General features: G+C 44.5%; 1 protein-coding gene and 2 non-coding genes across 9 annotated transcripts; all 3 read right to left on the reverse strand.

The window, feature by feature from the left end:
* Positions 1-2733: 2733 nt before the first annotated feature.
* On the reverse strand, positions 2734-33925 carry TMPO (thymopoietin). Of its 7 annotated transcripts, XM_040980405.1 has the most exons (9): positions 33394-33925; positions 27024-27150; positions 22828-22986; positions 17169-17266; positions 7724-7843; positions 7529-7624; positions 7065-7175; positions 5996-6084; positions 2734-4911 (listed from the first exon to the last, which is right to left on the reverse strand). In XM_040980405.1, the coding sequence occupies exons 1-9, from the start codon at positions 33667-33669 to the stop codon at positions 4623-4625; spliced, it is 1365 nt and encodes a 454-aa protein (XP_040836339.1). In that variant the 5' UTR covers positions 33670-33925; the 3' UTR covers positions 2734-4622. The 7 variants fall into 7 exon arrangements, with proteins under 7 accessions (XP_040836339.1, XP_040836349.1, XP_040836346.1 ...); XM_040980415.1 differs by lacking the exon at positions 7724-7843; XM_040980412.1 differs by lacking the exon at positions 7529-7624.
* Positions 33926-47288: 13363 nt separating this feature from the next.
* Positions 47289-47360, reverse strand: TRNAW-CCA. The gene has a single exon. It is a non-coding gene; the product is annotated as a tRNA-Trp (tRNA).
* A 685-nt stretch (positions 47361-48045) lies between these two features.
* On the reverse strand, positions 48046-48117 carry TRNAD-GUC. The gene has a single exon. It is a non-coding gene; the product is annotated as a tRNA-Asp (tRNA).
* Between the last annotated feature and the right edge of the window lie 23491 nt (positions 48118-71608).

The raw sequence follows: 71608 nt of genomic DNA on the forward strand, positions 1-71608 counted from the left end.
TGGCAGATGCTATCCGCATAGAACCTTAGAATTCTTGTCACTCTTTCGGTTACTTAGTAACAATATCTAGTAACATTGTGTATGACTTGTGCTGGATAACAAACGATTCTTGCCTCTACTCTACGATTCTTGCCTCTACTCTACGATGCCTTGAGGAAAAGCTAGTATCCAGAATGCACATATATATATAAAGAACGCCTACAAATCTTTACGAAACAGAACACCAGCACATAAACTAAGTTTACAACTAAACAGAAAGAAATGTATCCAAGGGGCTGGCATTGTGGGGCAAAAAGTCACGTTACCAACGCAATACTGGCATCTCTAAGGGGCAAGGGTTCAAGTCGAGCTTCTCCACTTCTGATTCAGCTTCCTACCGACGGGCTGGGAAAAGCAGAAGAGGACCCACATTTTTATGCCCCTAGCAATCATATGGGCGATCCAGAAGTTTCTGGCTCCAGGCTTTTGCCTGGCCAGGCTCTGCTGTTGCAGCCATCTGTGGAAGGAAAATCTCTTACTCCCTTTCTGTGAAGCTGCCTTTAAGTAAACAATCTTAAAAACAACAAAAATCTTAAACAATCTTAAAAATAACAAAAATGCAGGACCCAGTGGCATGGCCTAGTGGTTATAGTCCTCACCTTAAATGGGCCAGGATCCCATATGGGTGCAGGTTCTAATCCCAGCAGCCCCGTTTCCCATCCAACTCCCTGCCTGTAGCCTGGGAAAAGTAGTCGAGGACGGCCCAAAGCCTTCAGACCCTGCACCCGTGTGGGAGACCTGGAAGAAGCTCCTGCCTCCAAATTGGCTCAGTACCTGCCGTGCGGCCGCTTGGGGAGTGTATATCTGCCTTTAAAAATAATAATAATAATAAATCTTAAAGAAAAACACACAAAAACACACCAACCAAAGACCAAATGGGAAAGGTTTTTTCACACTTCAAAAGTGCAAAACTGGGCCCGGCGCGGTGACGCAAGTGGTTAAGGTCCTCTCGCCTTGCATGCCCGGGATCCCATATGGGCGCCGGTTCTATCCCGGCAGCCCCGCTTCCCTTCCAGCTCCCTGCTTGTGCCCGGCGAAAGCAGTTGAGGACGGCCCAAAGCTTTGGGTCCCTGCACCCGTGTGGGAGACCCGGAAGAGGCTCCTGGCTTCGGATCAGCATAGCATCGGCCGTTGCTCTCACTGGGGGAGTGAATCATTGGACGGAAGATCTTCCTCTCTGTCTCTCCTCTCTGTATATCCGCCTTTCCAATAAAAAAAAAAATAATAATAATAATAAATCTTTAAAAAAAGTGCAAAACGATCCCAATCCCCCTTAAATGTCCATTGAATAATTTTTACATTTAGGCAATAAAGACAACAACGAACAAATCTACTACTATACACAACAATGTGGATTTTCACAATGGTAAACGCTGCATGGGAGGCAGTGTGTGATTTAAGCTGTAGAGGAGCGGTTACTCTAGGACAGCCGGAGGTTCCCTTGCAGGACTGGCAAGGTCAGTTCTGTGCGCTGCATGGTTTCTCGTCCCAGAAACAAAAACCCTCCCTAGACACGGTGTTTCATCTCACGCTCTTCTCTTACAGCCAGCTGTTTATGGTCACATACCCTGTCACAGCACGCAGCACTGCCCTCAGCAAGGTCACCTCGCTCTAATTAGGCTTACAGAGACCTGGGACTCCAGTGAACACGGCAGCCAGAGCAGGTTGTAAAGCAGTCACAGGGAGAGCTGCTTGTTTTGGTCCCTTGTGCCACAGTACACGCAACCACATACACCGTTTTAACTGTGTACACTTAAACGTTAGTGCGATATTTAAACTGCTGATAGGGCCAATATGGCTTAGGTAATACAACACATACTTGTCTCAATTTCTCCTAAGCATCAATTTGCTCAATTGTAATAAAAATAAGAAATACCTGTTGCTACCTGCAATGCTCGCATTTCACATGGCTTGCTGAATCAAGTCCTGCCTGCTCCACTTTGCATCCAATGACCTAGGAAAAGCAGCCGAGAACAGCCCATGCTAGAACCCCGCTACCCGCCACCCACGTGGGAGACCTAGATGAAGGTGCTGGCTTCGATCGGGCCATCTGGGGAGTGGACCAACACGTGGACAACTGTGGTCTCTCCCTCTCTTTCAAACTAAGCAAATATTAAAGAAAATTTCCACATCACTGGGTTATCATGAGGATTGAGGAGATAAATATCAAGCGCTTAGACAAGACTCTGTAATATGGTAAACAGACAATCAACTGCCAAACTTCAAGTCTGATGTTATTTGCTTTCTGATTTATGGTGTATGCATTACGTGGAAATCATGAATTTATATACATCACCTTTGGAGGACACACAAAGGAGCAGACACAAAAGCGGCTTCGCCACACAGCTCCAGGGTCACTACCAAAGCACTTGGGTTAGTCTCTAAACAAAATGGACAACCGCAAGTTGTTAGATAAACTGCAGTTAACTAGCAAAAACATTGACACGGGGGTAGGGGAGATGGAGACTGGAAGAAAGGCGTCAGCCTACTGTGGTGAGTGGTGCAAGTGCTTCTGAGAGCTTTGCAGTGTCCCCGTGCGTGGAGCACGGACACGCGCTGCTTACCCCGGAATGTCACAACACACAGGAGCAGACTGAAAGGAGAAGCAAAACTCAGTGATTCTGACGTGTCCCAGGAGAGATGTTACCTGGAAAGCTTCCTTTGTTATCCAAAACTCATTTATTGCAACAAAACTGGAGGTTAATCACTCTTTTATTATTTAATTATATGGTAAAATCTACATCTACAATTTGATAGGGAGGAATTGCTTTGCATTTACATCAAGGACACAGTTACTCTAGTGGAATCAGACAGACACACACAGAAGACCAAGTACATGTTGAAAACAAAACGTCTCCATGTTTCAGCTGGCCCTACACTTGCTATTCCGGACCACAGTTTCCTATTAGCGTTGACTCTTACATACATACACGTTAGGTCTTGATCTTACATACATGTTAAGTCTGACGTATCTCCCCAAATTTTTAAGCATTGAAAGGAGCTTCTCACAATTTCTGTTCATAAACAAAATGTTGAAAACAATATGGAAGGAAAGTTTAAAAACAAAGAACAGACGGCTTTTACCTAGGGCGGAGAACACGCGGCTCATCTCGGAACACTTTCACTAGGAGGCCAGCGTTTCTCGCGCAGGAGGAGCACATTTCCCACGCGCCCTGCGGGACCACACCTGCAAGTGCTTCTGTTCTCAATTCCAAAGTGTTAGTGAAAATGCATACAAAATATCTAAAAACTAAATATCAGAATGGGACTCAGACAAATAAAAATTGTGAATTGGTTCAAATAGATGTTTTCAGTTTCTTAAATTCAGATATTTTAAAATAACTCACATTTTAGTGTGCTTCATGGTTTCACATAAAGTTGAAACTCAAATGAAGTTTTTTTCATGTTTTACTTGATTCTACAAAAATATCAATTAACTACTGCTTTACTTAATCAAGTTATACATGAGGTAAGTTTCAGCTAAAAAAGGCAAACCAAAAGAGCAACAAAAAAAGCCAACCAAAGTTAAAAGTCAACCACTTAAAAAGCACACAAAATCTTTATGCCCACTTCATGTTTAGAATTTACAACCTTAGGTACTGATATTTTTTTGTAATTTAAAAACTAACTACCTTTTGCATTCCTAAGTCTGATTACATTGGTAAATACAGGGGGTAAAGTCTGACAAAATTTATTTTTGGTAAAATAACGCAATAACGAATCCAAATGGAACAGAAGACTGCTGTTGAACACTTCACTTCTAAACAGACACACACGCACACACGCAGTTATCTAAAAAAATATTTTGGTAGTAAATTGGATTAACAGAGTACATGTTTTCTCGTAAATAAAAAGTAAAAATTTCCAATTACAGTCTTATAGCCAGCGATCAGGTTTTCAAAATAGGTAATAGCCAGCTAACAGTTCTTTAAAATATGTAAAGGTTGCACTAACAGATCTCTGCTCACCGTCCCCAGTATTTAAGCAGGTCTTACTGAGTTAGCACTTTCATGATACTAAATAGCTTTTACAGAGCCAGTACAAAAGGGCGAAAGCAGTAACATTTAGCTGGCAGTAAAAGTTACAGATTATTGCTGCACTTTTCCCTCATAACACCACCAAACTTTGTAGCAATTCTAGAAAGTACTGTTCCTCTCATCAAATTTCATTATGCTTATGTATGTAAATTTTTACTCAGCAGAGAATTCTTAAAATTGAAAGCATTTAAATGTGTAACTTCACATTATACTGCCACATTTTTATGCCCTTTCTGTTTCCCAAATACATAAAAACAATATACATTTTCCCCCAAAAAATGAAATAAGATGTCCACATTAAAAAAATAAAGCCTACAAAAAGTTCCAGAGCTAAAAAAAAGAGTATCTGTATGGCACAGAGTGATCTACAGCGCGAGGTCCAAGACGACCACACGAAATCCATTAGCGCAGCCTGCTTGTTTTCAGAGGAATACTATGTTGACGTGAAATCACATTACTTTTAGTTCTTGAGTCAACAAGAATTGTACACATTTTTTGTTTTACAGTTATTAAAAACAGGAGACCAAGCTGAATGTGCCAGAGATTTCACTTGAGCTTTTTAGACTCATCTTGAAGAAAACCGGAGAAGGGATTTACTTGGTTGGTTTCCATAGCTTGATAGACCAGAAACAGGAAAACTGCCACAATCACCACCAGCACGATTTTTATCCACATAGGAATGGAGCGTCCCTTCTTCTTAGTCTTTTCTGACTTGACATCTGCCAAGGGGACATACTTGGGAACATACTTTGATGAGAAAGATTCCTCCATTCTGAAATCGCTGAGTTCTAACGGCCGGCCTGCAGCCCCTTTGATTGGTCTGCGGCAACTGGCACTGTTAGGGAGTGAAAGAAGGCAAACATTTTACAGTCAGGATTTAGATAAATGACATAAAATGTCACTGTTCCTAATTCCAAGCATATTCCATAAGATAGCATAAAGCAGCAAGTGCAACATATGAAAAACTCTGCAACTTCTTCATTGAAAAATTTTTCCCATATTTTATTAAAAATTAATATTCAGGGGCCTGGCATGGTAGCCTAGACTGGTAGCTCATATGGGATGCCACCACCACAGGAGGAAGCTTAATGTGCAACACCATGGTGCCAGTTCCATGGCTAAAGTCTACAAGAAAGAAAAACACCAAGTGGCTATGGTTGTTACTCCTGCCGCCAGGAAACAGTTGAAAGATACCTACAGCCGTTTGAGGGTCAGTGTTTGGCCTAGCAGTGAAGATGCTGCTTGAGAAGCCCACATCTTAGCTCACAGGTCCTAGAGTTGATCCCGGCTCTGCAACAGCCTCTGGCTGACGCGCGGCATGGCAGGAAGGAGGTGACAGCCAGATGAGCCTCATCTCCGCGCCTCAGTGGGAGATGTGGAGTTAGGCAGCTGGACAGTGAATCGGCAGATGGGACCAGAAAAGTTTAGGGGGAAGACTACTTCTTTCCTAATGTACTTTCATTTGGAGTTAAAAGTATGAATTAAATAGGTAAATAAAATGCTTTTTTAAAGAAAAAACAATTATTTGAAAGGTAGAATGTCAGAGAAGCAAAGATATCTTCTATCCTCAGGTTTACCACCCAGAATGGTTGCATGACTGGGGCAAAGCCAAGAGCCCAGCGCTCCAGCCAGCATCCTTCATGTGGGCGGCGGGGAACCTTGTGGGAAGGCACAGCACCCGGCATGCTTTAATCTAGCCCCGGTACATTTTGTAATTTTTTAGCTTAATGAAGTCAATTTTGAATTTGATTTAATTTTCAAGAATATGAAAAACTGGTGATTTAAGGAAATGACCCCTGAAATAACAGTTTAATTCTGAGAAAACAGGCGTAACAACTTTGCCAAAAATAAATAAATAAATAAATAAATAAAAATTCCCTATTGAAACCCAATATACTTGTCTCAATGCAGCCAAGTACCTAATTCCTGTGGGTGTAGCTGCTTCAAACGGGAACATTTCCTTAAGAATATCTCTTTCCACTCTTCTGTCCTCTGTTTTTTCTCCCACCTAATAAGAAACAAAGAAACACAAAATAAATTTAGTGTACATGTACAAATAAAACCATTTAAAGTTGCAGAGAAAAGCCTCTTGAATCTATCCCAAGTTTAACCAACACTATTTCTGAATTCATTATCTCTAGGTATCTACACGATCCCAAGGCTCTGCAGACTTTCCCAAGGTGAAGAAACCTGCATGTGTTATTAGAGGGAAAACTGCCACACGTTCAAAGCACTGCGTGTGTCGGGAATCCAGTAAGTTAACATGGCAGTGTAAAGTCCCTCAATTTTTCCCTTGTTTTTAATTAATAAAACATTGAGTCTACTAGTTCTTTCTGTTACACATTTCACAGAAAAGTGATCAAATATAAAGTTAGCCAACTAACATGGACATTTAACAAATTTCAGTCTATTTTAATTAGTACAATCTCCCCAACTCAGCAAACAGAATTAACTTCGTACTTTAACTTTTGGCTGTGTTTACCTTTGTGTGCAGTTCAGAATAAATAAACTATGTGATTTGGTAAATTCATTAAACTTATAAGACACCATGCAGTTAGTATTTTAGAGATCAACTATACGGAGTTTAACCAACTCAAGCACCAAAGTTAAAGTTTCATTATTAGACCTTTTAATGAAAGAAAGTGTAACCTCCCTCAGAGCCCAGCAGCACTTTCCAAATTCTAGCCACGACCAACAATGCGTAAGCAGCACACAAGTGATCAATTGCTTGAACAAAAAAAAAAAACTGGAACTTAAAGTCAGAGAAGCAAGAGGAGAGTATTAGCAAGCCATACCACATTAGCTGTAGGTACCATTCTCAGGCATGACCGTGTGTCAATCACTTATGCATACGTAGACACACCACCCAATAAGAAAACGGTTCCCCTCACTTCAAAAAAACAAAAAAAAACAAAGATAGGAAATATTTCCTCTCGGAGAGATCAGGAGAGATCAATGATAGCACGGATCTAAACTGTATTCATTTACTTCAGCTCTTGTCAATGGTCTCTTTGGTGTTCTTCTGGGTGTGTCTGAGAATTCAGTGATTGGCAGAAGGGGAGTTGCATGCTTGAAATTTCCAGTCACCCTATTGACAACCTGCCAAGATTCAAATTATTCAGACTCAGAATTATCCAAACATAATAAAGACACTTAAAAAGGTAATTCTTACAACAGAACCTAGCATCTCGACCCAAGAAGCTTGATCATTCTTCAATTATTTTAGTAAAAGCATCCTTATAATATTTAAGATTCTTATACAATAAATTAAATTTATATAAATTGGCTAGTGAAAAATTCTAAAATTCAAACTATATGGAATAAAACCAGTATAAAATCTGTTCAAAAAACAGAGAAATTTAAAATGTGCCAGAATTTACCACCTCCCAATTTCCAATTATAGGGCAATTTATGAAGAATACCACTTTGTACAGTTTATGAAATATATTTACTAAGGTGTTGTTGCTTGAAGCCATAATAGTTTCAGTTATGGGAGTATTCTGTGAAATTACTGCACCATCTACATGAAAATGTTCTGAAGTTTCCACCTGTTAGTTTGAAAACAAAACAAAAACAATAAATATAAAAGAAACACTAAAACCCTGCCAATCTGAAAACCCAATTCTAAGCAATAAGCCTTGCATCACCCTTTTCCTTGGAGTTCTTCTTGACCCTCTTGTAGATTCCCTAGTTAATGCCTGCAGAGGTCCGCCTTTTGAAGATCCACTTGTCCATTCAGTCTCTGTTACTCCAGCTTGAGAATAGCTCTATTTAAGCACCGACACATGAAAAAGACATAGTCTAACATCAAACACCTTTATGATGGCCGTATCAGCACAAAAAGCCATTCAGTGTCCAAATTCCGTCATTTACAAACAACATTATGCCTCAAAATATTTCTCCATGTACAGTAAGCATTTAACAGATGGTAGAAGTCCTTACAAATTATAATAAAATCTAGGGGGAAAATTCTTGCACAACAATTATCACAGTTCCGTTTTGTGTCTTCCTGAATATAGTTATGGTAGCTGAATCCACTTTGTCTACACAAAAGGCAGAATGATTCCAATTTTTAATAAAATCATTTACTGCAACATGTGTTTACTGCTTTAAAACAAAAGCACAAACTTTACAGTTATTAAGGTAAATATTTCTTTTCACATGGTTAGGATCATTTTAGTAAAAGCAGTTTAAACTATAATCCACACACAGCTAACATGAAGCTCAGAACTTCCCAGGTATCAAAGTCCTTCTGAAAACAGACCAAATCAAACCTAGCCAGCCAGAGCCTGCACGGCCACCGGCCCGTGAACGCAGGAGCCCGCTGCTCAGCGCCCACGCTCCCAGCTGCTCACACCTGCCCAACGCCCACTACAGAAAACAGCTGCTCACACCTGCCCAACGCCCACTACAGAAAACAGCTGCTCACACCTGCCCAACGCACACTACAGAAAACAGCTGCTCACACCTGCCCAACGCACACTACAGAAAACAAGGGAGCAGCGACAGACACCTGTACCAATCAGTCTTAGACTCGTTTTTTTCCTGACAAACTGACATTTTTCTGTGCCTTTAAGAATATAAGCGTTCATCCATTCTAATTTGAAATCCATCAGACCGTCACTTCTCCAACTATAATGTGCTTGTACATTAAATACCTGGGGAGAGGGGAATGCATGCAGATTCTGCATTCTAAATACCAAGATTTTAAATGTTGAAGCCAATATTACAATCACTGTGTTGCAGCAGCGTGCTTATGTTGTCATTTTTGCTTTTAAACAAATATTTTTATCTAGCAAAAGATAGTTAATCTAGCAAAGTGTCTATTAAATTTAAAGGTGACTGCATTGTGGAGTAGCACGCTATGCTGCCACCTTCTAAGTGTCAGTTTGAGGGATGGTTGGTTCACTTCCGATCTAGCTTCCTATTGAGCAGTGGAAGATGGCCCCAGGCACTTGGGGCCCCTGTCACAATCATTTGGGGAGCAAATCAATAAATGGAAGCTCTCAAATTCTGCTTTTCAAATAAGTCTCTTAAAAAAAAGTGAAGCTCAATCGATTTACTCTTCCCCTGTGACCACAGCAGCAACCTAGCAGTGTGGCTTGAAGCATTGCTATTACAGTCCATACAGTCAGAGTCTCCCGCATCTGATGTCTTACATCTAACCACACTGGAAATCGACATTCAGAAAATCTCTACTTTGACTCACAATTGGAATCTCAGTTTCTCAGTCTGCTATAAATTAGGATTGAATGTAAAAACCATTTTGGTCAAAAGACCAATATGTAGGGCCCGGCGCGATAGCGTAAGTGGTTAAAGTCCTCTCCTTGAACGCACCGGGATCCCATATGGGCGCCGGTTCTAATCCCAGCAGCTCCACTTCCCATCCAGCTCCCTGCTTGTGGCCTGGAAAAGCAGTCGAGGACGGCCCAAAGTCTTGGGACCCTGCACCCGTGAGGGAGACCCGGGAGAGGTTCCTGGTTCCTGGCTTCGGATTGGCGCAGCTCCAGCAGTTGTGGCTGCTTGGGGAGTGAATCAATGGAGGGAAGATCTTCCTCTCTGCATATCCACCTTTCCAATAAAAAATAAATAGATCTTAAAACATACTAATCCTTTGCCTGCAACACCAGCAGCCCACGTGGGCATCAATTTGGGTCCTCACTAGTTCCCTGCTGGTGACCTGGGAAGGCAACAGAAGACGGCCCAGGGTCGAGGGTTCCTGAATCCACAGGAAGCATTGGAGCAAACTCCTGGATCCCAGCTTTGGATCAGTCCAGTCTGGTCACTGCAAACATCTGGGGTGTACACCAATAGATGGGAGAATCAGTACCTCCCTCTCTAATTCCTTCAGACAAAAAAAATATATAATACCCTTGACCTCACCATCTCAGACCAACTAAAGCAGAGACTCTTGGTAGGGCCTGAAAAGTTAAATCTTAACACTCCTGAGGATTCCAATATGCAGCCAGGACTGTGAAAACAAATGCTTTTAATCTGTTCTAACCAGGCATTTGGCTTAACATTGAAGTGCCGTGTGCTGTACCGAAGAGCCCAGGTGACACACCTGGCTTGGACTTGCATGCCTGTCTTCTCCTAACGTTGACCCAGCAGGTGATGGCTCCAGGAACTCTGTTCCTGCTACCCTTATGGGAGACAGGACTGCTCTGGCGCACCACTGACGAGCAAACAGAGGTATATTCTCTCTCAAGTAAACTAATTAGAAACAAAACAAAAACCAACCCGTGTGTGTGTGTGTGTGTGTGTGTGTGTGTGTGTGTGTGTATACACATATACACATACAAATGGACTTTTGGCATAGCTCAAATTTCAGCTAACTTTTCAAAATTTCCTCTTTCTCAATAACCAATGGCACAGTGTCAGAGTAAGCAGAAGTATTTTTGTCTTCCTCCCTGAAAATTAAGCATCTATTAAATTGTCTAATTTTCTATCATCTTTAAAGATTTTTTTCTGGGGCCCAGTATGGTAGTCTAGTAGCTAAATCCTCACTTTGCATGTGCCAGGATCCCACATGGGTGCCAGTTTGTGTTCCTGCAGCTCCACTTCCCATCCAACTCCCTGCTTGTGGCCTGGGAAAGCAGCAGATGGCCCAAAGCCTTGGGAGCCTGCACCCGCGTGGGAGACCTGGAAGAAGCTCCTGGCTCCCAAATGGCTCAGCACCAGCCATGTGGCCACTTGGGGAGTGAAAAAGGGGACAGAAGATCTTTCTCTTTGTCTTTCCTTCTCTCTGTATATCTTTTTTTTCCCCAATAAAAAATAAATCTTTAAAAAAATTTTGTTCTGATTAAGCAATTGAAATAATCTATTTAACAAAATTTTACCAAACATCCACTGAATCATTATGGCTAACAAAATTACATTTACATGTTATACACCAAGTTCAAGTTTTTTGTGTGTGTATGTGCAAAGAAACACCAAGAAACTTCCGGATTGCCTGTGGCAATAGCAAGGAATTTTACAAATCATTCATCCTCTCTTCTGCTCAGATTTAATAAATTATTTGGTTGAAGACTAAAAGCTGATTTCATTAGTACCTATAATTATCTAGTTTAGAACTATTGTCACAGTTTCTTTTAAAACCGGAATCTGTACCATGAATGACTTTTAGAAGGAAAAAAAGTTAAAAAAAAATAAAACTAATTCAATGCCATAATTACTCAGACTGATCAAACAACTGAACAGAATTAACGTATTGGTATACAGAATTAATGTAACCATGGCATGCAGTGACGCCAAATAACAACCATCCTGCCATCTGTGCTCAGCAAGAAGCTCCATGGAAAAGCTCTGGTTTGTCATGGAGGCAACTGAAAGGAGAAACAGAAAGCCTTCCACCTGGCCTGCTGCGAAGCTATCAGGTTAAGACAGAATTTGAGGAAGACAGGAACTAGAGTTCAGGTTATTAAAGTAGCGTTAAGTTCCAATAAACAAACACAGAGGTAGGGCTCACACGGTGGCCCATGGCCCTGTGTCACTGCACCCACGTGGGAGGCCTGGAGGAGGCTTCTGGTTCGCAGCTTCAGAACAGCTCAGGTCTGCTGCTGAAGCTACCTGGAGTTGCTCAGTGGATGGAAGGTCGGTCTTCTCCCTCTCAGAAACGCTCTCAAGTAAAAATGAAATAAACCGTGCACACACTCTGGGGCAGGTGTTGCAGCCGATATGCCCGCCTGTGACATCTGCCTCCCATACTGGAGTCCTGGTTTGAGTGCAGGGTCATTTCTAGTTCAGTTTCATGCCATGGCATGCCTGTGGGTGAGGCAGATGATGGCTCATGTACTTGGACCTTGCCATTCACACAGGTGACTCAGATTGAGTTCCTGGTTCCTCGCTTAGACCTGGTCCGAGTCCCAGCTGTCCCACGCATTTGGGGAGCACATCAGCAAATGGAAGATCTGTGTTGGTGTCTCTCTCTCAAATGCAACTACTTGCCCTTCATTTACACACCCCACCTGAAGCTCTAAAACACTCAAGGTGACACAAACGCTTTTCCCTAAAGGGTGGGGGGTAATGGCTGTAGAAGTCCTAAGAAATAACAAAGATAATCAAAATCTACTCAAGATGGAACTAGCAATTTTACTTACAGTCTTTTCCCAAGAAAAACTGATGATACATGTAAAAGGCTGGAGAGGAGAAGCGAGGGTACTGTGATAAGCCTGCTTTTCATATTGAAATGACTGATCTGAGCACCACCTGCTCTGTGCTTCCAACCCAACTGCCAATAACGAGCCTGGGAGGGGGCAGATGAACCCCTGCCACTCAAACGGGTGGCCCGGATGGGGTCCCAGAATCTTGGCTTCAGTTCGACCTACCCAGGCACTCAGGGGAGTGAATCACCGGTAGAAAATTTCTTCCTGTCTCTCCCTCTCTCCCTGCCTTTCAAGTAAGTAAATCTTTTGCAAAAGCTGCTCATAGGCTCATCTCGGCATTATTCACAACAGCATACAACTGGAAACAACTCAAATACACACTGAAAGAAAAGTGATCCCCCCAAAATTATCCATCAAATGCAACACAAGAAAAAATCATAGCTGTATAAAGTAATGAGAAAGTCGGCTACTTTCTGAGGTGGTGTGACCTCTAGGGTTATGATGAAGTAGGCTGCCTTTTTCATGAGTGGGGATATATCTAAATCCATGTATTTAATGATAATATTCAAAAAGAAATAAAACATCAGGCACTGGAGTTGTGGCACAGTGGGTTAAGTCACCACTTGTGAGGCCGACATCCCACACCAGAGCACTGGTTCAAATCCCGGCTGCGCGCTTCCAACCCAGCTTCCTGCTAAGGTGTCTGGGGACCTGACACCCATGTAAGAATTGTCCATGAAGCTTCAGCCGTTGCAGCTATTTCAGTGAATAAATAATAAACGAATGAAAGATCTCTATCACTTTGCCTTCCAAAATAAGTAAAATGAGTCCTAAATGCAATCAAAAGCTAAAGATGAAGGAGACAGGGCAGAAGCCAGAGTTTGGAGTCTACACTGTTCTTCCTAATTAATATCACATACACATTTTTCAGTAATTTTTTTTTTTTAAAGAAAAAGGAAGATAGTATTAGAAAACCTAATTGTACACTCAACATCAAGTGCTGTCGGGTGACTTTAACTACATTATTTTGACTTTACATTCCAGTGGGATTTTTTAAGAGATGAATTAAGTCCTCCACGCACTGGTTCACATTTCAAATGGCTGCAACAACCAGAGCTGAGCCGATGGAAAGCCAGGAGCCGCTTCAGGCTCTCCCACTGGGTGCAGAGGCCCGGACATGAGCTGGCCTCCACTGCCCCATGGGCATGGATTTGAGTCTTGGTTGTTCCTTTCCATCCCGCTGTCTGCTTATGGAAGCGGAGGATGACCCAAAACCTTGGGACATTCAACCTACACAGGAAACCCGGAAGAAGCCCATGGCTTCAGACTGGCTCAGTTCCAGCCAGTATGATGACCTGGGAAGTGAACCAGCTAACAGATCTTTGTCTCTCCTCTTTGTGAATCTGCGTTTTCAATGAAAAGAAACAAAAGAATAAGAAGAAGAAAAAAATTTTTTTAAAGTTATAAATTAAAAAAATGAAAATGAAAGTTAAAAATAAACAAATAAATAAATAATCAAGCCCTGTTAGTAGTAATGCTCTATTATTTTGGCAAAGGTATGCCACAATGGCACCAATGTGGGAGACCAGATTAAGTCTGGCTTTGATCTGGTTCAGCCCTAGCTCCAGGCATTTGGGGGTACACCAGTAGATGAAGTATCTGATTCTCTGGCTTTCAAAGGATTAAAAAGAGATACATTTGAAATAATTAAATGAAAAGATAACAAAAATCATTTAAGTAATTCCCTTGGGGGAAAAAGAAAACAGGCAAAATAGAAACATTTTAAAAATAAGCACAATTAAAAACAAATATATAAAAAGTCTAATATATATTTATTAATATTCTTTTATATAAAAGGTACTTTAACTTAAAAACTGGCAAACAAAGGGCAAGAAGTATCTCTACCTCTCTTGTATGAATTTATTTCAAGGTTAAGTGAGAAGTTTACCAGAAAAATCTGTTTGGCCCGGCACAGTAGCCTAGCGGGTATAGTCCTCACCTTGAATGTGCCGGGATCCCATAAAGGCACCGGTTCCCATCCAGCTCCCTGCTTGTGGCCTGGAAAAGCAATTGAGGACGACCCAAAGCCTTGGGACCTTGCACCCATGTGGGAGACCCGTAAGAACTCCTGGCTCCCAGCTTCAGATCAGCACAGTACCGGCCGGCCGTTGTGGTCACTTAGGGAGTGAATCATTGGACGGAAGATCTTCCTCTCTGTCTCTCCTTCTCTCTGTATATCTGACTTTGCAATAAAAATAAATAAATCTAAAAAAAAAAAAAAAGTTTACCCTAGTTATAGAGGTAAGAAAAAATCATAATTTACAACCCCAAATAAAACAATGTATCTAAGTAATAAGTCAGCTGCCATTACAATCATTATAACAAAGGGTGATGTGCAGCTTTATAATGGACCTGGCTTCCTAATATGAAGCTGTTATTCTTTAATTTTATAATCACCAGAGGATATCATGTGCCTGCTAAAATAATGTAACAGAAAACCCACATCAATCATAAGGCATTCATACCAAAGAAACTGAACATGGGGCCCAGCACTGTGGCACAACTGGTTAATCCTCTGGAAGTGCCAGGCTCCCTTATGGGCACCACTTCATGCTCTGGCTACTCCATTTCCCACCCAGCTCCTTCTTTGTGTCCTGGGAAAGCAGTGGAGAATCATGGCCCAAGTCTTTGGGACCCTGCATCTGCATGGAAAGCCAGGAATAAGCTTCTGGCTTCAAACTGGCTCAGCTCCGTGTGTTGTAGACATTTAGGGAGTGAACCAGAGGACTGAAGGTTTCCTCCTGGTCTCTTTTCTCCTGTGGAGATCTGCCTCACAGATTAAAAAAAAAAGAAAGAAAAAAAAAAGAAAGAAACTGAACATGAATTCAGCTCTGTGCTTCGTTCCTTGGCCATACTATCCACATTCCAAGCACCTAATAGCTGGTGCTTATCACAATGGATAGGCTTAGATCCAGCACAGCACAGCGGCCCACTGCCTAACCTAACTATCTAATCACAGGAAATTCAGGGCAGACAGCAAATTAAATGATATGCAAAAAATTCTGTTACTGAACTAGTTACAAGCAAATGGAAGGAAAGCTGTTATATTGGGCTTAGTCATAGATTTTAAGAAATTAAAAACACGAAATTGTGTGTTTTGTGGATCTTGCTTGGATCCTGATATAAAATGTCATAAATGATATTTCTGAAGTTGGAGGAATTTGAAGGTGGATTAGATATTAAAGAACTGTTTTACTAGGCATGACAGTGGCACTGTTATTTAAACAGACTTCATTTTTTAGGGGTAAGTGCTAAAATTTGAACGTGTAAAAGAAAACATATATGATGTCTCTCATATATTTCATCAAAAAAGGCAAAACAACAAACTGAAAGCAATTTTAAAAATCTGAAGGGTGAGCCAGGGAGTGTGATGGCTAAATTGGCTAATCCTCTGCCTTTATGTGCTGGCATCCCATCCAGGCTGTGGTTCACATCCTGGATGCTGCACTTCCAATCCAGCTCCCTGTTTGTGGCCTGGGAAAGCAGTGGAGCTCGGCCCACGACCCTGCAGCCTTGGTCCAAAGCCTTGGACCCTGCAGCCCACGAGGGTAGACCCAGAAGAAGCTCCTGACTTTGGATCAGCACAGCTTAGGCAGCTGTGGTTAATTCGGGAGTGAGTCAGTGGATGAAAGATCTTTCTGTCTCGCCTTCTCTCTGTAAATCTGTCTTTCCTATAAAAATTCTTAAAAATAAAATTTGGAGGGTTCAAAGCAGATGAAGCTAAGTTGGGATGAAACTAACCCTGGCAACTGTTGAGTACCTTTGACTGGACAGTCATTAAATCTTTCATTCTTTTATGATTAAAATTTTCTTCAAATAAGACCACTGTCTAATTCTGTCCCTCATCTCCTAAATCAATACTTTTAACTGTTTCTGGACAGTCATTAAATCTTTCATTCTTTTATGATTAAAATTTTCTTCAAATAAGATCACTGTCTAATTCTGTCCCTCATCTCCTAAATCAATACTTTTAACTGTTTAGATTTAGATTTCTCTAACTCAGCTCGTCACTGCGGCATCATTACTGTATCAGCCCCTTCCAGCTGAAGGTCACATCAACTGCCTTCACACTCTAGGACAAAACCCTCCATGCTTTTGTTTCACATCTTCCTAACCGTGCTCACACTGATGTTTCCTTCTTCTTCAGCAAGTTCCCATAGCCAAAAATCAATAATAATAATAATAATAAATTCTGGTGCTTGCTTCTTTACTGAACAAAACCTTTATTCATTTGATGTAGTACCCATTCTCCATAGTCACCAAGATACTTCTAAAAGAGTTTTGAATCAAGAACATTTCCTCCGAGCATTTGCAATGTTAATATGACAAAGCAGGGGAAGGGTAACCCACTGGACAAATCTTACCCTCAAAGAATGAGGAACAAGACACCAGGGATACCTGTCTTACAATATGTCAGCCAAGTCAAGGCCAGGTTAGTCAACGCCTTCCTCCCTACAGAGGGCACTAAGACCTACACTTACACACTTGCCTTTTGAACAACTGCATCTGCCTCTCCCACACTCAAAAGGTCCATTTTCAGCTAGAATAAGGGAAAATACCATGGCTTTATTATCAGACTTGGTTCAGAGACAAGGAGGCAAAAGAGAATATAGTCAGAAACCCAGACAAGACACAATGTAAAACACTCTTTTTTTTACAGAATTTCTATCAGAAATGTTTATATATTCCTACTTTTAAAACACTTCATCAAATACAAATGGGACATGACATGCTGGTTTTTTTTGCAGTAATCACAGAATACAATGACAAAATCCACAAACTCACACACTTCTAATGCAATTTAGCAGGCAATGATATGAACAGTTTTACTGAAGGTGATAGAATCTTGGTGTCAACTGGATGGAAGCCAGGACAAATAATGTACTGTCAGATCTTTATACTTGTACATGACTATGAAACTAGATACCTGATTGTGCTCAATTCTTCTTTGCTTGAGTGTGACTGGGGTCTTTGCTCTGCCCTTGAGCGGCTCTCTCTTTTCAAGCTTGAGCTCTACCTTAGAGTCTGGAAATAACATTGGAGAAACCATTACTCTCTGAAGCATAGACATCAACATTAACCCAATATTGGGTTTCAAGCACACTAATACATAAAACACGCTTTCTAGTTGTAATACCAAGATTGTTTCTTTTTTAAAAAGCACCTTTAATTACCTTATTCCATCATCATTATCTCTCCACTTTCAATGATTTATTTGAAAGTCAAGAGTTCCAAGTGGGTAACTCATGCAGGTACAGGAGCCCAAGGACTTGGAGCATCTTCTGGAGTTTTCCCAGGCACATCAGCAGGGATGTGGAACAGCTAGGTCTCGAACTGAGGCCCATATTGCACACCCACATGAGATGCTGGCACTGCAGGCAGCAGCTTTACTTGCTATGCCACGCACTGGCCCCATCTCTCCGGCTCTTGAATCACTTCTTCCTATTCATTGCCCCGCCTACCCTTTTTTACAGTAACAGTTTTAAACAAAGAAAATTCAAATTGCTTCTGTGAAAATGTCTCACTAGAAACAATTTAGATGTGGGGAAACGGATGTTTAAAACAGTTGTTTTAAAACACCATTACCTTATAGCCAAATCAGGTTATTAAGGTGAAATCTCAATTGAAGGGGGAAAAGGCTATAGGGAAGTTTAAAAATGAAGCATCTGTGTGTTATCAAGCCCCAAATAATAGTAAATTGTAACTGCCAATGAGGTTAACAAAGTGCAGTAGAGACCTCTTTCCCATGCTTCCCGGTAGTTATAAAAATCCTGAGCACAACTGAACCACAGAAGAATCTTGTTCAAAGAGAAGTATAACCAGTCACAAATCATTTCCCTCCCTTTCCTCCTAATAAAATACAATAGCATTTCTTTGAACAAAGCCAGTACTTCTTATATTACTTGGTTTATTACCAGGACGGCTATTAACGCAACAATAAAGTTAACGAATTTTATATGCTATTGAAGCGTTTTATACGCTGTTGGGCATGGACACTGTGGCACAGTTAATCAAGCCTCCATTTGTGACACTGGCATCCCTTTTACTCTGCTTTCCATCCACTTCCTGCTGATGTTCTTGGGAAGGCGGTGGATAAAGGTCCTAGTACCTGGGCCCCTCGACACCCTTGTGAGAGACCCGGATGCAGTTCCTGGCTCCTGGTTTCTGCCTGGGTCAGCCCCAGCTACTGAAGCCATTTGGGTAGTGAATTGGAAAATGGAAGCTCTCTATTCCTCTCTCTGAAACTCTATCAATAAAATTTACCTGATACAAATGTTACTTCACACATTTTTGTAAACATTTATCACAGTATAGAAAACTAGCTATGATTTCTAAAACTTCTATCACTAGTAAGTTGCTTTACTTTCTTAAAGAGAATAATGTGGTCCATTTGTTAAATCGGAGCTTGTTTTATCTGAACTCAGTGTAGTGGTGCTAATGAGATCAAGACAGCCCAATATATGCTTTGCCAACTTTCCAGTCTAGCGGCAGTCAGTCAAGATCTACTTCCAAGCTTGCCTAGAAAAGATGTGATTTTTACCAAGACAGCTCAAATAGTTCAATCTTTCCTTACAACTAAATCATCTATTCCCTCTGCCCACCTTCCACAACTTCTGAATGGATCTATCAAAATAAACATGTTCTATGTTTGGCAGCTTTATGAAGTTTACCTATGTGCTTTGTTAACTCAAAATCTAAGAATGAGAAAGCAAATAATTCTTTCAAATACCCTTGATTGGACTGATAGGAGTATTTGGCTACAAACTCTTCCAAATTTAGTTCCTACAACCACTTGAAACATGGTTTCAAATAGAAGAAAAACCACACCACCTTATAATTTGCCCTACATCTCTAGACTACCAACCAGCGTCCTTGATGAAATGCAAAAGGGATGAACATCCACATTTAACTGGTTTCAACTCCACGAATAAAACACACATACAACATGTTTTCGGAGACCACACAGAACTGTTCTGATTGAGCGACTTTATTGAATTTGCAGATGCATTCTACAGTAAAACATTTAAAGGAATCACATAGCACTTGGTAGGTACCTGTGTACATGTTCAACTCACAAGGCAAAGAACAAGCAAATATTCTCCCAGAAAGATTCAAAGACAGACACGTGTAGCCTGATATGATGCTGGAGACAGGGATGCTCAAGGGACCATATTTTGATATAATTCAGTACTATTTTCCACAATGCCTCTACAATTGTTATCTTACAATCACAGAAATAAAACAGGAGAATATATCGCTTTATGGGCACGGGGCTACATTATGATTTCTTAAGGATTTCAAAAGGTCATTTAAATTGCTTTAAAGTCTAGATTGTTAAGCTTAATCATCCAAAAATTATAACACTTTAAAAGTACTTTAAAAAATTAAATACAGCTCCATTTCTTCAGTATACAGTTCCCCTGGTAAAAGCCATGGCCGAGATGCACTGTCTCGGAGTGTTTATCATCCAGAGCAGTGGTGACCACGGACCGCAGTGTCAGCCAGCAGCTGTGTGCTGTAGGTCACGAAGGAAGGAGGCACTGCATAACAATGTCACACAGTATACTGCTCTTGTATTAATAAAACTTTAATGGCAAAAATAAACCTTGTCATTGACATAAAATGCCCTAATTTTGTTTTGTTTAAAAACTTGTCTGTGGGTCAGTAACAAAGTAACTGGCTCTTGTAAGTCACACTGATCTAATTAGGAGTGATGACACAAACATAGAAGTAACGAAAAAAAACTAAAACTGTAGACAAATCCTATAAAATGAAAAAAAAAACTTAAATGTGAGTATCAAAAGGAATAAAACTATTGCTTCAAACATTTAAGGAGTGTTTAATTGTATCCTCAGAGATACACATACAGTTCCATGAAAAATGGTGAATACTTATAGCTGCTAAACCTTTCCCAGTTTTACAACCATAAAAGCATAAAGTAAAACAGGAAATAGTGAAGTATTTGTGACACAAATATGTGATCTAGAAAGTTTTAAATCAAACAAGACTCTTATCTGTATAAATTTTTTTAAAAAGAATAAACAACTACTTGTATATAGCAATTTGATGGGTGGAAACTTCTGAAACTTCCTCATGTGGAAACTAAAAAAAGGACCTTCGAAGTAAAGAGAATCTTGGCATAAAAATATCTAAACTTCCCAGAAAAGCTCCTCTAAGTTCTTAGATGTCTTTGTTCCTAACTTTATTACTGCTTACCTACACGTTTCTTAATTAGCTTATGTACTTCTCCTCCAAATAAAGTCCCACCTTTAAATGGAGTCACGGCCAGCTTATTCTTAGAAGCTGTACTCATCTGGCAATCCTTTAACCAGAGATACCGGCGACCTAGGCTGGTAGATCCCATGGTATGGGCAGCTAGCTTTACTTCATCAAATGCTGCCTCACAAACATACGAGGCTGCATCATACGTTTTGCTCAGGATTCCCAGGGCTTGGTGTGTATCACTCGGCTCTGAGCTGAGAATCTGTGCAGCCTGACTGATGTCTGCCTGCATGGCCTTAACTACAAAGGCAGTGTGGGCCGCCACCCGCAGCGCAGACGCTGCTGCCTCGTAGGCTCTGCAGAGCGCCGACTCTAAGTGCTTGTCACAGGGTTCCGTGGGGGGTGCCCCTGCGCCTCTCAGTGCAGCGGCTTCAGAAGCAAGCCCTAGGATGTCATCATCTAGTTTTGGAACCGATAATACACGTGTTGCCTCTGTGGAAGAAATCGGATACTTGCATGCCAGTGAAGGCAGCTGCCTGTCGATCTGCTGCCACTCCTCTTCAATTACTTTTAAAATAGATTCATGCAAGGGAAAAGACGGCTCCAAGGCGTCTACTTTATCATGCTGCAACTGCTTAGACATTTCCATGCCTAAGCTGGTGAGAGAGCGAGAGACAACACTTTTGGCAAGGGAAGACATTTGCTCAGGTGCAGGCACGTCCTGAAACGCCACAAGGGAACCTGATGCCCTTTCATCTACACTCTTCTCACTAAGTCTACGTAACTTTCGTGGAGGAGACATGGTTTCACTTTCTTGCGATCTAGATCGATCAATTATCTTCCATATGTTTCCCACATCCAGTGTGGATGTGGAGTTGGAAGTCCCAGGCAAACTTCCTACCCCACCCTGGACCAAGAGAGAATTGACATAATCTCTGATTGCCTGAGCAAGGGAGGGAGAAATCACTTGCGATCTCTCGGACTCCTCTAGAACTTCGCTTTCCCTGGAGAGAACGGACTGATCTGGAATGTGGGCCCTCTCGGCACACAGCGGCCGCACGCCACTTTTCTCTCCGTGGTAAACGTTCTCTACTACGTCTCTATAGCAAGTGGTGGTGGTTTCCTTAATCAGTGAAGGAGAAGCTGCAGCAGAGGGCAACATGGCAGTGAGTTCATGCTGAGCAGACGACCAGGAGCTTTTCTCTACACGCCTATCCTGGCTAGGCCTGGAGGGAGCTAACACGTCCCCTGCGGAAGCCATCTGCTGCCTCTGTCCCCTGCCAGGCAAGGCTGGAGGAGGTATGGGCTCCCTGGGTGGGGCCCCCTTAGCTGCCTGGGGTTCAGTCCTGCCCAAAGCAGGGCGGGTGGGAATCTCAGGAAAAGAAATACCCTGAAAAAATCCACCAGAGGGAGGAGCTGGAGGTTCAGAAAAAGGAACAAAACCCCTAGTGGACTTCGCTTTCTTGTGTTCTTTCTTCTTTCCTGTAGAGGCAAAAGAGGCAGGAAGTTTAAGTATTACTCGTGTTTCAGTAGATTCTTTGCCTCTTTGCTAAACAGTGTGGTTGAAGGAAAAGACTGTATTTCATCCTCTGACTAGCCTGTCTGACACACTGCCCTGGCAGGCAAAACTTACAGAGATAAATATTAGTAATTTGGGTCAAATTAAATTATCAAGAAATAGCTACAAGTTTCTAAATATCAACTGAGCCATACTTTTGATAATTTTTAGAAAGATACTGATGTATTAAGTCTCCAAAAATATTTAAATTTCATGATTTTCTTGATTTAACCTCTTGTTCCAAAAACATGGTCAGAATGTTTTAAAGTTACTTTGAAATCAGATTAACAAAAAACTGTAATCTCAACACAGAACACAGACAACATATTAGATTCAAATAATACCACTTATTTATAAAATTAATATACCAATGAGGAATATATATAAAAATCACACCTCAAGAACACAAAGTAAAATAAAAGTGATAGCATTCAGTATATATTTAAAAGCACAATGCTTGGATATGATAAGTGAGTATCAATACAAAAAATGAGCTAGAAAGATAAGCCTTAGAGTGACACTAATGGTCCTGTCAGTGGAGGTGATAAGGGAAGAGGCATGCAGGGACCTCGGCCTTACTTGTATGGCTTTATTATCTTACAAAAATGAGATTTAAAGCAAAAAGGGTTAAAGGACAATTTTAGGTGATGGAAAATTAGACATTTATGATTTACAATCATCAACAAAAAACATTTTACCTTATTTGGGAGATTACCCCAATGGTGTGAACAAAAGTCTATGTACCTTCCTTTCTTAACCGTGAAAACAATTACATGTAACTGATTAATATCATTTAAAATGTTACCTTCTTCATTGTCGCTGTATCTATCAGAATCATTGCTTCCATTCTGTCTTGTATTTTCTGCTGAAGAGGAGATTGTTGGTAAAGGAGTAGAGGATCTTGAGTCTGTTCCTTGTTCTCTCAGTTTCAGCAGCTTTTTCTCATACAGCTTCCTGGTTGTTCCTGTGTTACAATGGAACTCATTTTACTACTCGCATTTTCTGATTAAAGGTCCACCTCAAATATATTTAGCAACATTCTAAACTTTCATCCTTTGCTTTTGTAAACTTGAGTGCTTAAAACTGCTGTAGCATGGACTACATTAAAATGGGGATCTTTCTAGGATTCTAAAAAATGATTACAATAGGGTCCAGCGGCGTGGCCAGCGGCTAAGGTCCTCGCCTTTAACACGCCGGGGATCCCATATGGGCGCCGGGTCTAATTCCGGCAGCCCCACTTCCCATCCAGTCCCTGCTTATGGCCTGGGAAAGCAGTAGAGGACGGCCCAAAGCCTTGGGACCCTGCATCCGCATGGGAGACATGAAGAAGTTCCTGGATCCTGGCTTCAGATCGGCCCAGCACCGGCTGTTACACTCACCTGGGGACTGAATCAATGGATGGAAGATCTTTCTCTCTGTCTCTCCACCTCTCTGTATATTTGACTTTCCAATAAAAAAAATCTTAAAAAAAAAAAAAGTTTAAAAAAAGATTACAACAATGCTTCCTTTTTAAAATATTCATTTATGTGGAAGCCGTCATTTGAGAGTCAGAGATCTCCTGTCTACTGGTTTGCCTGCCAGATGACTGCAGTGTCTAGGGCTGAGCTAGACTGAAGACAGGAGCTTTCTCCAGGTCTCAGGTGGCTGGCAGGGGTTCAACCACTTGGGCTATCTGTGCCGATTTTCCAGGCTGTTACCGGGGAGGTGGATCAGAAGTGGAACAGGGCCTGGCGCTCAATGGCTGGGTCCTCACTTGTAAGCACCAGGATCAAATATGGGCACCAGTTCATGTCCCAGCTGTTCACTTTCCATCCAGCCATCTGCTTGTGGCCTGGGAAAGCGATGGAGGACAATCCAAAGTCTTGGGACCCTGCACCTGCGTGGGAGACCCAAAAGAAGCTCCTGGCTTCGGATCGGCTCAGCTACAACCACTGCAGCCACCAGGAACGAGAACCAGGGGATGGAAAATCTTTGTCTCTCCGTTCTCTGTAAATCTGTCTTTCCAATAAACACAAATAAATGTTTAAACAAAGAAAAAAGAAGGCAAAGCAGGTGGGACTCAAACTGATGATGGCAGGCAGCTCCGCCACAATACTGGCCTCCAATGGTTCTTAAAATACAAAATACACAGTAGACTGACAGAGGTCTTTGATACCCCTCTTACTGAAGAGCCATGTTTTTCGACTAAAAGTCTTGGACTTTGTATATTTTCACCACATGACATACAACATACAACAGCACTTAACTAAGCAATCTTTTTTTTTGAAGAGCAAAGCTACAGAGATGAGAGAATGCTGGTGCCATCTGCTGGTTCACTCCCTAAATAGCCACAATGGCTGGAGCTGAGCCAATCCAAAGTCAGTAACTTCTTCTGGGTCTCCCAAGTGCAGGGGTCCAAGGGCTTTAGCCATCATTTGCTATTTTCCCATGCCAATAAGCAGCAAGCTGGATTGGAAGAGGAGCAGCCATGACGTACACCTGCACTTGAATGTAATGCTAGCGTCACAGACTGAGGCTTACCTACTATGCCATGGTGCAGGCCCAACAATAATTTTTATAAGCAGACTGCAGCCCTCTGAGCAACTATGATTATAATCCTACAACTCTATTATATGGCCTACTGACAGCCATCCAGTTACAGGGAAAAAAAGCATTCTACAAATCGCAGATACAACTGCTCTAGTTAAAATGATCTTTTGTGCAAATTACATATTCTAAGTAGAAATCACAAAGTAAACTGATTATATATTGATCCATCCGAACATCAATGACAATTTAAAATAAAAGCTAGCTTTTAATTTGTTTTACATTAGTTGTTTGTCTAAATTTCTACTGGATTAGTAAAATGACCATGCACAGCTTTTAGATGTAATATATATGTGCCAATGTTATACACTGCACTCTTAACACGAACACCAGGTACATCAGTATTTAACTTAGTAAGTGTGTATATATTATCTACAAAACATACATCTTCCACTATTTTTTTTTGTCTATTTTTTTTTTAAAGATTTATTTTTATTATTATTTTTTCATTGGAAAGGCGGATATACAGAGAGGAGAAACAGAGAGGAAGATCTTCCGTCCGATGATTCACTCCCCAAGTGAGCGCAACGGGCCGATACTATGCCGATCCGAAGCCAGGAGCCTCTTCCGGGTCTCCCACGCGGGTGCAGGGTCCCAAAGCTTTGGGCTGTCCTCGACTGCTTTCCCAGGCCACAGGCAGGGAGCTGGAAGGGAAGCGGGGCTGCCGGGATTAGAACCGGCGCCCATATGGGATCCCGGGCGTGCAAGGCGAGGACCTTTAACCACTTGCGCCACCGCGCCGGGCCCATCTTCCACTATTTTTTAAGATTAATTTATTTTTATTGGAAAGGCAGATATACAGAGAGGAGGAAAGACAGAGAGGAAGATCTTCCATCCACTGATTCACTCTCCAAGTGGCCACAGTGGCCAACACTGGGCCTATCCAAAGCCAGGAGCCAGGAGCCTCTTCTGGGTTTTCCACATGTGGGTGCAGGGTCCCAAGGCTTTGGGCCGTCCTCCACTGCTTTCCCAGCCCACAGGCAAGGAGCAGGATGGGAAGTGGGGCTGCTAGGATTAGAACCGGCGCCCATATGGGATCCAGGGGCATTAAATGCCAAGGATTTTAGCTGTGAGGCTATCGCACGCCAGGCCCACTAAGACTCTTTCAAAAAAATTTCCAAAGAAAACATTAAAAACAGCACTAAGACATTCCAAAAGCGGTGCTCAGGACAACAGAAATTATCACATTTAGTGTTCAAATGTTTTTGGCCCAACTTAGATAAAAAAAAGTTTTAAATTTATTTTTATTGGAAAGACAAATTTTATGAGGAGAGACAAAAAGATTTTCCATCTGCTGGTTCACTCTCCAAGTAGCCACAACAGCCAGAGCTGAGCTGATCCAAAGTCAGGATCCAGGAGCATCCTCTGGGTCTCCACATGGATATAGGGTTTAAGGCTTTGGGCCGTCCTCTGCTGCTCTCCCAGATCACAAGCAGGGTGCTGGATGGGAAGTGGAGCAGCTGGGACACAAACTGGTCTCCATGGGATCTCAGTGCACGCAAGGCAAGGACTTCAGCCACCTAGGCTACCGTGCGAGGCCCAAAAAAACTTTTTCATCTTGAGATCACTGCCAAGAACCTCCAAAATAAAGGCATAATCAATTTTGTTAAGTCATTATCTCTCCTAAAAGTGGCCCAATGATAAAAACCCAGTGTATTTAGTTCTGCCTTTTTTTTTGTTTTTCAATTTGCTTTTTAAGGTGTCACTCTCAAATTCCAACCAAAGCACAGCTGTTTGAGAGCTACTTTAACATCTGGAAAAGGCACTATGTCAGCAGCTGAGTAACCAGTGGTATGAACAGGTACATCACTAAGCTAACCGGATGAATTAGCTGTGTATTTTCACATCTCCCTCAATTGTCACGTAAGACCCGTATGTCTCACAAGGTGCCAGAGACGAGCACCTCACACAACAGACAATCGCCAGAAGAGGGAATTCTGGAAATCATTTAGTTCAATCCTTCCATTTTATTTCCTTCAAGTAGTCAAAGAGAGTATGGTCTTAGTCATAAATGCTTAATAACAGACTGGTCCCAATATCCCAAGCCCTGCTGGGCAGGAAAGCAATCGGGAAGCGGGTGTAGGAAGCTTTAGTGACATGGTAGGTTAAACTGATACCTCTAATGACCATATCCCATGCGGGTGCTGTACTTCCGATCCAGTTTCTTGCAAAACTGCCCAGGAAAGCAGTGGAAGATGACCAAGTATTCCAGGCCCTGAACTCACGTGGGAGACATGGAAGAAGTTCTTGGCTCCTAGTTCTGGCCTGGTCCAGTGCCACTGCAATCATTTGGGACATGAACCAGAGGATAAAAGATCTCCCTGTAACTCCATCTTTCAAATAAATAAGTCTTAAAGAAAGAAAAAACCTAGAGCCTTCTTCATAGAAAAACTATTTGAAATCGCATCAACGTACCCACAATAGGACCAGGATTTACTCCGTACTTTACAAGCTGCTCCAGAAGATCTTCATTCGTGAGCTCTGTTACATCTAGATCATCTTTATCATCTAGTCTGGGTTTATCAGTCTTCTTTGTAGCTTTCTGCAAATGAAATTCAGTTATTTCCATAATGACACTGGTTCATAGGTAAGTAACATTCTATACAATCAACATGCAAATACACCTCCACATTGATTTACCATTAAATTAGGCCTTAGCATTTGATTACAATCAACTTATCATTTGAAGACATTTTCTATGTTCAATTGTAAATCTACTGTAGAAAACTAATAGCAAACCACGTAATCCCAATTTTAAAGCCATCACTACTACAACATCCGCTCTGGAGTGCCTTTCTATGGACACAGTCATGGTGCCTGGACCTCACAGAGCAGCAGGACTGTGAGGCAGCGAGGCGGGGCCAGACACTTGAGCACGACCCTGCTCCGTCTCCCAGGGAGTGCCTTAGCACAAAGAAGGGGAAGCAGAGCTGAGGCTTACATCCAGGCAGTGCCCCATGCTCAACTGCTGCCCACACCGACAGCTAACAACCATCTGAGGGATCAGAAACCCTCAGCATGCAGAACAAGTGACAAGTCAACTTGGGCCCAAATGACTATGGGAGGAGAGAGTTAGCACTTTCTGGAAATATTTTATGAAAAATGACTAAAATTACAATTATGTATGGACAGATGTCTTTTCAATTGTATTGGGGGGGGGGATGTAACAAGCATTATTTGGCCATATACTAGAATTTCTCCTTTAAGCAAATAAAAATTTGAAATGTTCCACAGAAGACATTCTTTTTTTTAAAGATAGCTGCTAATAAGAACAACGATGCCAGCTGAAGGGGAATCTTTAATAATTTGGATTTGGGTGTTTTGGCTCACTATTTAGGGTGCCATTTGGGGTGCTGGGCTGGAGTTCAGGCCCTGCGCCCTGATAATGAACACCCTGGGAGGCAGCTTGAAATGGCGAGGGCTTGGAACTCTGCCACCCATGGGACACCTGGGCCAAGCTCCAACTCGCAGACCCGTCTCTTCTGAGCATGTGGGAAATGTGCCCACGGGTGGGGTACCTCTCTCTATCTGCCTTCCTCTCTGTGCTGATAGCATACAATAACATTTCCGAAAAAACTAAAGAGTTCCAACCTCTTACAGAAGCTTACACCTTTCAGGAAATCTGACACTCACCCCCATTTTACTTACTTTCCATTAATTACTGGAGTATGTGCTTTACTGCTGTCTGCAAACACGGAACACCCTGAGCTGCAGTCCCTGTGTGTGGTTTGTTACCAAAACCTTAGTTCATCTGGAACAGTTACCCATAAAGAGTTTCATACTACGGACTTCTTTTTTTTTTTTTTAAGGTTGGTCTGTTTTCATTGGAAAGGCAGATCTTCCATCTGCTGGTTCATTCCCCAAGTGACTGCAATAGCAGAAGCAGAGCCAATCCAAAGCCAGGAGCTTCCTCCCAGGCAGCTGCAGTGTCCCAGTGCTTTGGGCCGTCCTCCACTGCTTTCTCAGGCCATAAGCAGGAGAGCTGGATGCGAAGTGGAGCAGCCAGCACACCAACCAGCGCCCGTATGGGATTCTGGTGCTTATATATGGAGGATTAGCCAGTCGAGCCATTGTGTTGGGACAACTACTCTGATTCTTTTTCTTGGGCCTGAGAATGCATTTTATTAATTATTTCCTCGAGCCAGAGGGAGATAGAGAAGCTGAATCTAGAGCTGGACATGAGCCTAGAGACTCTCCATTTGCCACACAGTATCTCAACTGTATGTAGCTCAGGCCATGTAGAAGCAGTTTTAGTGGGCAGCAAAAAAGTAGGAGCACTACCAAGGAGCCAGTGCTAGCAGCTCAGGTCCCTTGGTCCCTGCCACTCACATGGGAGGTGTGAACTGACCACGCTCTCAGACTGCACACTTGCAGGCATCTCGGCTAAGAGACAGTGGAGCTCTCTGTGTAACCTACCTCCTCTCAAAATATTTTTCTCTGAATTTTATCCTAAGCACTTGCTTGCCTTAACTTAGAGAACCCCAAAATTCCCATAAAAATGCTAAGCACCCCATTTGACAAGCAAGGAAACCAAGGACCAAGGTGTCAGAGCTAACTCGGTAATCTGCTTACTATGCTATACAGTAACACTGGAACAAATTATACCTCACTTTCACGTACTTACAGTTTCTGATCATTGCACTGTAGTAACTTTGTACTGTATTACCTGCCATCCTATCTACTCCCAGCAATGAATGGAAAAAAGAAATCAGAGCTCATGCTGTATTAATTACCAAGCACCAGACACTATGCATGGGTCACCCAGTGCAACCTCACCAAGCAGCAATGACAATATTCTTGCAATGCAACTGGTAAAAGGTGGGTGTACGAGGCAATCTCGGCTTACTGTTCAAGGTCATATTAATAAATGACAAACACAGATCTGAATTTAAAACTGATTCAGAAGTCCTTTTACCCAACACGTGAATACAAAGTTCAGTGGTCAATTTAATTAACATGTGCTGTGATCTGGCTTTTTTTTAAAAAAATCAGTTCCAAGTTTTAAAACATTTCCTATTGAGAATTCATAATCTTGGGAGCTGGCATCATGACAGTGGGTAAAGCTGATGCCTATAGTGCCAGCTTCCCATACAGGTGCCAATTCAAGAATCAGAAGCTTCTCTTCCAATTTAGCTCCCCGCTAGTGTTTCTGAGAAGGAAGCAAAGATGGCTCAAGTGCATGGCCTCCTGCACCCAAGTGAGAAACCTGGAAAACCCCCTCTGTTTTCACGTAAATAAATTAAACATAATCTGGAGCCAGTGCCATGTCATAGTGGATAAAGCTGCCACGGAAGACACTGGCATCCTATATGGGCACCAGTTCAAGTTCTGGTTGCTGCATTTTTGACCCAGCACTCCGTCAGTACGTACACCTGGGAAAGCAGTGGAGGATGGCTCAACTACTTGGGTTCCTGCTCAAAATGTGGGACACCCAGAGGATGTTCCTGGATTCAGCCTGGACCTGCCCCCTGGTGTAACGGTCACCTGGGGAACGAACTAGTGGATGACTTCTCTGCGTCAGTTTCTTTAACTCTCTCAAATAAGAATTTAAAAAATCATAATCAGACCAGACCAGGAGGCCACATTCCAACACATCTCATCTTCACCCTTTGCACCTTGCAACAAAAAGGGAGATTGTCAGCTCTGTGTGTTTTATTTTTGTGTCCACAATCTAAATTAAACACCATAAAAATTGGGCATTATCAAGATGTGTATGATAAAAAGCTTCAGTAGCCTAATGGTTAAAGTCCTCGCCTTACCCACTGTGATCCCATGTGGGTACCGGTTCTAATCCCAGCTGCCCCACTTCCCACCAGCTCCCTGCTTGTGGCCTGGGAAAGCAGTACAGATGGCCCAAAGCCTTGAGACCCTGCACCCACGTGGGAGACCTGAAGAGGACTCCTGGCTTTGGATCAGCACAGCTCTGGCTATTGCAGTCCCTTGGGGAGTGAATCAATGGATGGAAGATCTTTCTCTCTGTATATCTGACTTCCCAATAAAAATTAAATAAATTAAAATTAAAAGAGAGAGACAGAGAGAGAACAGGTAGAAGCCAGCTTCAGTACTGGCTCCTGGCTTTGGCCTGGCCCTGCCTGGCTGCTTTCGACCTTAGGGAGTAAGCTGGTGGAAGGAAGATCTGTCTCCCCTACTTTCTCTGTCACTCTGCCTTCCAAATAAGTAAAGAAATCTAAAAAAAGAAGGCATATGCCACATTACTATTTAATCTTAGCCAAGCCTAAAATGCTTCAAAATGTTAGAAATTCCTGATTTCAAAGCCTGGCTTAGGAGACGGCATTGTGGAGCAGTGGGTCATATCACTGCAAACAATACTAGCATTTCATATCCATACTGAAGTGACAGCTTAAGTGCAGCTGCTCTGCTTCTAATCCAGCTTCTGGTTAAGGCACCCCGGAAAGCAGCAGCAGAAGGCCCCCTGCAGTTGAGGGGGTGGTGTGTGATCAAGATGGAATTCCTGGCTTTTGGCTTCAGCTTGCCCCAAACTGCCTGCTGTGGTCATTTGGAGAGAACCGGTGGATGGAAAATTATTCACTTTGCCTCTCAAAGAAATAATAAATCTTCAAAAAATAAATAAATAAAATAAAATCAGGAGGGGGAGCAGAGGGAGGGGTTGACATGGTATTTCAACAGGCTAATTCTTTGCTTGCAGCACTGGCAAGTCCCAGCTGCTCCACTTCCATCCAGCTCCCTGCTGGTGGCCTAGAAAAAGCAGCACAGGAAGGCTCAAGTCCTTTCACGTGGGAGTTCCAGAAGCAGCTCCTGGCCCCTGGCTTCAGTTCAGCTCAGCTCCGGCCTTTGCGGACATTTGGGGAGTGAACCAGCGGATGCCAGGCGCCTCTCTCCTTCTCTATCATCTGCCTTTCAAGAAATATTTTTTTTTAAGTCTGCCTCATGTACAACTCTTAAAACATAAGCAAAATTTGGCTTACACATGTTAAGAAACATAACCCTAGATTTTAATTTTATAATGGAACCAAAAGTAACTAAAACATCAAATAGGAAAAAAAAAAAAGAAAAAAACAACATACCATTATGAAATAATTCTCCAGAAAGACATTAAATGATATATTAAGGGCTAAGCAGGCCATAGGATATCACAGGCACGCTTAAAAAATGTTAATTCCTTTTGTCCAGAGCTTATCTGCATGGTGCAGAACAACTGGAAAAACATGGGAAATTAGCTGATCGTACGAGTAAATAACACTCAATCTGTTAAGCCAATGAATCGTGATGGTGAATTCTGCAGAAATTGTTTTTGTACAGCCAAGACCAGGTTAGGGATTTAAAAAATGTTTGCCAACTCAACCAAATTCAAAATTTTACATACAGCATAAAATGATTCAATATTATTTGCACAAAAGCCCTATACAGGATCTGATGTGTAACATTCGCTTAAGTGTGCTAACTTAAATGGAAAACATTTCATTCTCAACCAAATCTGAACTGGGAAAGTTTAAATACAACCTTCATCAGCGTGGACGGGTACGCTTTCCTTCAAAAGTAACAATTTCTACAGAATGGTGTAGTGGCTTTCCTCATGCACGTAAAAACAATAACGTCTGGTTGGGCTTTTTACTTAACGAGCACCGCCAGGCACTGCCCTAAGACATCTGGTAAGGTTTTTCAGTTTCTTTAATGCGTAAGCCAAGATGTTCAATTAAATCGACATTTCCGTTTCATGTAAAGAAAAGCACAGAAGATACTACTACGAGATTAAGCAACATAGTGGTGCGAACTTTGAAAGACATATATTAGTGCATCTTAACTTTTTGACATATACTAGTGCATCTTCACCAACAACCACCAGAAACTGTTACCTACATCCTTATAACCTGGAGCCCAGAAAATAGGCACATTATAGCAACAAAGCAGCTCGCAGGAACACGCCGAGCAAGAGGAACGCGCCCGAAGTAACCATTTCCTAAGGCAGCCTCAGACCTATCCCCGAGCAGACATTCAAAACTGAACCCCGACAGGCCTTCAGACCACGCAACAAACTCTTCCAGATTCCAATTTCTCCTCCTCTCTTTGACGACATTTTAAAACACCAAACTCTTATTAACCATAATTTTCAAAGTCTTTGATAAGAATTTTAAAAAGTTTTCAAGTACTCATTTTAATTTAGATCAAAACCGTCCCGCCAAAAGACGATTTGTTGGTGGGGGGGGGAGAAAAAGGTAAAGACCAGAAGCCATTAACGGTTCAAAAAGCCCTCCATATGCAAAAACATAAAAAAGGCGGGAATTTTCTTATTTGAAATTTTGCCCAGAAATTAGTATGTCACACATCGCCCTCCAGGGAGCGCTCTGAGACTCGGATGCGAGTCCCTTTCGGTTACTAAAGCGGGAAATCACTCCCAACTCAACCTGCGGTGTCGGCGGGCTAACCCTCCCCAGGCTGCCGGCCGGGCGCGGCAGTGCGGGGTGCAGACACCCGGCTCCGGGCAGCAGGTGGTCCGGGCATCCCCGAGGGGCGCGCGCGGAGCGCAAACCACCTTCGCCAACACAACTTCACATCTCCCCGATGCACCACGACCCGAGCCCCGCCGAGGGCCCGGCGGTTCCCCCCGCCCCGCTTCGCACCGTCCCCTCGCGCGGAGCCTGCAACCCCGAGAACCCCGAGGCGGCCGAGCTCCCCGCGCCCGGAGCGAGCGAGCGAGCGAGCGAGGGAGGGAGGGGATGGAGGAACAGGAGCGCAGGCGGCGAGCGCGCGCGGCAACCGCCAAACGCCCGCCTTTGTGGCCCCGACCCGGCGTCCTTTTCCTTACCCTGCCGACGGAGGCACGGCTCCGGCCCGCGGCGGCCACGGAACCGAGGACCGGGGTAGGCTCGCGTTCCTCGTCGCTGGAGAAGTCCGGGGGCCCCTTGCTGTTGGAGCCGGCGGCGAGCGGCGGCCGGTTGCGCGCCGTGAGGTGCTGCAGGTAGAGCTGCACGTAAACGTCCTTTCGTTGCTCTCCGGCCGGGAGCGTCACATTGTTGGCGACCAACTCGCTCTTCAACTTGTCTTTGGTGAGCACCGAGGGGTCTTCTAGAAACTCCGGCATCTCGGCAGCTGGCGAATCCCCTTCCCCGCACGCAGCCTTCCCAGGGCGCCGCTCACGCCGGCGCGCTCGCTCCTTGGCCCGGGGCCGCGCCGCCGCCTCCGAGCCTCACGGCTCCGGCCCGCGAAGGAGCGCCCTTAGCGCGGACGCCACACAAAGCCAGGCCCGGCCCGGGCACAAAAGCCCCCCCAGAGAACAACTACCGACCAAGTGCGGCCAACCCGAAGCCCGCACCAACCCCAGCCCACACACTACAGCCCCGAGGGAGAGCTGCCTGCTTCGCCCACGCCCCAACAAGGCGCGCCGCCATTGGCGGGCGGCGGGAGGAAGCGCGGCGGCGATTGGCGGCGCGCCTCGCGCGGGTTCCATTAGCCGCGGCGCCGAGCGCGAGAGAGGTTGGAGAAACGCAGTTTAAAAGGCGCTCGGGCGGGAGCCTTGGCGCCCGGCGGCCCGATTCTGTTTTTTCTTCTTCCCCACCCTTCCCCTCAGGCGCCGATAAGGCACGGGTCGTTCTGCTCTTGTGCTCTGTTTCCTTCCCTGACCCGGCTGACTGGAAGAGAAGCTGCCCTCTCTGGGTCTGAGTGGGCCCAGTTCCACGCCAGCTGCCAGGACCCCCCGGCTGGGCCTTGCTCCCTTCGTGGACACTGTTCCAGCGAATGGCCGCAGCCTGCCTTTCCCTGGGAGCCAGCCCTGCAGGGCAGGAGAGGCCGGCGAGCCTTCGGCGCTCCTGATCCTTCATTGGATTTTCTTGCGGAGTGGGATGGGGGAGCACAGGGGAGAAAAACAACAAGTCCCCCTTCTCTCTGCCCGGGAACGCTTCTTTTGTTCCAGGAATCCGGGAAAAGCCTGATCGTTACCCACTGGGCACCTAAATATATGCGTGAATTTGTGTTAGAATTGCGTGGTTAAATATTCCACCGCCTTCTGTAAGTGTTGGGGCATTGCTAAATTATTTAAACTGAACAGTTAGTTGGAGCTCCAGACAGATCCGTACTTGCATTTTTTTTTTTTAAGCAATCTGGCTTGAATTTTTCTCCCACTGGTAAGTGTTTTGCAGTAACTCTGTCAAACCTAGTAATGTAACAAAATGTAACGCAACATTTAGGAACGCCTGAGTGATCAGTTTAAACATACCGTGCTTACTAGAATATAATCTTAAAGGAAGCCTAGTGACCTATAATTTGTCCAAGAACCCTAATCAACACCACATTACTGATTCAGATTATAACCTGTTAGGTTCAGAAACGTACTACAATTAAAATGTCTTCTTGAAGAGATAAGGTTGGTAACCAATATTTGTTTCTCACAATGTATGTTTCAAAGATACTTTGTTACTGCAAAGGAAAGAGGTGGATCTCCGATTTGGATGTTCTGATCGTTTCCTTAGAGTCTGAGCTCCAAACCAAGGTTTAGAAAATGCTTTGGAAAAAACAAAGTTTGCCTGATTCCTACAAGGTTGTGCGAAATTGGAATAAACAAGTGACTTGACCAAAAAGGTCTTCCGAGAAATTAAGCCATTTTATTTCGTTCAAGTTAAGGAGCTAGTTTTTCTTTTAATGGTAAATTGTCTTTCTGGGTTCTAAAGGCAATTTATTCCTTTCCAAAAAAATCTCAAATGTACTTATATTTAAGCAGTAGGGTTTTTTTTTTTTGCGATTTTTTTCGTAATAGATGTATCTTATTCTTGATAATGCTTACATAGTTGAGAAGGATGCACGCCCATGTGAACCACCAAATAGGATGGGAAGGGTCCGGGAATTGGGAGAAGTGGATGAGACAACTGTTGAACAGTAGTATTAAACTCAGTAATACAAATTAGAAACGGTGTCCTAATTGGCAATTAGTTTCATGGATTTTTATACCTTATAAAAACAACTCTTTAAAAGAAGCAAAACCCTGCAGCCTTGCTGGATACATAGTGTTTTGTCTTTAGAGAAGAAGCGAATGATCACAATTTTTTTCTCTTATTTTCATTATTTTAGGTGATGTTTGATTGACCAGGATGGGAAGGGCGCAGGGCGAAGTTGGTATTGTGATCATCGTTTCCAAACGTTCTATTTCTTCTTCCCATTTCTGGGGGAGTGGAGAGATAAGGGGAGAAGCTATACCCAGCCTCTAAACCATCCCACTGCCAGAGGCGGGAGGACCCCACCAGATATCAACCCAGGGTTACCATGTGGCACTCGGTCCAAGGGTTCTGCCCAGGTAGATTCAGTAGTTTGAAAATGCTCTCAATTTCGTTGATCCATGGGTGAGAAATCCCTTCCAATGTCCATTGGCTAACACCATTGACCTTATAGTCTCCAATCACGCAGATATTTGCTGTCATCCTTTGCTTGGGGTAGTTGTATGTTCTGTTCTCCATTCTCTGTATGATACCAAATGTCCTCTGCATGCCTCAATGGACTAACATAACCTGCATGTGCACCATGGTCTGCCATCCAGCACTCCATCCTTTACACTGTGGAGGACCAGTTCTCCTGGGTGGGTCTATGGACCTGGGCTAGGCAACCCAGGCCCAGCCAGACCCCAACCCTGGGGCTCAAGGACCCGACACCAACTATGCAGTTGGGCCCATGAATGTGGGTCGTAAGATCCAAGTCCTGCCGGACCCCCACCCCTGGGGCTCACAGATCTAGCACCCACAGTGCACGTGGGCCCAAGGACAAATGCCAGGTGATACAGGCCCTGCCAGACCTCCCCACCCCCAGGGCTCACAAACCTGACACCCACCATACAAGTGGCCCTAGAACCTGGGTGTCAGGTGGCTCGGGCCCCACCAGATCCTCCACCCCTGGGGCTCACGGAGCAAAGCATCACAATTTTGCAGTGTCTGATAACCCCAGCGTGTAAGATGATCTCAACTTGCAGGGGACCTACCATGGTTCAGCTGTTTCTGTCCATATAGTCTGAAATTATAATAGGAAGAGCAGCAGAATCTTAAGCTGTGCTGCTGCAATTGATGCGTCTCCATCCCACCCTACTTGGACTGGCAGGTTTCCTTGCTTATTTGAAAGTTTGGCTCTGTCATACCTGCACTGACCATTTTCTCAGAGGCATGTTTTGTTGTTCCAATTTGAGAGGGTGAAGTTGCAAGAGCTAGACTCCACGTGGCTGAACTAAGGCACATAATAGGTCTCCAGGATCAGATAGCTGCTGGAGACAGGGTGGTGCTACCTGCTTACCTAACTAAGTGCCTGAAGGGGCTCCCCAGAGGAGAAGCCCCACTCATCGCTAAAGATACCAAAGTGATCCTTCTGCCCGAGTGTGATGTGAACGGAGTGCACCGCAGTGCTGCGCCTCCGAGCCAACACTCAAGACAGTTCACAAAGAACTTCACTCTAGGTGTGTGAAACAGTGCCCACGCCAAAAAAAAAGTCATCTTCATTTTCTTTTATTTTTTTCTCATCCCTGTCTGTTATTCCCAGCACCTTGCTTGCAGATACTGCATCTCTCAGATCGAGCCGAAGGCACAGCTACCAGGAAGATTGCCTTTTCAGATCTTTCTAGTCAAATCCCAAATTATTAGATTGATAATTTTAGATGTGCCCAGCTAAATTCCCAACGCCACTATTTTTGGTGACGAGGGTGTTTTTGCTTTTAACTCCATTCTGGAGTTGGGCAGATTCTGATATCCTGTATATTTTAAGGCTGAGAGGATGGGCATCCTCTTCATTGCTGACTACCAATCCCAAACTATTCTTCTTCCATCTTCACCAGCATTTCAAGTTCGTATTATCTGGCTCAGTCACTCTAGTGTCTTTACTGCATCACGTACCAACCTTGCGGACACTCTGCTGCAGTCATTAGAAAGCTCCTTGTTCTAGATTTTCCTTCTCCCTCTTTGTATTGTCTGTGAATTCAACATCGTTGTGGGTGATCCTTGCAGCATTGATGCCTGGGCTCTTGTATTTGACTTCTCTTTTCCAATAATTTGTTTTATTATTCCATGTTGTCTACTCCATTGATAAAACTACTCTGTCATCAATAATTGCTTTACCTTCTAAATTTCTATTTCAAGCATCCCAGGGGTTAACTGATAGGTTTTTGTTTGTTTGTTTTCCTTTGTGAATTTATTACACTCTGACTTTGCTAATTAAGACCTTCATTCCAAGGTGGGCATTTGGAACATAGTCAAGATGCTGCTTGGGACTCCCATAATCTGTATTGGAGTTTCTGGAATTTAATCTCCAATTCTGCTTCTGCTTCCATTTTCCTGATAATGTGCTCCCTAGGAGGCAGCAGAGGGTGTGGCCCAGCAACCTGGGTTCTTGCCCCCTATGTAGATCTAGATAGCATTCCTGGCTCCTAGCTTGGGTCTGGCCTAGCCCTCGCTGTTGTAGGCATTTGAGGAGTAAACCAGCAGGTGGAAGATTTCTCTATCTCTGCCTTTCAAATAAAGTGAAAATGGGGCCCAGTGTGATGGCCCAGTGGCTAAACCCTCACCTTGCAAGCACTGGGAAACCACATGGGCACTGATTCCATGTTCCAGGTGCTGCACTTCCCATCCAGCTCCCTGCTTGTGGCCTGAGAAAGCAGCAGAAGATGGCTCAAAGCCTTGGGACTCTGCACCCATATTGGAGACCAGAAGAAGCTCCTGGCTCTTGGCTTCGAATTGGCTGAGCTGTGATCATTGCGACTGTTATAGCTACTTGGGGAGTGAACCAAGAGATGGAAGATCTTTCTGTTTCTCCTTCTCTCTGTAAACCGCCTTTCCGGTAAAAATAAATAAATCTTTATTTAAAAAAAAATAAATGAAAATAAGGAAATTATTGAAGGGCCCTCAGTTGTTTTTCCTAATACTTAAAAAAATCATTATCCTACTTATACCATATTTTTAAATCACATGCTATTGCATATAGTATAAAGAGATGATTGAAGTGTGATTTCACAAATAACATGGTTTATTGCCCTACAAAGAGAATATCATAATGCTTAATCAGGAACAGTAGCATAGCCAAATCTCACAGGGAATGGTCTCTGTTGTGAGGCTATATTAGCGCACGGTGAGAAAGCGCCAAAGGTTAAAGTCTGATGGCTCACTTCGGACGGAGGCAGGCCTCAGTGGAAGGTCAAGTCAAGGGGATGGTGTTTTGATCCAGCTAGTTAAGCTGCAGCTTGTGATCCCGGCTGCTGTGTCCCAGTCTGGTTCCTGCTGACATCCCCGGGAAGTCAGAGGATGGTGACTTGAGTAACTTGGGCCCCTGCCACCTATGCAAGAGAACCTAGATGAAGTTCCAGGCTTCTGGCTCCTATACTAGGGGGCCATGCTGGTGTTGGGCGGCAGGGGTGAAATTTCCAAGCCTCAAGGCTAACAGGTTGCCGTCGTGTCACAGGCTCAGCGTTTGGTACCTGGAGAAGCTGTTGGCAGAGTGTAGGCCTGCCATATTGGTAGGACTTTATACATAATTACAGTTTGGTTGTGGTTAGTAATTCACAAATGAAAGACCTTTATGAAAATAAAGGTGTGTATTATGAAAAACTACAGTTGGGTTTTATTTTTTGGCACAAAAATATACTTAGTTGTTAATTCCATTTTTCATAATCTTTTTTAAAGATTTATTTTTATTATTTTTTTTTATTGGAAAGGCAGATATACAGAGAGGAAGATCTTCCGTCCGATGATTCACTCCCTAAGTGAGCACAACGGCCGATCCAGGATCCAGGAGCCTCTTCTGGGTCTCCCACATGGGTGCAGGGTCCCAAGACTTTGAGCCGTCCTCGACTGCTTTCCCGGACCACAGGCAGGGAGCTGGAAGGGAAGCGGGGCTGCCCGGGATTGAACCGGCGCCCATATGGGATCCCAGGGCGTGCAAGGCGAGCACCTTAAACACTTGCGCCACTGCGCCGGGCCCATTTTCCATAATTTTTCCAAACCCTCTCCTATGAGAGAATTTGATTTGGATATATAGCATATTTCTAAGGGGCAGGAGAGTACATTCCAAGTTCTCACCTATGCGCTTTACTAAGATACATTTTAAACAAGGTTCTAAAATGAAAGCATCATGTAGAAAACTAAATGTTTAGAATAATTTGTTTTTTTTTTTTGCTTGTTTCCAAAAGGAGTACTATTACTTCTTACGTTGTTATTGAAAAGTCAGACTTACAAAAAAAAAAAGAGAGAGAGAGAGAGAAAGATCTTCTGTCTGCTGGTTCACTTACAAAATGCCTGCAATCAGCCAGAGTCGAGTCAACCCAAAGCCAGGAGTCAGGAGTCTCCCTGGGTCTCCTACGGAAGTGCAGGGTCCCAAGGCTTTGGCCATTTTGGACTGTTTTCTCTGGCCACAAGCAGGGAGCTGGATGGAGCAGCTTAGAATAATTTGAAGAGTTGGCATGGTAGCTAAGCACACTAATCCTCCACCGGTGGTGCTGGCGTGCTATTATGTGTGCCAATTCCTGTTCCAGCTCCTTCTCTCCCTCCTTCCGTCCCTCCCTTTCTCCCTCCCTTTCTCTTCTCTTCTCTTCTCTTCTCTTCTCTTCTCTTCTCTTCTCTTCTCTTCTCTTCTCTTCTCTTCTCTTTTCTCTTCTCTCTCTCCCTTTCTTCCTTCTTTCTTTTCTTTTCTTTTTCTTTTTCCTTTCCTTTTTCTTTCTTCACAGATCTTCCAACCATTAGTTTACGCCACAAATGGCAATACTCCCCCGAGCTCAGCTGATCCCCACACAGCAGCCAGGAGCATCTTCCTGCACTCTCACATGGATGCAGGATGGATGACACTTGGGCTGTCTTTAGCTGATTTCCTAGGCCCATTAGCAAAGACCTGGATTAGAAGTAAAGAATTAGAACTTGAAATGGTGCTCATGTGGTATAGATGGAAAATTACCTGTTGAGCCACCGTACTGGTGCAAAATAAATCTTAAATCATTTCAGGGCCTGGCATGATGGCTCAATTGTTTAATCAATCTCAAATAGCAGTTATTGCATATGGATGCTGGTTTGTGTCCCAGCTGTTGCATTTCCCATCCAGCTCCCTGCTTGTGGCCTGGGAAAGCAATAGAGGATGGTCCAAGGCTTTGGGGACCTTGTACCCACTTGGGAGACCTGGAAGAAGCTCCTGGCTCCTGGCTTCAGATCAGCTCAGCTCTGGCTGTTGCAGCCATTTGAACCAGTGGGCTAAAGGTCTTTGTTTCTCTCTCTGTGTTTCTTTCTTTTTTTTTTTTTAAGATTTTATTTTTATTATTTTTTTATTGGAAAGGCGGATATACAGAGAGGAGAGACAGGAAGATCTTCCATCCGATGATTCACTCCCCAAGGGAGCACAACAGCCGATGCTATGCCGGTCCAGGAGCCAGGAGCCTCTTCTGGGTCTCCCACATGGGTGCAGGGTCCCAAAGCTTTGGGCCGTCCTCGACTGCTTTCCCGGACCACAGGCAGGGAGCTGGAAGGGAAGCGGGGCTGCCGGGATAGAACCAGTGCCCATATGGCATCCCAGGCGTGCAAGGCGAGGACCTTAACCACTTGCGCCACCACGCCAGGCCCAATAACATCTTTTTAAAAAATAATTTCACAGCTATATGATTTCAGATTCCCTGATTAATCCTTGTTATCACTCTTGCAAACATTTTCAAGTCTTATCTGAATGTTTCTTCTTTCTTGCTTGGAAGAAGCTTCCCAGCGGTTGGGCTGATCTCTGCTTTGGACTGGATTCTGCTTGGACGAGCCCTGTTCCAACTGGACTGTCTCACTGTTTGCATGCAAACGTCAAATGCAGCTGGAGAAAAACACCACGTGCTGCCTGACTTGAACTATGACCTCAGTCCTCCCCAGGCACGCCACCCTGCCATTCCCGGGCTAGCCACACATACCTTCACTTCTGAAATTCCTGCCATCCCTCTCTGCCACCTCGCCCTGTTTTCAGCCGGCGACCTTGTCTCGTGCTTGAGAAAACAGAAACCATCTGTGGGGAATGCTTCGCAGCCCCCGTCACAGCTCGGCCCGCGGCCTTTGCTTCCTCTCCGAAGTGAACTTCACTGCTTGTTCTTCAGCTCCTACCCCTCCGGTTTTTAAGGATCAATACTACTCCGTCAGATTCTGACCTAAGAGTAAGAATATGAAGACTTTTCAATAGCTGATTACTGCGCGAAACGGCTTGTTGGGGGCGGCGTTGTGGGCTGTGAAAGAAATCAGGGCACACAGAGGGGAGTGACATTGAGCACAGTGCGGGGAGGCAGTGGAGCAGCAGGGCAGGTAGGGGCTGGCCAGGCTGCAACAGGGACCATAACCTCAGGGGTCTGAGGCAGGACCTTCCCTAGGGTGCCTTGCCATATGCTTGCAAGTCAGCAGTGGGCTGGGTAGCCAGAGGCTGTTAGGTAGCAATCAGGTTAAAATCAAAGAATCATACTTTAAAAAAAAATTATTTATTGGTAAGTCAGATAAACAGAGAGGAGGAGAGACAGAGGAAGATCTTCCATCTGCTGATTTACTCCACAAGTGGCCGCACTGGCCAGAGCAGAGCTATCAGAAGCCAGGAGCTCTTCTGGGTCTCCCACGAGGGTGCAGGGTCCCAAGGCTTTGTGCTGTCCCAGACTACTTTCCTGGGCCACAGGCAGGGAGCTGGATGGGAAGTGGCGCTGCCCGGATTGGAACCGGTGCCCATATGGGATCCCGGCATATTGCAGGTGGAAGCTTTATGTGCTATGCCACAATACTGAACCCTAAAAAATACTTTTAAATACAATTGCTATTCAAAGCTTTGAGGAAACAGTGAAAAAAAGACTTCTGTAGGAAATCGAAGCTTTAAAAAATTCTTTTTGTTGGGCCCGGCGTGGTGGCGCAAGTGGTTAAGGTCCTCGCCTAGCACGCCCTGGGATCCCATATGGGCACCGGTTCTAATCCCGGCAGCCCCGCTTCCCTTCCAGCTCCCTGCCTGTGGCCCGGGAAAGCAGTCGAGGACGGCCCAAAGCTTGCACCTGCGTGGGAGACCTGGAAGAGGCTCCTGGCTTTGGATTGGCATAGCATCGGCCGCACCTGGGGAGTGAATCATCGGACGGAAGATCTTCCTCTCTGTGTCTCCTCTCTGTGTATCCGCTTTTCTAATAAAAAAATAATAAAAATAAAAATCTTTAAAAAAAAATTCTTTTTGTTTTCTTGTAACTTTAAAAGTATCACTGATACAACTGTCTCCATTTCCCGTTCTTAAGTCTTTAATGTTATTAACATACATGGACATCTCACCATCCTGTTTTATGTAGGATTGATTGTGAGCTAAACGTAACCTCAAACAGAGCAGATGGAGTTACATTGTCAGCGATGCCCTAAGGGGACATGGCTGCCTGCAGGGCCGCCATCCCTGTTGGCACCAGTTTGAGTTCTGCCTGCTCAACTTCTGTTCCAGCTCTCTGCTAATAGCACGAGAAAAGCAGTGAAGACGGTTAAATGACCTAGGCCCTGTCACCCATGTGGGAAATCTGCTAGGAAAAGCCTCTTCCCTCCTCTTTCCCCTTCCCCCAGATACAGGGAGAAAAAAATTGGAAGCACCTGTCCCACCCACTTTCCCCATTCCTCAACTCTGCCCACCAGGTCAGTGTCCACGCGGGCATGCATCCTTCTCAACTATGTAAACATCAGGAAAAATAAAACACATCTAAAAAAATCAAAATATCCGACAGTAAGGAACTGGATAGATGTCTTAATGTCCATTTGGTAAAAATTGAATGATCCTAAAAAGTCTTTTTTTTTTTTTACATTTAAGATATAAAAGAATGGTCACACTAAGGCATTAATTAAAAAAAAAAAAAGAAAATGGAGAAACATGTTACAGTAGGGCCCCAAACTCTATGAAGTTTATATAGCTGTGTATGCAGTTTGTGAATTTTTTAAACTATATGCCTACCAAGAAAGAAACTGTCATGATCAACCAAAATATTTGGAGTCTAACTAGTTTTTAAAATAATAAGTAGAGGTTCTGGGCATCCCATCCCAGCAGATACAATCTCCCAAGAGAAGAAATGTTGTAGCTGAAGACTGCTAGAGAAACAGAACAAAGGCACAGACGAGGGATGGTCGGAAGTCAGGAACAGGGACTCGGTGTACCTACGGGAGAGCTGCTCTCTCTGCCCGCCCCCTGCTCTCTCTGCCCGCCCCCTAGTGTCTCTCTCTTTCTGTGTCTCTCTCTGAAGAGAGAGAAGTCTCTGGGCGCTGAAGTGTTGGGTTTCTAGGTATTTCACTTTGTAGCAAGTCAGCGGAAGGGTCCTTAAAGAACAGGTGCTGGCCTGAGGCAGGGGTTGGAGCAGCAGGTTAGGCCTCTCTCTGTACCCGTACACCAGGTCAGTGTGTTGGCTGAGTCTTGGCTTCTCTGGGCTTCTGATTGAGCTTCCTGCTGATGAGCCTGGGAGGCAGCAGATGGTGACTCAAGTACTGACACGGGAGAGCTGGCTGGAGTTCCAGGCTCCAGGTTTCGGGGTGGCGTAGCCCTTGGCTATTACTAGCATGAAGGGAGTGAACCAAGAGGAAGATCTTTTTCTTCCTGTCCCTCTTTCTGTCATGGTACCTTTCCAAGAAATTAAACAAAACGAAACAAAACAAACAACTTATAAAACACAGAAAGAAAAAAATAATCAAAGCGCAGATGTCTTGTCTTGTTAAAACAGCACCTGTACAGTGACGGTTTAAGAGCAATGCCAGTGTCCACGATGACATGGACGTACACTGCTCTGCAAGTCAAAGAGCCTAGGGGTGGATCTTATTATTCCTCTTCGGAACCTGTAAGGCTAAGTGGGACCTTGAGCAAGTGGCTCTGAAACCTTAACTTGGATCAGCATTTCCTGGAAGCCTGGTGACTGTGCCCCTACCCAACGGTTTTTAAGAGTCGGCAGGGACCTGAAAACTTGCATTTCTAACTGTTGCCTGGCAGCTGGTCCTGGAACCGCCCACCCTAGGTCACATTCTACATTCTCAGTGAAGCCAGATGCTGACCTAGGAAGGTGGTCCACCTCTCCCAGCTCTCCCCTCCTCTTCGGTCACATTGAGCAACTACAGCCGTTCTCCAGAAGCGCTGTTAGTTCACCTAGGGCTGTCGCAACAAGAGTAAACAGTACCCGTGTGCTTTCTCAGAGATCTGGGAGCTAAGATCAAGGTGGCAGCAGGGTCAGTTTCTGTTGAGACCTTGGCTTACAGACGTCTTTCCTCTGGCGGGTTCATTTTTGGTATCTGTGTCCAAGTGTCCTCTTACAGTGACAGCACTCTGATTGTATGAAGATCCACCTGAACAGCCTCCCCTCTACCTAATGGCCCCTTTAAATGCCCCGTCTTACAAATGCAAACCCATTCTGAAGTATTAGGGTTAGGCATCCAACATTAGAATCTTGGGGGAGAATTAATTAAACCCGTAACAAGTCATCCCCTTTCCTTCCCCTGGCACCATCGGTTCATACACCATCCACATACCTGTGAGAGTGCTGACTTGATCTTAGCTCAAGCATGTCATTTGTACAAAATCATGATGGTGATACAAACAGGTTGTTTCAACTTGTTGAGACCAAGTAAATGGGCTCATAAAAACCAGAGTAAAGTGCCTTGGCGCCCTCACACTACACCGCTCATGGTTTCCCGGCGTGTGCTCCCCTGCCCTACAGTGCTTGGTGGCTTAAGGTGTGTCCTGCTGTTCAAAAAAAAAGTGTCTTTTTACTCTCTGTATCTCTCAGCATGCTCAGTACTTAACACTGTCTCGCCTGTCCTAGTGGGAGGCCTGGAAATGCCTGCTGAGTTCAGCTCCAGTTGAGTTCAGAACCCGAGAAGGGTGTGTGGATGAGGTGCAAACAGGAATGAAACGGACCACCACAATTCCAGGATCAAAATGGACAATGTGAGAAAGCTGTCCGCTTTATTTATACAGAAGCTGTCAAACTCTGGCTCAGGCTTTTTACGTCATGGTCAAGTAAGTGTTTCCAAGGATAATTCTGCCGTTTGTTTCACCTTAAAGCAGGATGTTATCCATCCTGACCCTGAGGTCAGGAAGTTCTCAATAGATGGTGCATATCAATCAGTAACACATTCCTACTACAATCATCATCCTGCAACTTAATCTTGACTTAGTTAAGGGAGGAAATGCATCGCAGAAGGAGGAAGCTAAAGATAGTGGATGGTCAATGGGGCAGCAAGACAGACAGCATGAATTGTAAAAGGCCCTTTTGCCAAGATGTATCAGCAACATCAACTTCCAAGCTCACATTGGTAGTAAAGACCAACCCCGCAGAGGCAGACAATGCCTGACTAGATTACAGAAATCCCAGCGGGGTGGTCCGGTGTCCACGCAAAGGGAGCTGAGCTGCATTTAGGTGTTATAGAGACTCCGCCGGGCCCTGCCACTCAGCGGGAAATTCCTTGCGGCCCTGCCTGCTATGGAACAATACTCTTCACACCTTCCTGTCTTCCACATCCACCACACGGACCCCAGCATTTGGTCTAATTCTTTTTTCATTTCTTCTTCGTAAAACTATTATGCTTTTAGATGATCTAATTTTAATCCAACCAGAGGGAAGAATAAACTATACCAAATGAAAATAAAATGTCCAGCTATCCTGATGAATTATTGATTCAAAAGAAGTTTTTTAAAAGATCTTAAATTGGAAAGGCAAATATACAGAGAAGAGATACGGAGAGAAAGATATTCCATCTGCTGATTCACTCCCCAAGTGGCCAAAACAGCCAGATCTGAGCTGATTAAAAGCCAAGAGCCAGAAGATTCTTCCAGGTCCCCCATGCAGGTTCAGGGCCCCAAGCCCTTGGGGCCATCCTCTACTGCTCTGCAGGCCATGAGCAGGGAGCTGGATGGGAAATGGAGCAGTCCAGATACGAATGGGATCCTGGCGAATGCAAAGCAAGGATTTAGCCACTAGGCTATTGTGCCAGGCCCAAGAAATTGTTTTACATTATTAAAATACTGAGCCAAAAAACTCAGCAAGCGTTATGGTACATATCCAATAAACTTCTAAACATACTTCTCATAGTCTTGTCATTCATATTTTGTTGAATACCGATTTGATATAAATCAGTACTACAGAGGCTTGGGTCTCACGTGGATGAATATACTTTGTTCCCTGCTATTAAAGAGATGAGTTGTCAAAAGTGCTATGTGACATGTCACCGCTTGCAAGGACTGGTGAAAATATAGTGAAGCCCAACTCCTTTTTAGCCAGCGCTTTTAACAGTTGGCTTCCAGTTTTATTAACAAACTTTAAAGGGGCTCTGGAGTCTGTGTTACCCAGCTTGGGATCTAGGGTGGTCCCGGAAGGCCGCTAGTTCTCTGGGCACCACTGCTCCCTTCATCTGTTCCAGTGAGACATCAATTACCAGGGTACAGGGCTGGTCACCAGGTATGGGCTAGGACATGAAAACGCTTCCTGCAGCACTGAGTGGGAAGACAAACTTTTTGGGAAAAGTCTGTACAACTAGTATATATTGTATTCTTCTGTGAAAGACATTTACAATGCACAGCACTTGTTGCATTGCGCATGCCCAAACACTTGAAAAGAAAAGCAGTCCCTCCACCGTGGTTTACCAGAAGAATTACCGAGACCAGGAAGGTCTAGTTTGTTTTTTTAACCCCTAAAACTGTTCTTGAAAAATGGCGGGAATTCACTTCGGTTCACAAAGGCGGAACAGTTCAAAATTTAAAAACAACTTATGACCCCGACGTGATTCGAACACGCAGCCTTCTGATCTGGAGTCAGACGCGCTACCGTTGCGCCACGAGGTCCTGCTGGGCTGTGGCTCGCGCAGCTTCTTAGGACTCGGATAAAATGGCGCCCTCGTCTTCCGGAGCACGGTCGTCACCCGTGTCCCTCCACTCGGTCCCGGCCCGAATGGGAGAGCGCCATCTTTCAGCGCCCAGACTTTCTTGCCAGCCAGGTCGGGCGGCGAACCGGCGGAGCCAGGAAGCCGGTTCCCCCCGGGGTTCCTTCCCCTCCGGCGGCTTCCGCTCCGCCTCCGCCAAGGTTCCGCCCCCACGAGACCCCGCCTCCGCAGCGGTTCCGCCCCATCGAGACCCCGCCCCCGCCCCCAGAGCCCGCCCCCTCAGCGGCTCCGCCCCTGCCCCCCCCCCCCCCGCGGCCACGCGCGTCTGGTTCGCGACCCCGAGGGGGGCGGAGGGGCCGCCGCGCATGCGCAGCTGGCGACGGGAAGCCCGCGCCCGCGCCCGGGCCAGGCTCGCCAGGCCCTTCCGAGTCCTCGTCCCGCCCTCCCGGCACGATCAAACGTTTTCACTCAGAGAGCGAGGATTACAGGCCACAGTGAGCATTCACTTTTGCTGTCGTCCGTTTTTGAAAAGTCGCGGTCGTATCCTTGAAGCAGAAGACAATATAGCTTTGCCATAGCTGAGAGGAAATGTGGCGCAGGAAAAATCACACCCTGCCACTTTACAAAAAAAAAAAAAACAGCACAATCTCCCCGTCGGGGAATTGAACCCCGGTCTCCCGCGTGACAGGCGGGGATACTAACCACTATACTAACGAGGAGCTGTGGCTGTGTGTCTCCTCAGGTTTCCCTTCAGGGCGGCGGAGCGTCCGTGGGCCTCAGAGAATGTTCTGTGGGGGAAAGCGCGGCTCCGGCTCTCTGTGGTGGGGAATGGTGAGGACAGCGTCCTTCCCGGGCAGCAGAGGCTGTCGTGGGGTCGGTGGGGACCCCCGGGGTGGGCGTCGGGGCGGCGCTTCTCCTCCCTGGACGGGCCGAGGGTCGCAGGGGCCGCAGGCGGCTCCCCGAGGCTTCCCGCGTTCGGGGCCCGCGCCTGGCCCGAGGCCGCCCGCGGCCTTCCCAAGCGGGATGGAGGGAGGGCCTCGCGCGTGAACTTGGGAGTTGTTCGACTCAGACGTCTGGAAGAATCCCTGGGAATTGGTGTTGGTCTACATCGCCCGTTCTGCGGCGGCATTTTCCCTCTGAGGAAAGGCACAGTTTATTTAATGAAAATGTAAAACGGACTGATGGAGGAGCCCCATCGGAGCGGATCCCTGTGCCGCTTCGGAACCTGCCCTGATTCTTGTGGGGTCCAAGGTGCACCGTGGCACAACCCGAGGGCAGCGGGCACCCCTGGGCACCCCTCCTGTCCCCACGCGCCCCGAGGCCCCAGCAGAGCCGGGGTCGCAGTCCCAGCCCGTCCTGGCCGCTCCTGTCCCCGGGGTGAGGGGGCTCAGGCTGAGTCAGCAGACGCCCCGCCGCACCTGCCGTGCGCCTTCCTAAAATGGAAAGGAGGAGAGGGCCGATAACCCGATAGGGAGGCATTCCTCGCCGTCAGCAGAGTGCGGAAGGAAAGGTTAACGCGGTGCCTGGCATAGGGTATGACATAGGGCATACCCAGGGCTGGGGAGATAAATACCACACCGGCTGGTGGATGCTGTTGCAAGTTCCAAGTTGCAAGTTTTGCTCAGCTGCGCTCACTTTGTGTAGCTTGTGGTAGCTAACCAGGTGACCAGCCCTGTGAGATCAACCAGGACAAAGGTTTTTTTACTCCCTGTTTTGCACGTGGATAAGAACAAGCAGTAAGCAGCGAAGGACTAGGAGCCGCCGAGCTGTGGCTGCAGATGCAGGGCAGGGTTCCACGGGCTGTGCGAGGAACGACAGACACTTCCCCACTAGTGTCAACAGAGGCGTCGCTTGTTCTATACTAATGTTTACAAACCTCTGGTTACTTGGCAGGCACTGTAGTTTTCATTCACTTGTTCAACCTACAAGGAGTGAGATACTGTTTCAGATACAGGGGGCGTTTTGAGTGGAAAAGTCTGGGCGAAGGCACTGTGGCATGTTAAGCCTCGGCCTGTGCCAGCAACTCAAGTAGGCACCAGTTTGGAGAGTGAACCAGCAGCTGGAAGCCCGTTCTCTCGGGCTGTCTCCCTCTCTGTAAATCTTCCTTTCCAATAAGAAAAAAAACCAAATCTTTAAAAAAAAAAAAGTGGATAAATCGTGTCCTGTGGCACTTGTATTTTGGCAGAAGGAAGAGGCCACGAACATGGCGAAAACAGTCTTGTTTGCAAGTAGCAACAAAATAGCAGAGGAAAGGAAGAGTGGCACGGCAGTTGGAATGCCCGGGAAGGCCTTATGGGAACGGAAGCAGGCGGAAGTCAGCGAGCTAGTGGGAGGCCTGTGTCTAAGGGGTCAGCATAAGATCTCTTTTTCTCTGAGTGAGTGGCAGGGCCCAGGGACTTGGAGCATTGTCCACTGCTTTCCCAGCAAGGTGGCCTGGGACTGGAGCGCGCTGGACTTGCCCTGGTGGTGCAAGTGACTCAGGGGTATCAAGTGGTGGCATAACCCACACAACTCCTGCCTGCTTTTAATTGTTTTGAGTTTTTTTTTTTTGTTTTGTTTTAATTGCTGAGTTTTGGATTTTCTCCCTATATTCTGATGACCATACTTCTTACTAGATCACTTTACAAATACTTGTTCCCCAGCCATGTCCTATCTTTCCAATCTCCAAAAGAACTTTCCATCTTATCCTATGAGTAATGGGAAGCCATAAAAAGGTTTTAAATAAACCTGCTATTTTTCTTTCTTGTGTTTCTTCCATTTTTTTCTCTATTATTTTCACTTCCTCATTTCAACCTTTCAACATAAACAAGAATTGGCTAACCTGTCTCCTTCCATTTCTTTTTCTTTTGTAATTGAAGAAACATTTACATCTATTAGACCCCCAACTCCCCTGACAGTGGTGGAAACCAGCTGTCTATAAAATGAGAGTTAAATTAAAGACTGTGTGTTCGGGTCAGGCCAGGAGGGCAGGGAAAGGGACAGGCTTAGATTGCTAACGGCAGGATGGCTGTGGCTGCCTGTACTCGTGCTCTGTTATTTTCCAGCCTGATTTGTTCAAGCAATAAAGTTAAAACTGAGAGTAGAAAGAAGTCTATTCTCCTCCTGTTCAAAAAACATTTTCCTTCACTCTCTTTCCGTATTTGTGTAAATAAACCTTTATCGATTGATTCTTTGTGCCAGGCATGGAGCCAGACACTTGAGGACAAACAAGAGTAAGACCCATTTCTTGCCTTAAGGAAATCTAAATTTCAGGGGAAAATGTTGATCCTTCAACTGGGTAGTTGCAGCAGCTGTGGAGTGGTGGGGCGTGCGTGGCTCGCATTACTGGGAGGCGCTGTGCAGTGGGCTCTTGAAGGCGTCGCAAGCAAACCTGCAAACCTGTGGACATGATTACCAGCTTACGACTCCGGGACAGTAGTTCTCTTTTACAATGAGAAAACTCAGGCATAGGATAGTTAAGGTTATAAAGGTAGAAAGAGATGGGAGTGTGCGCAAAGTATTATGGGATTACAGAGAAGGAAAGGCCAGGGTGCTCAAAGACCTACTTTATTTTATTTATTTGAAAGAGCTACACAGAGAGAGAAAGGTCTTCCACCTTCTGGTCCGCTTCCCACATGCCCCGCTTGGCTGGGGCCGGGCCAGTCCTAAGCCAGGAGGCAAGAGGCAGGAGCTTCACTCCGGTCTCCCAGCTGGGTGCAGGAGCCCAAGGACTCGGGTCTGTCTTCCTTTGCTTCCCCACCACGTTGACAGGGAGCTGGACTAGCAGCACTCATGCCCGTGCCCTTGTGAGATGGCAGAGTTGCTGCTGGTAGCCTAACGTGCTATGCCACAATACCGTTCCCAGAGGCCTAGTATTCAAAGAGGCCTCCAAAAAAGGCGACGAAGAGCTTTGAAAGCAAAGGGAGCAGTTTCCCCAGCACTTAAACAAGCGCAAAACACTAACACTCAGTGCTTGGGAGGAAAAAAGATGGGGCTGAAGGACCTGCCCGTGTTTTTCATCACAGCACCTCGTTAAAGATGATTAGACATCCCAGAGGTGGAGGAGCTCCCTCCGGGGTCTTCTTGACCCCTCCATGAAACAGATAAGGAAGCCGAGGGCCGGAGAGCTCCAGAAACTTAATCAAATACTTACTATGAGGACACCATCTTCCCTCCCTTCATCTGTGGCTGTCATGCTAGGAAATGAGCAGGTGCAGTGATTCCATCTGCACAGAGGCCTCTGGGCCATCACCTTCCTATGTTATCCACACTGGGCTGACCTGAGCTGCTTGTCCTAGGGGGAACCTGCCTGCCAGTCATTGGCCCCAAGCCTCAAGGTCAGCGACGGTCTGCTCCAAGTGCCCCACTGACAGGATGGAGTGGGTGGAGTGCTCGTGGCTGCGCTGAGCTCTGCGCTCCATGGAGGTCTGGGAGGGCCACACTCGCCCTTGGCCCTTGGGGTCGGTCCTCAGGCTTGCTACAGGTGGGAAGGAAGAGTTTCTACCCCTGGTTTCTCTCTGAAAAGCCTAACCGTAGAAAAATGTGTGTCTTGGGTTTGATACTCAAGTTGCTGTCATTTTGGAGGGAAAAAAAAAAACACCCGTAGCATTGTTAAAATCTGTTATTCTCCTACTGTGAATTACTCATGGTAGGATTAGCCAGATTTTTTACGATTCAGGATTAATCACTAAAAAAAAAAAAAAAAAAAAAAAAAAAAAGAAAGAAAGAAAGAAAGAAAGAAAAACTGGTCTAGTTGCTGAGTATAAAAAAGAACAGCCTGCAGGATCCAGTTTTTAAAATGCATTTATAAGCGCTAAGACGGGCAGGATAAAACCAGAATAACTATTAAAAACAGTTATAGCTGAGTTAGAGGATATTTTTTTTAACCTGTAACCTTTCTTTTTAAAAACTACGTTTTCTAAAACATCTGTTAAGTGCACACAGTATTCTTAAACTCAGAAAAGCAAACAATCAACCCTTTTTGGTTTGGTCACAAATAATAGGCAAAGCGAACAGAATGCATTGCGACGGTCTTTTGGAACCCACGCTGACGATTCCATTCTATTCTGTTTTTCTCTTGTCTGCTAAAGACTGCAGTATTTTGCGGCGTAACTTGTTTCTTTCTAGTCCTTTAAGGTGAAGAGGAGGGCTTGGGGCGCCAGAGGATGAAAAGGCAGTCAGCCCCAGTCCAACGGGGCGTGCTGCTCTCGTCCCTCGTCCCTTTGTCTCCAGGGTCCTGTGTTCCTGCTGTTTTGTTCTCCGCCCCGACTTTGAATCGAGATTTGAAGAAAAACAAGAGCTGGCTTTCCTTGCGCCCTCTGGTGTCTGAATGAGGCACAACAAGACAAAACCAACAAAGATCACAGCCATTTTTAGGCCGCGCTTTCCCCCACGTAGTGTTGGCTGCGGACCAGAATATCTGGCATGTTGCAGGGAAAAAAAATTACACACCAACAAGCCCGGAAATCTTAGTCTTGGAAATTTAATCGGGACTTAAACCTGTGGATACTTAAAAAAAAAAAAATTAAAATCAGCATTTGAGCTGCAAGCATTAAAAAAAAATCTGATAGTCAATTCTCAAAGCATTTGGTCATATGTCTGGGTTCTGGTACAATAAGAAAATCGAGTTTTGTCTTGCAAGCACAATGTAAATCGGTCCTTTGCATTAATTGTGTATAGATCAGCTGGAAGGTGTCTGGATACCCAGACTTTAACCTGACTTAGAACAACATGCTTCATCGGTGTGGTGTGTCAAAGCTCTCTTTGCCTATAGCATGCTTCTTTTTATTGCATTTTTTCACCAAAGCGTGAAAAAATTTCTTGTGTGATTTTCTTGTAAGCTTTAATTTTAGTTATTTAAAAGGCAGAGTGACAGAGAGTGGGGAAGAGACAGAGAGAGAGCTTGCATTTGTTGCTTCACTCCCCAAATGGCCACAAAGGCTGGGGCTGGGTCAGCCAGGAGCCAGTGACTCCTGGGTCTCCCACCCCGGGGGCAAGGGCCCCAGCACTGGAACTTGTCCTTGGTTGCAGAGAGCTGACTGAGCAGCGGGGATTCGAACCCAGGCCTTGATGTTCTGCACTACTGTTGTGTTTTTCCCTCCCTCCTTTCCTTCCTTCCTTCCTTCCTTCCTTCCTTCCTTCCTTCCTTCCTTCCTTCCTTCCTTCCTTCCCTCCCTCTTTCCTTTCTTCCTTTCTCTTTCTTTCTTTCTTTCTTTCTTTCTTTCTTTCTTTCTTTCTTTCTTTCTTTCTTTCTTTCTTTCTTTCTTTCTTATTATACACCACATTTCTACTAAAAAGAAGGAAAGAAGGCCAGCATACAGAGACATGTTGGCTTAAATGCTTAACTGCTAGGATCTGAGGACTTGCTGGTTTTTTTTGGTGTGTGTGTGTGTGTGTGTGTATAGGTGACTCATGCATTTCGAATGAAATTCAGCAAATACAGGAAAGTTTGTCTCCCATCCCTCAGGATGCTCCCAAGTGGTGTCAGCCCCGGTGAAGATAAGCTCCGAGTCCTTTCTTTCCTCTGGGTCTTCATATTCTGTATGGTTAACAACCTGACTTTATTATGACTGTCCCCTCATGTTCCAGATAACTGCTGCTGGCAAGCCTGGACCATGAGGGGAGAGGTAGCTTTCCCATGTATGTAGTAGCTGGGCTGGTTTGAGTCTTGCTTTTCTTGTAGAGTTTCCTGGTGAGGACGTTTTAGGATGGACGGGCGTTGCGTAGAACAGCAGCTGAGATAGGATTGGCATTGCCATTCTTTTTCCTTTCTTTTCTTTTTTAAAGATTTAAACAATTTTATTGGAAAGGCACATTTACAGAGATAATGAAAGACACAAAGAAAGATCTTCCATCTACTGATTTATTCCCCAAAAGGCTGCAAAAACTGGAGCTGAGCTAACCTGAAGCCAGGATCCAGGAGCTTCTTCCAGGTCTCGCGTGAGGATGCAGGGTCCCAAGGCTTTGGGCCATCCTCTGCTGCTTTTCCAGACATAAGCAGGGAGCTGGATGGGAAGTGGGGCAGCTGGGACACGAACCAGTGCTCATATGGAATCTTGGCACATGCTAGAGGAGGGTTAGCCAACCGAGTCATCACATTGGGCTCTCTTTTTAGTTTTTGCTAAGAGTTAGAGACACATACTGAAAGGTCTTTCATCTGCTGGCTCGCTCTCCAGATGGCTGCTATGGTTAGAGCTGGCCTGTCCTGAAACTGGAAGCTGGGAGCCATGAGCTTCTCTGGGTCTCCCATGTGGTGGTAGGGACCCACGGCCGTAGGCCATCCTCTGTTGCCTTCCCAGTCCATTAGCTGGGAGCTGGATGGGAAATGGAGCAACTGGGATGTGAATCAGGGCCCATATGGGGTACCTGCTCTTGCAGAGGGAGGATTAGCCAGTTGAGCCGAGGTGCTGGCCCTATCCCATTTTATCATAATCTCACTGGCGTTACTTTACTCTGCCAGCAGGGACAGCATTGTCGTGGAGGCAGGGGGTTATTGGGTTTCCTTCTCTGCTGCACAGGAGTGATGCCGCACACGGCGAGCACTTAGTGCATGTGAATGGATCATTCCACACGCATTTATGGCTTGGGGTTGGCACATTGCCACCTGAGCAACTGGATTCTGTTAACAAGGAGGAGAGAGGAATGGTTTTGGGGTACACAACTCCTGGTGCCTGCCAAAACACACATTTTGGATTTTGCTAGATGTTGTCAAGTTGTTCTCCGTGGGGACTGAGCCAGTTTGAATTCCCCCCAGCAATATGTGAGAGCATCTGTTTCCCTAACCTTCATCCACATGGTGATATCAAAATTTTTATATGTGCCAATCTGGTAGGCTTAATTTACATTTCGCTTATAATGGAGAGGCTTGAGTATATTTTCAAATCTTCGTGAAAGCCTTTTAGAATTTTTTTTTTCCTGAGAATTAAATTAATATCCTTTGCCCATTTTTGAGTGAGTTATCGGTCTTTTTCTTATCAATCTGTGCAAATAGCTGTTCTCAGTTTATGTCTTTTGAGCTTGTTTATGGTGTTGTTACTAAGCAGAATTCTAAAACTATATATAAATAGCTGCTTTCCTTTTATAGTGCCTATATTTTGTGTGTAGTTTCTAAGCTCAAAGATTGGTATGAAATAATCCTCTCATATATTTTTTATATCTTCAGGATTTTCAGCTGTGCATATACCAATCTTGATCTATCTGGAAATTTATTTTGGTGTAGGAATTGAGGCATCAATCAAACATAGTATTGCTTATTTAACATTTTATCTTTCTCCCACGGAACTCTAGTTTTTCAGAAGGAGTATCTTATGAGATGTATATTCTAATGGATTTTCTTTTATCCCATCGTGGAGAAGTTTGAAGGGAGAAAGACCTTTAATTAACTCACTCCCCAGATGATCTCACTAGGTAGGGCAAGGCCAGGTTGAGGCCAGGAGCCTGGAACTCAACCCAGGCCTCCCGTGTGAGTGGCAGGGACCCAAGTGCTGGAGCCAGCACCTGCTGCTCCCGGGAGCACATGAGCAGGATGCTGGAGTCAGGAGCACTCTGATGTGGGATGCGTGACCCCAAGGGTTTCATGCATTTCTTAGGTTCAGTTCAGTTCTGATTTATTTATTTATTGGAAAGGCAGATATATATGTAGAGGAGGAGAAACAGAGAGGAAGATCTTCTGTCCAGAACTGAGCTGATCTGAAGCCAGGAGCCTGGAGCCTCTTGCAGGTCTCCCATGCGGGTACCAGGTCCCAAGGCTTTGGGCCGTCCTCCACTGCTTTCCCAGGCCACATGCAGGGAGCTGGATGGGAAGCAGGGCTGCTGGGACTGGAATCGCGTCTATATGGGATCCCAGTGTGTTAAAGGCAAGGAATTTAGCTGCTAGGTTACCGTGCCAGGCCCACTACGACTCTGCTTTAAAATTTTTTCAACGAAAACATTAAAAATGGCACTAAGACAGTCCAAAAGCAATGCTCAGGACACCAGAAATGATCACATTTAGTGTTCAATTTTTTTTTCTGCAACTTAGATCAAAATTTTTTTCTTAATTTATTTTTATTGGAAAGACAGATTTTATAAGGAGGAGGAGAGACAGAAAGATCTTCTATCTGCTGGTTTACTCCCCAAGTAGCCACAATAGCCAGAGCGGAGCTGATCCAAAGTCAGGAGCCTGGAGCCTCTTCTGAGTCTCTCACGTGGGTCCAAGGTCCCAAGGCTTTGGGCTGTCTTTGACTGTTTTCCCAGGCCACAAACAGGGAGCTGGATGGGAAGTGGAGCTGGATGGGAACCGGCGCCCATATGGGATCCCATCACATTCAAGGCAAGGACTTTAGCCGCTAGGCTACTTTGCCGGGCCCAGGGTCAGTTTTAAGATAACCATACTTCCCTCATTTCCCAATATACTTCCTTCCTATTCTTGTTTTCCTTAAATTTTGCAAAGACATAATTTTAAAAAATATTTATTTATTTTTAATTAAAAGTGAGAATTAGAGAGTTAGAAAGAAAGAGACGCTTCTATTCACTAGTTCACTCCTCACTCCCCAAGGGACTGCAATGCCCAGAGCTGGGCCAGTGTGAAGATGGGAGCCGGGAGTTTCTTTTAGCTCTCCCGTATGGTGCAGAGGTTCAAGGCTTTGTACCATCCTCCACTGCTTTTCCAAGTACATTAGCGGGGAGTTGGATTAGAAGTGGAGCAAGTGGGAATAGAGCTGGTGCCTGTCTGGGGTGCTGGCACCTCAGGCATGCTATGTCATCATGCTGATCCCTCGAAGACATAATTTTAATCCTTTTTTAATTCACTACTAACCATAATATTCAACAAGTGAAAAGCAGGAATATTTGCAACATTCCAGAAGAGTATAAACAAGGACTAAAAATGACATTCATGTCACACGATGTCCATGCCATTCTTTCATTCATTTGATTTTTTTTTTTAGATTTCCATGTGATGCTAGCTGCGGGTTTGTCATAGATTGTGTTGATTGTGTTGAGGAATATTCTTTCTGTATCCAATTTGCTTAGGTTTTTTCATGACAGGATGGCGTATTTTATCAAATGCTTTCTCTTTTTCTGTTGACATAATTGTGGATTTTATTCTTCAATTTGTTAATGAATGTATCACATTTATTGATTTAAAGGATAGTGGAGGAATGACGGCCCTGTGCAATGGGTGAATTGTCTAATCCTCCTCTTATGAAGCGCCAGCAGGGCATGTGGGCTCTGGTTCGTATCCCGGCTGCTCCACTTCCCATCCAGCTCCCTGCTTGTGGCCTGGGAAAGCAGTGGAGGACGGCCCAAAGCCTTGGGACCCTGCACCTGCGTGGGAGACCTGGAAGAGGCACCTAGTTTCAGCTCAGCTCAGCTGCAGCCATTGTGGCCACTTGGGGAGTGAACCAGTAGATGGAAGATCTTTCTTTGTGTTTTTCCTTATCTCTGTAATTCTGATCTGCGTTTTCAATAAAAATACATAATTTTTTAAAGGAATAATGGTAGAATGAACACTTGTGTACCTGGGCCCTGGGTAAGTAAGGGGAGCCTTACCAGAAACTTGAAAATCTCCTGTGTGCTTGGCTTCAGTTCCATTCTTCTCCACAAGAGATAATCACTATCCTTTTCTGATGTTATTCTTCAATTTGATTTATGATTTTTCCGCCCACACATGTTCTTAAATCATATCTTGTCTATTGTTGACAACTATGTAGCCAACATATGCAGTGGGGCAGGCTTTCAACAGACAAGGGAAGGACTTTCTGGGTCAAGGTACAACTTCAGCCTTCCTGAGAAACTGAAAAAGCTCCTTTTGGGAAGTCAGGGCTCAGGGTTTGGAGTGTATTGCAAGAAATGCAGGATCTACTGCGCTGGGATCTGTGGCGGTGCTGCAGTCTGGGCCAGGGAATGGGCATCTGTGGAAATGTATAGTCAGGGAGTAGGGGTGTTTTCCTGATGCTTCCAAGCTCAGCATATTTCTCTAGTGTTGTATCAGTTTTTTTTTTTCCTTATTATAACTAAATACTGAAGCAGCTAGCTTATAAAGGGGAGAGGTTTGTTTAGCTCTCTGTTGCAGAGGCTCAGCATCTGACCAGCATGGCATAGACTAACTGTTGAGAGACCTGAGGCAGAGGTGTGCATGGTGAGCCAGGACCCCAAAATAGACGTTTTAAAGAAAGATTTATTTACTTAAATGGTAGAGCACCCAAAGGGAGAAAAATCTTCCATATTCTGGTTCATTCTCTAAGTGGCTACAACAGCTTATCCTGGACCAGGCTAAAACCAGGAACCGGAAACCCCATCCAGTTGTTTCACAAGGACAGCAGGGTCCTAGTACTTGTGACAGCTTCCATTGCCTTTCTGGGCACGTTTGTAGGAAGATGGATGGGAAGCGGAGCGGCTGGGACTTGAATATGCACTTTACGATGGGACGCTGGTGTTGTACGCCATGGCTTAATACACTGTACTGTGATGCTGGCGCTCAAACCTAGGTTTGTACAGTGTCTCTGTAAGTGCCTTCTGAGGTCACCCCTAATGACCTAGGACCTCCTGCTAGGCTGCCTCCTACAGGTTTCACTTCCATTCAGTAGCACTGTCCTGGGTACCTAGCTTTTGGGGGACATTCAACATCCAAGCACATATCTAAACCACAGTAGAGGTGACATGAATTGTCTCTGTGTAGACAGCAGTCCATGAAAGTGTGTTAGTTTTCTATTGCCACACAGCAAATTGCATATATAGTAGCTTAAGCCAACACACATTGTCATCTCCCCTTCTCAGCCTTGTGTCATTGGAAACCAGATATTAGTTGGTTGTGTCCTCATCTGGGGGCTCCCCCAGGGAATGATCTATTTCCAAGCTACCCTGGGTGTGAGCAGCCCTCTGGGCAGCTGTTGGACCCAGGGCTCCACTTTCTTCCTGGTTGTCGGTTAAGGCTGTGTCCAGGTGGCCCCTCTGCTCCTCAGCAATGGACAGTCTGGAGTTGAGATCCCCTTACGTGGGGGATTTCCCCAGCTGGAGAAAATGTTCTGTGTTTAAAGGACTCAGGTGATTAGATCACGTGTGCCTGGGTTATCTCTGTACATTAATCACAACCAAGATACTGAGGTGACTCAGGTGCCTAGTCACCCTAACCACATGTGTGGAACGCCTTTTGCCACATTAAGTTAACATAACTCATAGGAGTGGCATCAGGGTGTGGAGACTGAAATGTCTGTTTATTTATTTATTTATTTTTATTACAAAGTCAGATATACAGAGAGGAGAGACAGAGAGGAAGATCTTCCGTCCGATGATTCACTCCCCAAGTGAGTGCAATGGTCGATGCTATGCCGATCCGAAGCCAGGAGCCTCTTCCGGGTCTCCCACACGGGTGCAGGGTCCCAAAGCTTTGGGCCTTCCTCGACTGCTTTCCCAGGCCACAGGCAGGGAGCTGGATGGGAAGTGGGGCTGCCGGGATTAGAACTGGCGCCCATATGGGATCCCGGGCGTGCAAGGCAAGGACCTTAACCACTGCGCCACCGCGCCGGGCCCTCTTTTTTTTTTTAAGATTTATTTATTTTTATTACAAAGTCAGATATACAGAGAGGAGGAGAGACAGAAAGGAAGATCTTCCGTCAGATGATTCACTCCCCAAGTGAGTGCAACGGCCGGTGCTGCGCTGATCTGAAGCCAGGATCCAGGAACCTCTTTCAGGTCTCCCACATGGGTGCAGGGTCTCAAGGCTTTGGGCCGTCCTTGACTGCTTTCCTAGGCCACAAGCAGGGAGCGGATGGGAAGTGGAGCTGCCGGGATTAGAACCAGCGCCCATGTGGGATCCCGGGGCGTTCAAGGAGAGGACTTTAGCCGGTAGGCCACACTGCCGGGCCCCAGAACTCTTTTTAAAATCTGTCTATATATATTTAATTGGAAAAGTAGATTTACAGAGACAAGGAGAGACAGAGAGAAAAATCTTCCATCTTTTGGTTCATTTCCCAAATGTTTGCAGTGGACGGGACTAAGTTGATCTGGAGCCAATAGCCAGGAGCATCTCCCACATAGGTGCATGGTGCTAAGGCTTTAGCCCGTTCTCCACTGCCTTCCCGTGTCAGAAGCAGGGAACTGGAAGGGATGTAAACTGTCACCTGTATGTGATGCTGGCACTTACAGGATTGGCTGGTTGAGCCATTGTGCTAGCCCCTCTTCCTATTTTTTAAAATTTATTTTTATAATTTTCCATGATGCAGTTTTGTAGGTATAGGGATTTCCCCCTTTGCCTCTCCCAATTTCTCCCATATCATTACAGTAATATAAAGTCCTTTAGTAAGAGTTACAAGTTTAACATTCTGCAATTTAAGTGCACAATAGCATTGTAAGTATAAGACAAAGGTAGAAAATCTAGTATTACATTGTCAAGGTATATTTAACTCTTTTACTGTTTCTCCTTTTCTTCGTAACTCAATTCTTTTTGGTTTTATTTCTTTGGTTTATAGTTTTTTTTTAAAAAAACATTTTATTTATTTTTCTTTGTTTGAAAGCCCAAGAGACAAGAGAGACAGGAAGAGATGTCGCATTTGCTGTCTCCCTCCCCAGATGCTTGCACATCAGGACTGGGTCAGGCCAGAGCCAGGGACCTGGCACTCCATCCGCGGCAGATGCTTGCACATCAGGACTGGGTCAGGCCAAAGCCAGGGACCTGGCACTCCATCCGCGGCAGATGCTTGCACATCAGGACTGGGTCAGGCCAAAGCCAGGGACCTGGCACTCCATCCGCGGCAGATGCTTGCACATCAGGACTGGGTCAGGCCAGAGCCAGGGACCTGGGACTCCATCCGTGGCAGATGCTTGCACATCAGGACTGGGTCAGGCCAGAGCCAGGGACCTGGCACTCCATCCACGGCAGATGCTTGCACATCAGGACTGGGTCAGGCCAGAGCCAGGGACCTGGGACTCCATCCGCGGCAGATGCTTGCACATCAGGACTGGGTCAGGCCAAAGCCAGGGACCTGGGACTCCATCCGCGGCTCCCATGGAGGTGCGAGGAACTCAGTCACTTGGACAGTCATCTTTTGTCTCCCATGATTTATTAGCTGACTAACCTTTCTGTGCCTCAAATTTGTTATCTCTAAAATGGGGATAAAATACTCTTGAAAGGTTCTGGTGAGTTCCTTGAAGCAACTAGTATGTTTGATGTGTAATAAAGGGACATCTTAGCTACAGCTGATGAAAGCACACCCTAATGAAATGACAGAGAGTAAGGATGATTTTAAAAGCTGACTTTGAAGTTAATTTATTTCATTGGCTGTTTACCGAGGACTTGTTTTGTATGTTCCATATGATGTTTTGTGAGTGGTTCCTTCCCACCCTGCCATGCTTTATTCCTCCTAAGAGTCTTTTCAATCTCTCATTCATCCTCTCTTTCTTCAAAATGTAGAGTGTCTGAGACTCAGGCTTGCTCAGGGTCTCAACAATTTGCCTGCAGGAAACACTGTTGTTCAGTCCTTTCAATTCCAGGAATGTCTCCATGACCTCAAGTATTGTCAAATTCAGAAATTCTTTTTTAGTTTCTCCAGTCAACAGTCACCAGTATTTTGGTGATGTGGGAGAAAGATCTTGGCCTGAGCAAGAGTTCTAGGAGTTTAGCTGTTGTGTTCTTATTTTATAATCTTTTCTCACCCTAAATTCCAGAGGACACTAGTGCTAGAAAATCAACTGAACATTTTAATTGAATTGATTTTTGGCTCTCTGATAGCTTAGAATTCAACTTTCTTTGGTCTGCTGTCAATTATTTCTCATCTACCTGTTTTCCAGATTCAAATTTTTTTTTTTTTGCCTCTTCATTTTTGACCTTGTACATTTATATTAAAAAAACTTTGTGGTCCCCAAATTGCTGCCACAAGTGCAAATGTCACATGACACCATCCAAAAAGGGAAAAAAAAAGTACAAATACTCTTTATGAATTTTTTTTCCTGCTATTAAGGAAGATAAATTGTTCCAAAGTTAGACTATTTACAGTCTGATTGGCCAGATTTGTATGCCAACTCTGAAATGAACCACAGTAAAAGAGAAGGCACGCCACCAGGGTTTACTAGATGGAGCTGGGGAAGAGCCCACCATCTGGAACGTATTTCTGCCTTATGCCTGCCCAGATTTGGACTCTGAGAGCAAGAAATAAGGGAAATGGCTGTCGAATAGGCAACCAACATTGGCTGCCATCTTCCTCATACAAACACAGCACACATAGCTGCAGATTGTTGAACAGTTGATGCCCAGAAGGCAAATCAGAGAAAACATGTTCTGTAAGGCTCACGATTAGTTAATGTCATTTAAGATTTAGTGATCAATATTCCAGTAGCACAGAAGTAGAAAAATGATGATGATATTTTATAGGAGTGAATATCTGACAGAATTAGTCAGTTTCAGAGTTTGGCTTTAGGAATAAAATTAAGATAATGGAATAAGAATTTGATTTTAATTCAGTTGGAGCTAGCCATATTAATAGCAAAAAGGAGCAAGTAAAACAAAATACTTTGAAAAGGAATGAAATACATTTGAAGATCTTTGGGATTTCTACTTGTGAAAGAAATGGTCCTGTGTTACTGAAAAGGCAGCGAATTCTCCTCAGAGCTAGCCCTGCTGCCTTTGATGAATTATTAGGAAATGCCTGTGATCGTTCAAAATAAATCATTAATATTAATAATAAAATTCATTGTAGCTGGCGAAAAACAGAAAAAAACAGGTGTTTTTAATTCTCTTTGAGGTATGAGCTACTGAGTTTTGAGGATATTGTACCAGTCAAGTTCTCAGTCTCATGTAAAAAAAACAAACAAACAAAAAACAAAACCAAAAACCAAAAAAACCTCTAGGGCCAGTATGGGGTGAAGCAGGGTAACCCTTCCGCCTGTGGCATCAGCATCCCAGTCCCAGAGGAGGCTTCTGGCTTCTGGCTTCTGATTGGCTCAGATCTGGCCATTGCAGCCATTTGAGGAGTGAACCAATAGATGGAAGACTGCTCTCTCTTTCTCTCTTTTACTCTCTCTCTTCCTCTCTCTCTCTCTCTCTCCCTCCTTCCCTCTCTGTAAATCTGCTTTTTCAAATAAAAATAAATAAATCCTTTTAAAAGAAAGAACTTCAGCTAGTTTAAGCTGAGCCATTATTTGTTAATGTCTTATGGCTAGCTCAGAGAAACCCTGGGAGGAGCAGGGTCAGGCTTGGAGTTTGGACAACTGGAAGTGAATGACATGACGGGCACGAGGGCCCCATTCCTAGTTAGCCTCTGAAAACCTCGTTAGAGTGGCCTCTGCTGCTGTCTGATGTGAAGGTCGCCACTGAAGCGTCATTTCCACTACAGTCACCCGGATGTAGGGGTCAGTGGGTTGATTGTTACCTGATGCTGTTCTGCACATTGGATGTTCTTCTCAGTGTATCTTATCGGTAGAACTAACATCATGTGTGAGAAGGGCCATCCAGTTACAAGAGAGGTTGAAAACGCCACTGTCCAATCCCTATATCTGAGGGTGGAAAATACTTCCAATATAGGGATTATGCATAAAAGGCACTGGGAAGCTCCGGGCCCAATCCAAATAGGTCAGAAAGGGTTAAGGCCATCGACTTTGGAATAAAATATTTCTGAGTTCAAAACCAGCCCCACTTTTTCTCAACCAAAGGGTTACTCAACCCTTGTAAACCCGCTTCCTTATTTGTCACATATGGGTAATACAAAACAGAGGTACTGTTAGGTTTTAGTCAAATTGAGGATTAGCTTAGAATCTGGTGCAAGGCGAGCAGAAAAGTATCACTGTTGATGTAAGACTAGCAAAGCTGATCGTTAAAAATTTAACACTTTTCTGGCTAAAAAAACCAAAATGCAAGAGGAGTTAGTATTAGTAACCTGGTAAATGCCCCTGTCAAACCTCTAGGCTGCTTACATCTTCCCCCACGTTGCCCACCATCACTGTCACAGAGGGTTACGGGTCAGTGGACGCCCGTATGGACATCTAAGAAGATGAAAGAATAGCTCAGTATGACAGTGTTATGTTTAGTGTTTTGTGGTGGAGGGATCTTTCATATGTGTATATGCTGACAATCCAGATTGATGAAAGTGTTGATTGCAAGAAAGGATACTAACTTATATAAACATCTGTAAGAAATGGAGGGTTAGTACATGCATTTCCAGGCCGTACCGTCACAACAAAATAACTGGAAATGAGGCAGTGGGGTCCTAGTCATGAACAGATGTCACCCAATCCTCTCTGTGTTTTAGAGAAATGCCAACAATTTGGGTTTATTATGTGTACAAAAGCTATATCCTTTAATATCGTGTAGTAAGATGGCAGAGTATATCGTTTCTGGAGCCAACGTGTTTAAACCACTACTCTGAGATTTATTAACTGGATTACCTTTTTTTCTTATAATTTTTCTAAAATGGGGATAAAATACTTTTGTGGAAAGGTTTTTGTGAGTTACATGATGCAGTTAATATGTTTGGTGTGTAATAATGTATTCGGCATAGAATACAGTTAGCCACACAGGATGAAGCCACACGTTGATGGAGGTGAGAGATGGAGCTAGTGGACATAGTCTTTTTTGAAAGACTTAATACATTTGTTTTTGGAAGGTCAGATGTCTACAAGGTCTGGGACTAGCCCAGGCCAAGGCATGACCTGGGAACTTGGTCCAGGTCTCCCTTGCTGTGGAGGGAATGCAGGTAACTGAGCTCCCAGCTGCTGCCTCCCAGGGTACCCTTCAATGGGAAGGCGACATTACGAGTTAGAGCCAGGAGTCAAACCCAGGCTTTGGGATCCAGGCGTCCTAACTCCCAGGCCAGTCACTCCCTGTGGCTTGGTTTCCTTTGCTATAGAACAAGCCTCAAAAACCTTGGTGCTGTAAACAGACATTTTTATTATGAGTGCAGATTCTGCAGATCAGGAATCCAACAGGAGGGGCTATAGGGAACGCTGGTCTCTACTGGTTACAATGTCTCAAGCCCCCCTCCCATCATGCCTGGGCTTAAGTCAGGAGTCTGGAGCCCCCTGGTCTCCCGTATGGGAGGCAAAGGCCCAGGTTCTTCTGCCATGCTCTGCTGCTTCCTCAGGCCTGTTTGTAGGGAGCTGGATCAGAATCAGGGTAGCGGTATGCCACTGATGACTTTTTAAATATGTATTTCTATCATTCATACTACAAAAACTATGTTTATGTATGTTCCCTTTTCTAAATATTTTTAACAATTTTTTTTATTATTTTAAAAGACATAATATTAAAGAATGACCACTTCCTTCAGTAGCAATATATATTTTTAAAAATGATTTATTTATTTTTATGACAAAATCAGATATACAGAGAGGAGGAGAGACAGAGAGGAAGATCTTCCGTCCGATGATTCACTCCCCAAGTGGTCACAACAGCTGGAGCTAAGCCAATCGGAAGCCAGGGACCAGGAGCTCTTCAGGGTCTTCCATGCGGGTTCAGGGTCCCAAGGCTTTGGGCCGTCCTCGATTGCTTTCCTAGACCACAAGCAGGGAGCTGGATGGAAAGTAGAGCTGCCAGGACGTGCATATGAGATCCCGGCGAGTGCAAGGGGAGGACTTTATTTTATTTTTTTAAAGTTTAACTGAGCACTTCACTTATTTGAATTTTTGTTTTTAGCACATAGTGCATTTTTTCTTCATTTCTCAAATCTTGAGTACCTTTTATGTGCCAGGTATGGACTATTCTTAGGAGTACAGATGAAAACAAGGGCAGGTCTTTAAGATCAAAATGCTTATAGCTTTAGTGATCAAACCGAAAATATGAAATCATTCAGAAGATGAAAAAAGCATCTCAAATTTTTTGAAATTTGTCTCAGTTACTCTTCCCATTAATATAAAGCATACTAGCCTGCTAAGATGACTAGAAAGTCCCAAGGCGAGGACTTTACCCACTATGCTCTCGTGCCAGGCCCACAATATACATTTGAACTAGATTTTGGGCCCTGTGCTCCATCCTGATTTCTAATTTTGCTTGTTTCTCCATTTGTCTTAAACAGAGAGAGAGAGAGAGAGAGAAAGAAAGAAAATAAGCAACTCTGCTAGCTTGATGGTATAGATAAACAAAATGTTTGCTAACTATTGGCTGCTTTTTTGTAAGCAATGTAATGCTTGTCTAAGTACAAGGCAATATAGGTAGTTGCCTATAGCTGTAGTGTTTTCATTTTTTAAAAGGTCTATTTATTTTACTTGAAAGTAGAGAGAGAGAGAGGAAGAGAGACATAGGGAGAGATCTTTCATCTGCTGGTTCCACTCTCCAAATGGCTGTAGCAGCAAGAATTGATCTGATCTGAATCCAGGAGCCTTTTCTGTGCCTCCCCTGTGGGTGTGCGACCCCAAGCACTTGGGCCTTCCTCTGCTGCTCTCCAAAGCCATTAGCAGGGAACTGGATGGGAATCAAGCAATAAGGACATGTCCATATGGGATGCTGGAACTTCAGGCCGAGGCTTAGCATGATACACCCCCGTGCCAGTCCCAATTTTTTAATATTTATTTAAGTACAATATTACATATTATTTACTTACAAGATTATGTTTTTTGATCCTTATAAATCTAGATGTAGATAATCACAATTTTTAAATATCAATTTTGGGATATAAATTTTACTACTGAACTTCAATAGTACTCAATTAAATATTACATATACACATATATACGCATATGTATATATCTTGCTCATTCAGAGGGAATGTTTAAGACAGGAGGCTTGTAACTCAGTTGAAAGTCTGATTACTTTTTGCAGAAACTAATGAAGCTGGAATAGCCATTTGAGACAGTGGTTAAGATGACACTTGGGGAGGCCCAGCATGATATCCATTGGGTAAAGTCCTCGCCTTGCATGTGCCAAGATCCCATATGGATGCTGGCTCATGTCTTGGCACCATCCAGCTCCATGCTTGTGGTTTGGGAAGGCAGTTGAGGACGGCCCAAAACCTTGGGATCCTGCACTTGAGTGGGAGACCTGGAAGACGATCTTGGCTCCTGGTTTCAGCTCAGCTCAGCTCAGCTCAGCTCAGCCATTGCAGCTAAATGGTGAGTGAGCCAGCAGATGGAAGATCTTTCTGTCTCTTCTTTCTGTATATCTGACTTTCCAATAAAAATAAAATAAATCTTAAAAAAAGAAAAAAAATGGCCTGATATAGTAGTCTAGTGGCTAAAATCTTCGCCTTGCATGCAACACTGGGATCCCATATGGGCACCAGTTCATATCCTGGCAGTCCCGCTTCCTGTCCAGCTCCCTGCTTGTGGCCAGGGAAAGCAATTGAGGAAGGCCCAAAGCCTTGGGGCGCTGCACCCATGTAGGAGACCTGGAAGAAGCTCCAGGCTCCTGGCTTCAGATCAGCTCAGCCTCAGCCACTGCAGCCATTTGGGAAATGAATCAGCAGATGAAGGATCTTCCTCTTTCTTCCTCTCTGTGTATTTGATTTTCCAATAAAATTAAATTAAAAAAAAAAAAAAAGGAAAGAAAAAAGAAAAAGATGACACATGGGGCCGCTCGAGCCCATGGTAGTGTCTGGTCTGGAGTCCTGCTGTTTTGATTCTAGCTTCCTTTTGTTGTATGTCCTGGAAGACAATAGGTAATGGCTCAAATATGTGGGTTCCTGCCACCCACATGGCAGAGCAACATTGAATTCTGGACTCCTGCGTTTGTCCTGGAACTGCTCCAGCTGTTGGAAACATTTGGAGAGTGAGCTAGTGGATAGAGGATCTCTGTTTCATTGGTATCTCTCTTTCTGTGTCTCTGCCTTTCAAATAAAAAAGAAATAAAAATAAATCACGTCTTTGAAAAAAGCAACAACTTAAAAAAGCACCTGTTAATAAAAGAGAAAAAGAAATGAAGGTGCTGGAGGAAGAGTTAATGTGTAGCAGTTCCTGTTGGGCTGCAGGGTCATTGCAGGGTCAGGAGCAGCCCATGTGCCTGCCGCAGCCAGCAGTGGTGTGCTCCAGGCTAGACATTTGGACCCTAGTCCAGACTGCAAATCTGGTTCGGGTTCACAAAGTCCCTGTGGGAGGGGAGACGAAGGAGCTGTTTTTCTTGGCAGTCCCGTGGTGGTTCTTCTGCAAACGCTTGCTCTTGCTGCCAGGACACGGGGCTGTGTAGCATAGTCCGGCACAGAGTGCTCCGTGTTCCTGGGCATAGAGTGAAAGCATCGAGTGAAATGTATTCCCTAGGAGGTGCCAGAGTCCTGGAAAAGAAATCAGATTGTTAGTAGATCCCTGGGAAAAGTGAGCTGGATGAGTGAGTGTATGTGTGTGTGTAATTCTGTGTACTTGAGGCTTTGATTTTAAGCTTCTAAATCTGTATTGTAAAATACATAAAATTTGTTTACTTTCTGCAAATGAAATAATTTGAGAAAAATTTGAAAAGAAACTATAGGAAGGCTTACAAAAAGGGAGAGTCAGAGGAAGCTTCTGGAGTGCTGATAGTGATTCATGACCGGAATTTAAGCCATATGAGTCATCTCTGATGTATTTTTCCCTGTAAAGTTTATTTAGAAAGGTGGAAGAAACAGACACAGAAAGATCTCACAACTTTGGCCCCCTTTCTAAATGTCTGCAAGAGCCAGAGTTGGGCCAGGCTCCAGGCAGGAGGCTGCAGCTCAGGCTGGGACATCCATGTGGGGACAGGGCCTTGTTCCCTGCCACGCCCAGGGCGCGCATTAGCAGGATACTGAAATGAGAGTGGACCAGTGACTGTTAATAGGAATGTGGGGGTCCCAATTAGCATCTTAACTGCTAAACAAAACGCCGGCCCCTATTTTATTTCTTCTTCTTCTTTTTTTAAAGAAGATTTATTTATTTTTATTGGAAAGGTGGATATACAGAAAGGAGGAGAGACAGAGAGGAAGATCTTCTGTCCGATGGTTCACTCCCCAAGTGAGTGCAACAGCTGGAACTGAGCCATTCCAATCCGGAGCCAGGAGCCAGGAGCTCTTCCAGGTTTCCCATGTGGGTGCAGGGTCCCAAGGCTTTGGGCCGTCCTCCACTGCTTTCCCAGGCCACAAGCAGGGAGCTGGATGGGAAATGGAGCTGCTGGGATTAGAACTGGCGACCATATGGTATCCTGGCGTGTTCAAGGTGAGGACTTTAACCACCACGCTATTGTGCTGGGCCCTCCTATTTTTCTTGAATAGATCCTTTGAATCAGAAAATTTTCCTGTACAAGTGCAAGACCAACCTATGTAAATGAAACTTAAACAACATTTTAATTTTCAAAGGCTTGTGCTCACTCATTTTCTTCCATAATGAGGCATTTCAATGATGAGGGTAAAAGCATATTCTTTGTCATAAAACTCCTTGATATGAAATTAAGCTAGCATAAGTACCTTGTAGTTCATTAAGATTTTTCCTGCCTAAAATTCCTGGAAATGTGAAAACACAACCTTTCAATCCTGAATGATTTTATAGAGTTCTACAGCTTAGATACTACATAATGAAATGTTCTCGTATTAAAATGACTCCATTATGTTTAATACTCAGGTACTTCCTAAGTATTTGATATTATCGGAAACTTAGGGTTGAAAAAGACGGTTGCCAGCATATGATTAAGACAATCGGCTAGTGTTTACAGTGTTAGGTCGTCAGTGGAAATTTCATTGAGATTCCTTATCCTTTAAAAAACATATATTTATTTGAGGGATACAAAGGGGGATGGAGAGACCCAGAGAGATGGAGCTAGCTTTCCTTTTCCAGTTTGTTCCCTAAATGGCTGTAACGTCATAGAGGAGGACCAGGAGCTGTGAGCTGAGAACTCCATCCACACCTTCCACCGGGCAGGGCACTCACTGGAGCCCACAACTGCTGCCTCGCAGGGTCTGTGTTAGCAGCCAGTTGGAGTCTGAAGCCGTAGCTGGGTATTGAACTCAGGTGTTGCCATGTGGGACGCAGGCATCCTAACTGGAGGCGGGACTGTTAGGTGAAGTTCTCCACCTTTTAAGTATAAGCTGTTCAACTGACAAACAGTGAATACGTTTATGATGAATAACATAATTAGCGTTTTTTTATTATCAATGCTTAATTTTTATTTGGAAAATATGGCAAAAATTTAAAAAGTGCACATCTCAATCTTGTTAGAAATTAGATTGTACAAAGACTAGAAAAATATTGATTTGCTTAATTACAATTTATATGTTTTGGCGACTTAATCTTCAACTGAGCATGTTGTCACATAAAGCTTAAGCAGAGAAAGAGGACTTCGGTGGTTTAGTCTCATAATACAACTTTTCCTATTAAGTGGTTAAATTTTGATTTGATACAAATCACTATTTTAGAATACATGAGGCTTGTATAAAGCATATCTTGTTGGGAGCAGTGGTTTTTATTTCTATGATGAATGTATTTACGTACATAATTTTACCTAGGACAGGTTCTCATGGCACAGTGGCTCAAGCTACTGTTTAGGATGCTAGCATCCCATGTCAAGAGTGCTGCTGGTTCTTGCTCTTGGTGTTCTGCTTCTGATTCAGCTCCCTGATGATGTGCCTACTAAGTAGCAGATGAAGGCTCAGGAGTCCTTGCGACCCCATGGGAGGCTCAGATGGGTCACTGGCTCCTGGCTTCAGCCTGTCCCAATGCTAGTTGTTTGTTGGGCCTTGGGGGAAGTGAATCAGTGGATTGAAGATCTCTGTGTCTCTGTCTGTCCTCGTCTTTCAAATAAATAATTATTTAAAGCAGAAGACATCCGACTTGCATCTTTAACTGCAGAAGGGCTCCAGTTGACTCGAGCGGAGCAGGACCATCCTCCCTCCTGTGCTGCAGTGGTAGGAAGGAGGGGGTGTTTCTCGGATCCATTTCTAGTTTTGCTGACAGTGGCTATCCCAAAACATGTTCGCAAGTGACAAGGAAAGCATCATCTCTCTCTCTCTTTCTATTTTGTTTGAAAATCAGAGTTGCACCCAGAGAGAGGAAGAGTTAGAAAGATCTTCCACCTGCTAGGCCATCCCCAAATGGCTGCAATAACCAGAGCTGGGCCAGGCCAAAGCCGGGAGCTTTATCTCGGTCTCCCATGTGGGTGACAGGGGCCCAAGCACTTGGGCCATCCTCTGTCGCTTTCGTGGACACATTATCAGGGATCTGGATCAGAAGTGAAACTTCTGGTACTCTGACTTGTGCCTACATGGGTGCCAGTGCTGTAGGTGATAGCTTGACTTGTCTTGTCAGACCACCCACCTCACTTTGTTTCTCTTCAAGGTTGGAAATCAAAATGACACTCTATCTGGCAGGATCCCTCCAAGTACTCCCGAGGCCCAC

Source organism: Ochotona curzoniae, unplaced genomic scaffold, assembly GCF_017591425.1.
Source record: "Ochotona curzoniae isolate NIBS_2020 unplaced genomic scaffold, NIBS_Ocur_1.0 contig_1014, whole genome shotgun sequence".
NCBI classification, from domain to species: Eukaryota; Metazoa; Chordata; class Mammalia; order Lagomorpha; family Ochotonidae; genus Ochotona; species Ochotona curzoniae.

Excerpts from the sequence above, each read along its gene's own strand:
- TMPO (XM_040980396.1), bottom strand. The coding sequence starts at position 33,669 with ATGCCGGAGTTTCTAGAAGACCCCTCGGTGCTCACCAAAGACAAGTTG. Across the intron at positions 22,987-27,023 it reads AAATCCTGGTCCTATTGTGG|GAACAACCAGGAAGCTGTAT; the intron begins GTACGTTGATGC and ends ATTGTAACACAG. Across the intron at positions 21,947-22,827 it reads ATACAGCGACAATGAAGAAG|GAAAGAAGAAAGAACACAAG; the intron begins GTAACATTTTAA and ends TTGCCTCTACAG.